The following is a 72,089-nucleotide window of genomic DNA, read 5'->3' as shown; positions in this document are numbered from 1 at the left end:
GTTATAAGTAGTGTTGTACATATAGTTCCTCTTCCTTTTCCTTTTTATTTTTTTAATCTCTTTGGGATGCAGACTTAGTAGAGGTATTGATAGACCAAAGGGTATGAATAGTTTTATAGCCCTTTGGACATAGTTCCAAACTGCTCTCCATAATGGTTGAATCAGTTCACAATTCCACCAATGGTACATTAGTGTTCCAGTTTTCCAACATCTCCTCCAACATTTAGCCAGTCTGATAGGTACGACATGGTACCTCAGAGTTGTAATTTACATTTTTCTAATTAATAGTGATTTACAGCATTTTTTTTGTGATATGACTACAGATAGCTTTGATTTCTTCATCTGAAAACTGCCTGTTCATATCCTTTGATTAACTTTTTTTTAAACTTCTGCTTCATCTCTTCCAAGAATTCTAGTTAAACTCATGTCCAAGTTATGATTTTTTCTGAGGCTCTGCTTGTAAATGTTTTGTAGTCATTTTCTTCTGTGCTTCTGTCTTCAGCACCTGAACTGGTTCTTTTGCTGTTTTCTTAGTATTACTTAGTGTTAGGTTATTCCAGGATCTCTAGGACAAGCTGTTAACTCACAGTGTTCCCAAATGTGTCTGGTTCAGAGCAAAATCTAATTTCTTCTCTTCCTTGTTTGAGCTCTGCAACTTTCTGACCTTCGTTTGGGTCTGTTCAAGGATAGAGTTCTGATAGGCTCCATCTGTATCAACTAAGAAAACTCTATTGTTTCAAAATGGCAAAATTGTAGCACCCTCAGCTACCCATTTTGGTCTGGGTTACCTGCCAAGGTGGTTCCTCTACAGGCTGGGCTTGATGTTAGAAGTGAAACCCTGCTATTGAGCTTGGGGTCTGACCTACCCCACTTGTGGCAGCAGGCTTCTAATTTCCTCATTTCCAGGTATACAGCCTAGGGCCTTCCTACCTGGCAAAGGCAGCTCCACTTCACTGCAGTGCCCCTGGATCTGTGACCTAGGATAGGTTAGTGGACTTCAAAGTTGCCATTTGGCACCCATCCTTATCACAGTGTCCTGATATGGATCTGAAGGTACCCCAATACACTTCTGGGTCCTCTTTTTGTGTTTGTGCCTCTCCATGGGTGCTAGAGCATTTGTTATGTGTTTCTGTGTGATCTCATCCTCAGTGTCAGCAAACCTCTCTGTCTGTTTCTTGAGCCAAAGGACTCACTGTGACCTTTTCTAGATTTCTCCAGATCCACTAGGATCAATCTAGTGCATTTTCTAGATCTGTTTGTAGAAGTTGTGAACTGAAGATGAGCTGCATTGCTTTCTTCTACTCTGCTATCTTGCCTCCACCCACCGGATTAAAATTTCAGATGCTATAGCACAATGTAATAGATATAACACAGGATTTCAAATCAGAGAACTTGGTTTCAAATTTGAGCTTTGCTGCTTATTATTTGTTTGACTTTGGATTAATCTTTTGACCTCTCTAGACCTCAGTTTCTTGATCTGTAAAATGAGACAGACTAGATCATTGTCAAGGTCTCATGTAGCTCAAAATTTTATGACGTATTACGTGCATGGAGATTTGAAAGGTGTTATATTCTTATACAATGTGAAAAAATGAAATGAATATTTTAGATTTTAATGAGTAGCACACACAAAGAAATGGTCAGGGAACTAGAATTTCTCTCCACTTGGAATTCAATAGTAGTCTTGTCACTCTGGATTAAAATTGTACAGGCAAATGTTTGAAAAATGTGTGATTGCTTGGGGAAATGCAGAAAAAAAACCCCAAACCAAATGGAAGAACATTAATTACTTTAGTTTAAAATTAAGGTTTTTTGTGCTTCTCTTCCTCCCCATACCCTCCCCCCCCTTTGTTTGCTTGTTTTGTTTAGGGAGCTCTATCCTCTTCCCAACAAAATGATAGTTGAGCTTTCTTAGTAAGTAAACCTGATATATGCACATAATAGATGGAAACAGCTCTAAGAAAGCCATTAAAAATAAATAGATCTATAATCTACCAGCAAGAAGATATACAGTAGATGGGAATATTTCCTTCTATAGAGGTGGAGGCAAAAAATTGTCATAACTAATACTTTTCTCAAAATAGTAAAAAAAAAAGCTTCCTTGTCTCTGCATTTATGCACTGCTGATTCTGCAGAGGAGTGAAGTGCTTTCCAGGTATTGATTTTCTGTTGAAATGTGAATCTGCAGAAACTGCCCAAATGGATGGATAGAGAGGGGCTTACACTGTTTAAAGCGGGCCTGTTTGCAGTTATTCAGGGAAACTTCAGGCCAATCTGACAGCAGGTACCTTCATCAGAGAATGTCGATTTGAGTTCCTAGATGGACTGAATATGTGCATATAACTGTGGAGGAGAATGGAAAGAAGTAGGGGAAAGGTCTGTGTGGTAAACCAGTTGGGATATAGTTCTTCCAATCAGCTATTTACAGCATCTTGATATCACCACTGGGTTGCCAACAGCAGTCTACAGAAATTATTATGATGACGTAGGCATTGTTTGCAAGGTCATTCTGAACATGTAGACATGGACAACCATTTTTCAGCAGCCATTCCTCACTGCCTTATGAATGGTCAGTATTTTCAGAGCCTCATAAGACTTATAGTTTGGAGAAACCTTGGTAATTATCTAGTTTACCTTTCTCATTTTACAGAAGAGGACAATGAAGTGACTTGTTTAGAGTCTCACAGCTAATAGGTGTAGGAGCAAGGATTAATTCATTATAGGCCAGTGAGTATATATTTTTATACCTTTAGACTAACAATTGCCCTTCAAATTCTAGGAGCCCAATAAGTATTTAGAAGAGGATATGGATTTGACCTTTTAAACCAATAGAATATTTTTTGATAGAATTTCTAGTCTACCAACTTTTATTTGATAGATGAGGAAACTGCTGTCCAGAAGAATGTAGTAATCTACTGAAGGTATATGAGTAGTAAATATCAGAAATGAACCAGGATCACCAAATTTTGAGTTCATTTTACATCATCATGCTGTGCCTCCTCAAATTTTTCCTGAAGTGAGGGAATAATGAGGGGAGTTACAAATTTGGTGAACTTAAAGTGTGATAAGCCTTTATTTTTATTTCCATTTTTTAGTGTGTGGATGTGTCTTTTGACATCTCCTGAAAGATGGTTTTTGTCAGTGGGACCTCCCTACTACCACAAGATGAGCAGACTTGGCTCCTGTCGTTTTGAAATGGATTATTTTCAGAGGAGGTACTGCTCCTTTATGTTGACCTATAAAAAGGAACCTATAGGGTCTTTGTTTCCTCACCTTTGTTTTTGCCTTTTTTCTGAAAAAGTCCCGAGAGAGTGGAATGAAGTGTGTTTCCCTCCTGAGGGGAATCCAAAGTACAGAATAGCTGAAATCTGGAGGACTCTAGGATCTTGTGGAAACAGAGGACCATCATAAATATGGGAGAATTATGTTCATTATTTAAGGGCTACTCTGAATCTTTGGTTCGATTTCTGTATTTTTATATGGTCTGAGAATATGACATTTTCTTTAGGTTAAAGATTGTCTTGTATCCAATATACATATGATTAACTTGAATACTTCTGTGTGATCACAGGGACCTTTCCATTCACATCTGCAAGGACATATACAAAAATTTTACTAAAAACATAAACTTCCCAGAAGCAGTTCTGAGTGTGGGCATAATGAACCAAAGATATATTGACTTGTGGGTCATCTCTTAACCTCAGTTCTGGTTCATATAAATTCAGAGCTTCTTGAGGGTATGAAGCCATAGGTTAAATATATATGTGTATATATATATATATATATATACATATATATATATATATACACATGCATGCATATGTGTATGTGTAACTTGAAGCTAGCCTCACTATTTTTTTTTTTGGAAAATTCTATGTACCCAGAGCCTTGAAGACTAGAATGTTTTATGAGATGAAATAAATCAACACAAAATCTGGGAAGGGTCAATATTTTATGTGGCACTAATAGCTTTAAGTCAAGCTGACAGTAGATGGGATGATTCTGGTAGAATTTTTTTTTATATTTTCTAATAAAGTTTTATTTTGCAGTAGTAATGTTGTATAAACAATCTTTTGAGCTTTAAAGAATTTCTTAATATCTAAAGTCTCTTGTGCTCCATTCAAAAGGAAATACATGAATATTTTCCTCCTATTTTCATTATTCTTGGTTTAGGTAATCACTCTGATTATTACCATTTGGTTATGTTGATCCTTGGGTGATCGTTTTACAAAAAGCAGTTAAGCCAACTGCAGAGACTATCCATGTATCTCTTAGCTCTGTTACTGGCTGAAAAAGCCTGTGGATATTCAGAGAACACTTTTAGGCATAAATGGAGAAGGCCTTGATGGTTTGGAGGACTGTTTGTCAGAATTCTGAAATGGATGTTCCTAGCTGAGTAGGCATCCTGTGCCTGATGTGCTGCCTATGATTGCTGCCTGCCTGTCTATGCTCTTGCAACCTTATCTTTTATTCTTCCCATTCATATACTCTGGACTCTGGCCAACACAGACTGCTTACTTTCTCCCATAGATTCCCTGGATTTTTTGGTTTCTAGGTTTTCTTCACTCTGTTCCTCAAACCCAGACCACTCTCCTCTTTCTTCTCCACATGTCAAATTTCCACTCAGTTCAGATGCTACTTCCTGCTCCACTATGCATGATAACCCATTCTGCCTCGGACAGGACAGAACACTTTCTCTTATAGCTCTCCTAGGCTCTTACCTTGTGTTGAAAGATCCTAAGATCATAGGATCACAGTAGGAGAGACTTTAGAGGTCATTGGAGTCCAATTCTCTTGTTTTACACACAGACGTGTGGAAGGATTTAGGGTCACACAGCAAATATTTGAGGCAGGATTTGAAAACAGGTCTTTTCCACTTCAAGGCCAGTTTCTGCTGTACCATAGAATGCTACCATTTTGAAAAGGCAGAAGTCATGAGTATGTATGATATCAAATAATACATCTCTTTCCAGTGAGGACAGGGGCTACATCTTTTTTTTTTTCATATAGTAGGTATTTAATAAAGGTTCTTCACTCTGTCCCCTCATACTTTCAAGGCCTATGCTAATATTGCTAGGGGTGTGTCTAGAAAGAACTACCAAAGCCCTAGGGACAAAAATCTGACCTGGGGAAAACCCACGAGGCCTTTAAGAGAAGTCTGATCACAAGCAGGTGTAGGTAAACAGGTATGTTGTGAGACCATTTGAGAAAATCAGTTTGGACATCTCTTCATTTATTCCAGAAAAGTCAGTAAACACTTCCTCTTTCAAAGTGCTTCACTGGCTGCTGAGGTAAGAAAAAGAAGACACACAAAAGTTAAGGACGTCTCTGACTTTGAGCAAGCTGGCAAGAAAAGGCAATATTGATTTATGAAAATTTTGGAAAATAAGATAACTTAAACATTAGGCAACCTAGAGAATTAATCGCTGGGGAAGTTGGGTTCTGGCTTAGCTTGAGGCCCTCTGGAGCCCTTAAGATATTATTGGTATCCTGGGGAAAACTAGATCTTGGTTCCTGACTGTATTCACCTGGGCTAGTCCCAGTACAAACATACCTCTGGGCTAATAGTGACCTCAATCTGAGAGTGACCAAGTATGATCTGCAATGGATGACGAAGAATCAAGAAACTTGACTTTTCTAGTAACTAATTAGCTATTTGCTATGTAACCCTGGACAAATCACTTCCTTCCTCTGGATCTCAGTAAAATGAGTCAAGGTGAAAATTTAGGTGCCGTCCTTCTATAAAATTTAATACAATTAGATAATTAATAAGGTTGTAATATTATTGGGTCATAGATTTACAACTGGAAGGGGCCAGTATTCCAGTCCCCTTATTTTCCTGATGAGACACTGATGTTATGGAGGTCAAATGACTTGCCCAAGGCCACATAGATTGTAGTAAATAGTAGAGCCGGGATCGAGCAGATCCTTTAACTCCAAAGACAACTTTCCTCAGTTGAACCTCACTGCCTCTAAACCACTCAGATAAGCATTGTCTATGACATTCTACAGGGCAGTTCGGTGGTACAGGGGGTAGAACACGGGGCTTGGAATCAGGAAGACTCACCTTCTCCAGTTCAAATCTGGCCTCAGACACTTACTGTGTGATCCTGGTCCAGTCAATTAACTCTGCCTCAGTTTTCTTATCTGTAAAATGAGCTGGAGAAGGAAATGACAAGCACCTGAGTATCACTGCCAAAAACAAACAAAAACCCAGATGGGGATCACAAAGAACTGGACATTGGAAGTGACTGAAACTACTGAACTACAGTAATGACATTCTGTAATTCTGTAAGGTCACTTAAAACTATGGCGCACTAGGTTGCATGGTAGATAGAGTACCAGGCCTAGAATCAGGAAGACCTGAGTTCAAATATGGCTAAATATATTTACTAGCTATGTGATCCTTGAGCAAGTCACTTAACCTCTGTTTCCCTCAGTTTTCTCATCTGTAAAATGGGGAGAATAGTTGAACCCACGTCCTGTGGTTATTGGGAGGATCAAATGAGATAACTGGAAAGTGCTTAGTACAGTGCCTAACACATAGTAAGTGCTGTGTAAATGTTAGTTCTTATGGGGAGGCTAGGGGGCACAGTGAACAAGCACTGTCCCTGGAGTCAGGAGGACTTGAGTTTAAATCTGGCCTCAGACAATTAACACTAGCCATTGTGACCTTGGACAAGTCAATTAACCCCAATTGCCCTGCTTTCCCTCCTCCAAAACGCAAAAAAAAAAAAAAAAAAGTTCTTATTTTAATTGACTTACCTTGCCACTGAACCTCTTCCTGGCCCCTCCTACAAAACCTTATCTCATTTTCCCCTGGATTATGATCATTTGCCTAAAAGTCTTATCTTCCCTACAACACAGTCCTCTAATAGGTAAGACTTAACTCTTTGTTTTAGGCCCCAACCTGTGATTTCATAGGTTTAGGGAAACCTGAGAAGAAACACTTTCTAGTAATATATCTCAGCAGCTATTCAGGGCTAGAGAGTTAACCTGCATCACAAACAGGTTGAGGGACTGGCCCAGGGTTACACTGCCAGGACAGGCAGAATTTGTATCCTTCCTGACTCAGATACTGTTTTCTGTGCCCTGCTATCTTTTATTCATCTTTCCATCCCCTGCAGTGCTCTGTCCATCATGTGCACTCAATATATTTTTGTTGAATTAGTGATAGAGAGAACCAGGCTATCACTCAGGAAACAGGGCTGCATATAAATAACATTTATCCAATTTTTCAGTTGTCTTTTTTGCCAAAGTAAATTTGCAAATTGCATTAGTAAGCAAATCAGTCCAGAGCCTGAGTCTGTGCATGTGTATATTTGGTGCCAGCCAGGCTGAGGGTACAGACTGTCCCTGCTCACCTCAGCACCCCTGTAACTGTAGTTGTCTATGAGGGTAGCTCCACATGGAATCCTTCTGCTTCTCCCTTTCCTGTCTTCTCCATCATCTCCAGCTCCTTCTACTGGCTTCTAATCCAGGCCCAGTGGAAATTAGCTTAGACTGTACAGATCTTTAATAATAACTCCTGTTTTTATACTATTTGAAGCTTTCTTTCCTTTTCATCAGATCCCAGTTATTTTGTACTCTTAGACTCACAAGGACTCTTTTTTAAACAACTACTGTAATAGTTGTTACTGTAAGAAAGGTAGTACAAAAATGATTATTCCTATTTTACAGATGAGGAAACTGAGACTCTGAAAACTTAGGCACCAAAGGTCACATAGCTAGCAAATTGTAGAGATGAACATGGAATCTGACATCTAGAGTTCTCCCTAAATATAAGGAGGTTTGTCCCTCATATGTTCTAAGGGGTGTCATGTGTGACTTGAAGGGAGACAGAAGAGCCTCTTCTCTCCTCACCCTTTCCCAAGGGAGATTTTATTTCATGCTTCAAGAGGGGAAGCAGGAAGTTGGGGGCCAGAAGCTTGGCCACTTAGCTCTTCTTAGAAAAAGGGGGTACTGGGCTATCATTATAGTTGCCTGTGCCTTAAATATTGTTAGTCTAGGGCAGGGCTTCTGAAACTTTTTCCAATGGTGACCTCTTTTCAGATTTGGGCAGCTTATCATGTGACCTAATGCAGTGCTAGTGCAATATTTACAGCACTGACCACGACTATAAATATTCCCATATAGTCCTTGATTGCAAAATATAACAGATTCCCCATATAGAGGACAGAATCAAAACATTTATTTAGACACCAGAAGACTAAATCCCAACACCAGGAAACTGAATCCATCAAAGCACCATAAAAGTTAATGCACCACAATGTAGTAGAGAGCCATGCCATCTTTTAGCCTTCCCACAAACCAAGATAAGATTGATATTTACTCACAAACCTAACTCCTTGCCTGAATGTCCTCTCTCTCCCACCATCTCTCTAACTCTGACTCCCAGCTTCCTTTTGGTCTCTGTTCTACCCTTCAGCAAACTCCTCCCACCATAGGCTCCATGTCACTACTAGCAGCCTATTGGGGGCAGAGTTCACTTTCAAAGCAGGGAAGGTTTTCAAATCTCCCCCAGGCCTATTAATGGGAAGAGAAGATCTTCAAATTGCCATTTCCATTACACCTGAGGGCATGCACAGTGCAAAGTGTGCATGCTTTGTGTTCAGAATCAAGGCTGCAGTGAAGCTGCACAATGCAAGATGGGCAAGCACTGCCAGAAACACCTTGGATTCATTATATGTTTGATTTTTAATTAATTTTTGGCCATTGCATGTTCAGAAACCTTTTACTGTTGCCAAATTTTTCACAACCCCATATGGTGTAGGGACCCGCAGTTTAAGAAGTGCTGGTCTAGGGGATGTGGTTTTCAGATTCAAGCTGAACTTCTGATGTCTGTTTATTAATGGAGAAAGAAGGATCCAAGCTTTATATTCAAGGCCTGACTCCCTTCCCACCAAATACCAATTTCACAATGAACATAGGTGGTAAATAGTAAAGAAATTATTTTATCTGAGTCAAAAGCAAAACAGAAATCAGAGAAAGTATACATGGGAGAATATATACCAGACAATGCAGAGTGAATGAGATGTCCCATTGGGAGCAAGGTAACTCAGTTCAATCAAGAGAAGGAGTTCCAGATCTCACCAAAGGGGAAATTTCCCGCAGTTTCTAGTGTAGCAAGCTGGGGACAGAGACATGATGGAGACTGCTAGCTCCTTTCATGTCAGCTCCTTTAGAGTCTATTTTCCCTTCTGCAAACTAAAGTGGGCAGGGATTTAATCTTCTTTCTTGAATTTCAAAGCTAAAAGCACTGAAAGTTACTGCAGAACACAGAGATTGAAGATCCTGAACAAAACTGAAGACTCCAAGAGACAAAGATGCTTACCAGACTAGTGCTGGCCTCTCTTCCATTCTCCCCAATTCTATCCCACACCGCATACAAATACAGGGTGTTGATCTCCACCAGAAAGGAAAAAAGTCCATACTGCTGGGCTTTGGGACTCAGTTTACATTTGTGCTCTACTTCAGTTATCCCATTTGATTCTTAAATAACCCATTGGGATAGACAGGGTAAGGATTGTTATGCGCATTTTACAGATGAGGAAACTGAGTCTTTGATTAAGTGACTTGTCCACAGTTACTCAGCTAATAAGTACAGTCTAAGCTAGATCTTCTGCTTCGGAGTCTAAGGTCCTATGCACTGCTCCACCCTGCTTTTCCTGATGTTGCAAAAAAGAAGCAGCTAGAGATAAGTGGTGCATTAGATTTGGAGTTTGGAGTCAGGAAGATCTGAGTTGAAATCTGACCTCAGAAACTTACTAGCTGTGTCACCCTGGGCAAGCTACTCAACTGTGTTTGCCTCAGTTTCCTTATCTGCAAAATGAACTGGAGAAAGAAATGGCAAACTATTCCGGCATGTTTGCCAAGAAAACCCCAAATGGGGTTTTCACATTGAGAATCAGACGCGACTGAGCAACAAAAGAGGTAAGAAGACTTTTGGATACTTCTTTGCTCTCTTAGTCATCCAAAATGTCTAGATTTAGAAAAAAAAGAATCCTCCAGCTTTTCACATGTCATAGTTTGTTGTTCAGTCATGTCCAACTTTTGGTGACCCCATCATAGCCTTTTCTGCCTCGTACAAATCACTGTGTGCACAATTGAAAAGGGCTGAGATCATAAGCATCCGAAGAAAAACCAAGTATAGAGTTAACTGAAAAGTGATGCTTATTTTAAAAGCATCTCATTAAAGCATATGCTCGGCCCCATAGGGGAAGGGACAGACATTTCATCCTCTTGCTCAATCATGGTACAGTCACTCTCTCCCTCCCAGTAGCCCCACAGAGGTGATACATCAAAGAGTCAATGAGCTAGGAAGAACATCTACTCAACAGCCCTTAAAAGGAGCAATTCTTCCCTTTTGAACTTTAGATTCCCACCTGCTCAGCTGAGCTTGCCTCTCCTTCTTGTACTTTCAGTGAGAGAGAAGCCCCTTGCCCCTACCCCTTATTGTGTCTCCTTGCAAACAGTAGTGGACACTTATGCTGCCTAGGGGAGCCAACTGAGTCTGCCTCTCTGCCTTCCAGCTAGCTTATTTGCTTTTGTTAGCTTTCCTGAAAACAGGTGACTGAACAGAGATCCTGAAAGAAAGATTTTGGGGGAGTGGCTAGTTTCAGAATTCCTGGGGCACTCTGTTGGAAATGGCTGAAACCAGGAGTATTGTGCAACTTAACCGTTTTTCAGAATATGACCACTACTAGGAGAATGAACTCAAGCTTTGGCCTGCCTTGATTTGCCAGAGGACATGGACCTTGAGGAAGCTGTTTAAGACAATGCAGAGCCCAGGCTAAGGTGAAATGGCTGCTCAGAAGTCTTGCTGTTTCATGTTTTAATGTTTCAAGTAGCAACCTCTGCAGCGAGTAAAATGGGAGTTACTGTTTCATGTTTTATGTCTTTGTCAACGCAGCTCTATGAGTCTTTTATACTTTTAGTATTTGTTTTGCATGGGGAAAAGAAATGCCTGTCCTATAATTGGTATACATTGCATCTTGAGTTGCTTTTAATTAGAAGCCCTGCTAATTTCTGTCAGGGAGACCCTTCATAGGAGCCATTCTGAGCTTTCAGTGATTTTTTTCTCCCCTAGTCTTAGGGACAGAGGTATGAAGAAGCAGAGACGAGAGGAAAGATCATCTGTATGACTGAAGCTGGTACTTGTGTGAGCCTAGAGCTGGGGCGCCTTAGTGGGAGAGGGCAACCCCAATCCTGATCCCAGAAGGATATGTCATTATATTTGTAGAAGTTTGCTTGAGATAAAACCTTTGGGAATTCGGTCCACTTGCCATTCTAATCCTCAGTTCTCTCTATCTTCAATTATGTTCACAGGAGTCAAAAGAGAATTTAGGAGTGGGAGAGCCAGAGATATGAACATAGGTCTTTTCGACTGCAAATCAGGCTATATTACACCATACACTTATTTGCTCCTTAGGACTTGTACTAGCAAGCTACTGGAGAGTTATGGAAAGATAAGGATACACTTTCTTTGTGACCTACATTGATGCAAATCCCCCAAACAGCTTAAGTGACCTGGCCTGAACACAGAGCTGGGGAGTTCAAAAGCCTGGTTTTCATAGCATCCCAAGCAGGTCCACAAATTTACTCAGTCTCTTTATCCCTCAACTACCCTGTCTTTAAACTATGGATAATAATTCTTACTTCTAAAGTCCTTTGAAATCTTCAGATAAAAGACTTTAATAGGGTAAAGTCATTTAGATTATCAGCTCCTGACAGGAAAAGTGCTTGATTTAATGTTCTTTACTGTGACTTGCATGCTATATTGTTCTCCCCTTTAAGCACATGAGAGAGGGAATGTGTGAGCTAACACAAAAAATGAGCAATATTTACCTTAAGGGAAATATTAACTGGACTGAACTGGCCTCTAACTTGAGGCTGGCTGGAGCTGAACAAAGCAGGCTAGAGACAGGAGAGTCAGGAATCAAACAGAAATTTAATTTCGAAGTGAGGGAAATGACTCACAAGCAAGGAGGCAGATTAAACATGTGTGCCAGGACCCTACCCCTCATGGGGGGCCCACTTTAGAGTAAGCAGATCTCATTACTTATACTAGTAACCACACAGTGAACTGTAGCCCTGACAATGAAGGGTAAAAACAGCAATGTGACAAGTCTGATTCATAGCAGTTTGATTCATGACCGTAATTTGCCTAAGCTTCTCTGGTGCTTGTTTGAGATCAGACAACACCTGGTGCTGGTTGAACCAATGCAATAATTATGTGATTTTTGTCAGAGGTTGAAATCATCCAGATAGTGAGTGTAAAGGATTGTTGTTATGCCAAGCTCAGGGCCCAGTTTGCTTGCTGGGTCTTAGCTCTGGAAAATAGGGTATCTCTTAATATCTTGACATTTACCCCTTTTGGCCAAAGAGAGGATGCCTGAAAGAACCCCTACCCTCATGGCCAAAAAGGAGAAGCAAGTATAAGCCAAGATGCCATGAGAGGCCAGGTGGGCTAGCATGAGATGTTGCCCCAGGGGTTAGTTCTTTGAGGGGAACTATTGGGGAAATATGTCCCAGGTAGCATTGCTAGTCATTTTTTCTTTCAAGCAGAAAAGAGAGGAGGGCCAAGAATGTAGAGAGAGAAAATGCCAACATATTATTGAAGCAGGGCCTTTGTGGTTAGAGACATAACAAAAGGAGAGAGGAATAAGACCTAGGACAGTATACTCAGCCCTTGATCAGAATCTTAGGATAGTTGTCTCCTATGAATGTCAATTGTTTCTGGGTCCATACTAGACAAACCTTGAGGCCCCAAAGGGTTCTGCCATTCACTTAGGAGTGGGGGTGTTCTTTAGAAGATCCAGGAGTACATAGCTACAAGTTGGCAGCTGTGAGAGTAGTCAGAGGACCTGGTAGGAGCCTTTAGAAGATATGTAAGTTGACAGTTGTGAGGAAACTCCTTATCTCAATCTTTGGATCTGAATTTCTGGTCAGCATAGCATATACAGATCCTTTGTTAAGGATCATTAAATAGCACAACATGCCGGGGTATGTTCAAACAATGCAATAACATTTTTCATAAATTCGTAATCATAATTATATTGTCAGGTCACATTAATGTCACATTACAGATCAAGCTACTTAGAGGGCTCACAATGGTCTAGTTTTGAGAAGGGAGATTTACATGTCATCAAGGTTACCAAGACAACTTAAACATAAACATCTTGAAACAAAAGACCAAAGCAATATAATAGTTTTCACCAATATTAATTAATATTAAATCTTCTTGTATCCTAGTAACCCATTCTCAATATCCCTTTAACCAGCACATTTTGAATCCCAGAGGTCTCATGTGGTTATCTGGTCCCTAAGATATCTTTTTCTTGGATAATAGGCTCTAAAGGGGTTTCTGCTTCTCTAATTCCAAATCTGGAGGTTCCCAGATAATTCTGCTAGTAACAAGACTTAATACAATTAAATAAATTTGGTTCTCCAATTCTGAAGCTTGAGAGAACTTCAGTTTATGTACCATTTGCTGTTTCTAGTCTTACCTAAATCTTGTATCCAATGTAAGAATCCTTAAAAATTCATGAGGGTCCAACTGTAAAATTAACTCTTCTGCCCTTTAATATTATCAGACAGATACCTTAAAAGTGGAAAAATAATTTCACTTTCTTTACCATTATCAATACAATTTACATGTAAAGTCCAATTAATACTTGGTTAATAAATTCTTAATCCAATTTTGAGAACTTATTACTAATGCATACTCAAAGCCTGATTTTTGTGAAAGATAAATTTGAAAGCCAGTCATATACATATGTATATAGTTCTTTTAGAAAAAAAGTTGAATCCTGTTGCTTTTTCAAAATTTACTATTCCATTTATTTAGAAAACTTTTTACGTTACACCTTTGTCTTATTACTTTGTCTAATCATTTCCCATTAGAAGAATATCATCCCTATATTATAATTTGATCACAAATATAGGTTAAAATTGTAAATTGTTCACATTTTCTTCTTGTTTTAGTAACTCAGAAATGTTCCAGTATCAATCTATTATTTAGCATAGTTTGTACCGTACTTACAAAACTTCTAGATTATAGAAATTTGGTATAAAAGGAAAAAGAGGGAAACAGTTATCACAGTGTCACATATCATAACAAGAGGAAAAACTCTTCTTAGTTTTAGTTTGATTCTAGTCATGAGTTATATCTGATAACCAATAATGTAGTCACAGGGTATTAAGAGCAAGGCTCAGGGTTAACTAGGTGGGCAAATTTCCCTTTCAGAAAGGAGATTATACAATGGGGAAATAGAGTCAGGTGGATCTTACCTTGGGCCACACCAACGTTGTCCCCTAAATTTTTCCCAGGTATAGATATCCACCCATAGTAGTTACTAGATTGCAGCACATGCCATTTTCTACTATTGACTTCATGACAATTCAGATAACTATCCTTATAATCAAAGCTCAAATCAATAGTAAATTACAGTCCCAAGAATTTTTTATCTTAAAGAGCAAAATTTCACTAATCTTTACTTATAAATTAAAACTAACCACATTTTAGGGCTTAAGATATACAGCAAACACCTGATAGTTGTCTCATCATTAATATGTTGAATTATATCTTTAAACCACCCTATACAGTTTTGTAATAGCTAAGATTTTTGAATAAAAATTTGTTATTATATATTATTATTATCTGCTTTATAACAAAACATGCCTCATTAAAATTAAATTAATTAATCACTCCCCTCCCCTCCCCCACCTTAGGGGCAGAGGTATAAAGAAGCAGAAAAAAGGGGAAAGATCATCTGTAGGACTGAACTTGGTACCTGTGTGAGCCTAGAGCTGAGGGCCCCTTAATAGGAGATGACAACACCAACCTTGACCCCAGAAGGATATGTTGTTGTATTTATATAAGAAGTTTGCTTGAGTTGAAACCTTTGGGAATTCAGCCCACTTGCCATTCAATTCTCTCTATACTTGATTATGCTCAAAGTCAGAAGAGAACTTAGAACTCTCATTTTACAGATGAGGTCCAATATTTAAATTTTTTTACAATAGTTTTCAAATACCTATTTTTTTATTACATCCCTTTAAAAGTCTTTCAAAAGCCCAATTCATTTGTAACAACATCCATGTTAAAAGTTGTTTTGTTTAACAATGTTACAGTGTTATAATGGTCTCTTAAATTTCATAATATAAGAAAATTTAGAAATACAGTAATAAGATAAACAGTATCATATATTTTAAAATGAAATAAAACTTCAGATAACATCAATTCAATATAAAATTCATTAATCTTATTACCTTTGACATTTTAAAGTTATCTGGTGTAGAACAATTATATTGAATTAAAGAAATAGTAATAATATATTGCCTAGCATATTCTAGTCACTGTGTTAAGCACTTTAAAATTATCATATTATTTTGATTTTCCACAACCAGCACAGGAGGTGAGTACCACTATTATTTTTCTCTTTACAAATGAAGAAACCAGAGTAAACAGTGATAAGATAACTTGCTTAAGATGCAACTGGAATGTAATTCAATTTCCCTGCATTTTTTCCAGCATTTTTTCAACATTTTTTGGGGGGAACCTGATCTGAATTGATCAAGGGAGGGTTAAAAAGAAATTGCTATAAGTTACACATTTTTAACCTATTTTTTCTTTCCTCAGTCTTCAAGGGAAAATGCCATCTACTTTTAACTTTTATAAAATTTAATCTTTATTTTTTCTCAAAACAATTTCTACATAGTGATACCTCAAAACTTACTAAGATATTTCAGAAACAAGTGAGTTCCTGGAATTAACTCAAATCCCAGGAATTCTCCCTCCAAATCTTAAAATGATATAAGTCTTCAAATCTTCTAAATATGCAAAGATGTTTTTAGCAATTATACAAACTTTGATTATGTGGATTTTTTTTTCTTATTACTTAATTTCCTGAGGTAAACCTAAAGTGGGAGTTAGTTCTGCTTACTGGGACAATTGCTTCAAGTAGGAGAGTTTATTAATCTTTCCCAGTGTTCTAAAATCTCTTCAACTACAGCCCTTAAAAGTTTTTCTGGCTTGGACATATTTTAAATCTTTCAAGGTATCAGAATCTAGCTCACAACATAAACGTACACAGACATTTTACATTTTACGAAGACACAAGCACAGGCAAAATGACAAGATAGATACAAACATACACAGATAGTTATAAGAAAGCACACAGTTGAAAGTCCTAAATTTACTGGTTTTTAACAGAGGCACACAGTTACCAAAAGTATGCAGCTTAAAAACAGCAGAAGCATGTAGAGATGATATTAACAGAGGTATGCAGAGTGATTGAAGATGAATGGAGGATCTGGAGTTTTCCTCACAAAGAATAGTGAGTTTGACTAAGCCAAGAGTTCAATCATTGGAACATAGAGAAGGGTGGAGGACTCATGGAATGGGGTGGTGGTGGTGATGGAGAGTTTGGACTTTGGAGATAAATCTTTGGTGGTGCCTAGTCCATTCCCATCAGTCCTTAAGAGTCCAGTGGTTCAGTTTTGTGTCCAATCCCAGTTCTAACACCAATTAATGTCAACTGGACTAAACCAACCTTTAATCTGTGGATGGCCAGAGCCAAACAACGCATACTGGAGACAGGAGGGTAAGGAATCAAACAGAAGTTTAATTTCAAAGTGAGGGAAATGACTTACAAGCAAGGAGGCAGATTAGACTTGTATGGCAGGGTGCTGCCCCTAGTGGGGGGACCTGCTTTAGAGCAGGCAGATCTCAATACTTATACTAGTAGCTACACAGTGAACTGTAGCCCTGACAAGAGCAACGATGTGACAAGTTTGATTCATAGCAGGGCTTCTTGCCCAGAACTCATTTACTTTGTCTGAACTTAGAGAACACCTGATGCTGGTCAAAGCAATACAATAATAAAGTAGCTTTTATCAGATGGTGAGATCATCCAGAGGGTGAGTGGAAAGCATTGTAGTTATGCCAAGCTCAGAGCACAACTTGTTTGCTGGACCTTAGCTCTGGAAAGCAGAAGCAAGAATAGAATCCCTGCAGAACAATATCCTGACAGTGGGGTAGGAATAATATAAGGGGTTAGGAGAGCTGTATACATGTGCATGCGTGTGTAGTGGGAGGCACAGTGGTACTGAAGCAAGAGGATGTGTTCACCCAACATCTTTTGAAGTATCCCCAGACTCCCTTTTACCCCTGTATATGTTTCACTGTGTACATGGGGTTCTAGTCAGGGGTCTCTCCCTTTGACTTGCTGATCTGACTTCATGGATTTCACCTAAAGCTATTGTTAAAAGAAGTCAGGAGTTGGGATAGTATATATGATATTTCATAGGATTAGGAGCTAGAAGGAACTTTAGAGTCCCTTCATTCTGATCCCCTCTCATTAGTTGTTGTTTTGTTATTTCAGTTGTGTCTGACTCTTTGTGACGCTATTTGGAATTTTCTTGGCAAAGATATTACAGTGGTCTGTCATTTCCTTCTCTAGTTCTTTTTATAAAGGAGAAACTGAGGCAAACAGGATCAGGTGACTTGCCCAGGGTCACATAGCAGGTAAGTGTCTGAAGCCAGATTTGAACTTAAATATTCCTGACCCCAGGCCCCACACTCCATCTACTGTGCCACCTACCTGTCCTCCCCTCTTGCAGCAGATATGAAAACTGAGTCCCAAGGAAGTTAAGTGATTTACTCGAGATCATATAATATTAAGTGGCATAAACAGGATTCAAGCCCAGTTGTTCTGACTCTAAATTCAGTTCTCTTTCCACTGCACCATTTTCTAGTGTTTAACAGATAATCCAGTTTATTCGTAGTGTTGTTACCTAAGTGAGAAGCTGTTTCCCTATCTATGGGGCTACCTGGGGTCCATAGAATGAAGACTTCCACAGAATGGCCATTTGATCCAACCACCTCCTTTGACATATGAGGAAACTGAGACCCAGAGAGATTGTGACTTGCTCAATGTAACAGAGCTGAGCCTTGCTGAAAGTAAAAGCCAGTTCTCCTAACTCTCAGTTCGATATTTTTTTTTCAGTCTACAATCTCAAGCCATGTGGTCCACTGAAAAGAACACTGGATTTTGGAGTTGTGGAACTAACTTTCAATTGCAGTTCTATTTATTACCTCTTACTGTTGAAGTCTTTTAACCTCCTGAGTCTCAGCTTCTTCATCTATATGAGGACAATGGACTAGATGTCTCTGTGGTCTCTTTCAACTCTAAACCTATGATCCTATGGTGTGCATATATAAGTAACTTTATAATTATAAGAATATATAATGAATAAATAACCATACTTTGGTCTTGAAAAAGATGCTGTTCCAAATGTCTTACTGACTTTGGTCATATCTTAGTCAGGTCTGTAATTCCCCAAAGCTCTTTAGCTTCCTGACATCAGTGAAGAAGTTTTATATAGCATCAGCCATATCCATGACCTATTAGAAAATTTGAGCACAGTGTTTCATATTGATTAAATGTAAAGCATTACAGGAAGAAAGTTTCAGAAGTGCTCTGTGGAGCTCTGACATGCTGAATATGTGAACTGAATACTACCAGCTGAGCCAATCATCTTTTGAAAAGTTCACAGAGAATATTGTCAGGATAAGGGCAGTGTTTAATCACAGAAGTCATTTGAAAATCAAATTTTCTTATAATTACCTTTTAATGTATGGCATTGGTTAGATGCTGACTTGTCTTGAGTGGGAACAGTTAATGGGTTGCTTTTAAATGGGCAAGTTTAGCCTTATAATGTGCTAAGGAAAGTTCTTTGAAGTGAAATGACAGAAGTCTCATTAAAGGGAAACTAAAATTGCCAACTATCCACAGTTCATCCAAAGAACCTTGACAATCATGGTCAGCCTGAGGTTCCAGAGCAATCTTGTGCAATCTGGGCATCTGCAGTACTATAATGTAAGCCCCTTGAGGGCAGGGACTGTGACTTTTAGTCATTGTATTTTGAAACACCTAGCTCAGTTCCTAGCAAGATTGTAGGTATTAGATGTTTAATAAATACTTGGTGATTAATTGACATTCACTGTTGTGTTCCTAGAATCTGGGTGTGGCGAGTTAATGGAATAACACGAAAATTAGATTTGGAAGTGACTTTAGAGATTTAGTTTGATGCCCTTAGTTAAATGAATGAGGAATTAGGATCCAGAAAGGCTTTAACCTGAGTTAATGTAGGGAGTTGGTGGCACAACTAGGATAGTCAGGAACCTGGGTCTCTTGATGCCTGTTTATTGTCATTTTTGTCATACTATGTTAGTTTGAAGAAGGTCACCATTGGCCTCTGAGAGCTACCACCAGCACCATCTCCAAAGTTCAATTTAACCAATTAATACATGCTTACTGTGTATAGGGTACTGTGCTAAGTGCTGATGATACAAAGATAAAATGGAAATGATCCTGTCCTCAAGGAGCTTCTATTCTAATTAGGGAATGCAAGATACATAAAAGTAAATTAATATTAAATTTATACAAAGTAAATGCAAAGGAATTTCTGGGATGAGAACAAACCTTGTGGTTCACCTTGGAAGCAGGAGTGAATTAGAAAAAAAACTTGGAGAATAACATTCACTGTGTTTTGGAAGGCTAGAGGGGCATTTAAATCCTCCTCCTGGGCTCTAGAGGGCAGCAAGATGGCCCAGTGGATAAAGTGCTGGCCCTGGAGTCAGAAAGCACCCAAATTCAAATCCAGCCTTATACTCTTACTAGCTGTGTGACCCTAGGCAATTCACTCAACCATATTTGCCTCAGTGAGCTGGAGAAGGAAATGTCTAACCAGTCTAATATCTGCCAAGAAAACACCAAATGGAGTCACAAAGAGTCAGACACAACTGAACAACAACAACAATAATAACAACATCCTGGGATCTAGGGTTAAAAGGGATTGCAGAGATCATCTAGTATAACAAATTTATTTAATATACGAGGAAAATGCCCAGAGAGCGAAGTGACTTGTTTAAAATCATACAGAAATTTAGAGAAAGAGCTGGAGTTAGTAGTTCCTAGCTGAGCCTTCTTTCAACAACACTACTAGGTCTCCATAACAAAAACAAATATCTTCTCACTGTTTAATGGGTTGATCAGACATCCTACTCCAATATATCCTTCCCAAAGCTACCAAAATGATTTTCCTAAAGTGCAAATGTGACCATGTCACCTGACTATACAGTAAGCTCTAGCTCCCTATTGCTTCCAAGATCAAATATCAACTCCTCTGTTTGGCATTTAAGCCTTTCACAAGCCTGTTTTAACCCACCTTTTAGGTGTGTGTGTGTGTGTGTGTGTGTGTGTGCATGTGCGTGTGTGTACATTCTTACATATATAAACATATGCCAATATATTAACCATGCATATACATATACATATATGCACACATAACTATATGGTTCAGATGAACTGGTCTTCTTGCTGTTCTTTACACACTTATAAAAACACAACAAATGGAACATGAATATGAAATTAAGGTATGATACTATCCATTAAGCAAAACCACGAGAAGAAAGAGAAATGGATTTATATTTACCATCTGAGAGAGGGTAGAGGGGAGGGAGGGACAGATAGAATTTGGAACTCAAAACTTTAAAAAAACCAAGTGTTAAAAATTGTTTGAACATGTAATTGGGAAAATACTTTTTTTTAAGAAAAGAAAACTTTTCTGTGTTTAAATCAGAGACACCTCACTTTAAAAAGCCCAAATTTTGCACTGTGAATAGTATGATTATACATCAATCTCTGGGGCAGCTAGGTGTTGGAGTGTATAGAGTGCTAGACTAGAGGATCAGTAAGATTTTAATTCAATTCAAAGCCTTACTAGTTGTGTGACCCTGGGCAAGTCACTTAGCCCATATTTGCCTCAGTTTTATCATTGGCAAAATGGAGACACACTGGAGAAGGAAATGGTAAACCACTCCAGTGTCTACCACGAAAACTCCATGGACAAGTCCAATAAGGTCATGAAGAATTGAACACAACTGAACGAACAATGACAAATTATCCATATCAATCTATTTATGTGTATATGTACACATAGAGAAAAACATGACTTGATGAAAAACTGGTATATTTACTTACTCTTAAGGTCTTGATTGTTGCATTACCCAGCCTTCAATTAAAAAAAAAAAGATTTTAAAATGAAATTTATCTGCTTGGCTAACTATACTGATCAAATTACATGAATAATTAATTGCTAACAAATCATTACTATTTATATCTGCTATACGCCTCAGGATATGCACAGAGATTTTTCAAAAAATAATGAGCATATTCAATGGCATTGCTCTTAATAACAAAATCTGGTTTTTTAATCATACATAAATAAAAATTTAAAACATTGTTAATTCATTTTCTCTCCTTTTAAGATGCATGTTTTTATATTTATTTTGTAAGGTACATGTATATTGAGTGTATATAATACACATATGGGGTATATGCGCTCTAAACTGTTTTACTGAAAGGGATATACTCACAGAAGTGTGGAAACCACTCTATTGCTCAACTAGTAAAGCTGAGCTTTTCTACTATGTCATCCATGCTGTTTTTGTTGCCGTTGTTCAGTTATGTCTGACTATTTATGACCGCATTTGGGGTTTTCTTGGCAAAGATACTGTAGTGGGTTGCCATTTCCTCCTCCAAATTAATTTTATAGATGAGGAAAAGGAAACTGAGGCAAATCAGGTTAAGTGAGTTGCCCAGGATCATACTCACAGCTAATAAATGTCTGAGGCCAGATTTGGACTCATGAAAATGAGTTTTCCTGATTCCACCAGTGCTCTACCACCTAGCTGCCCCTGTCCTATGCTGTATCAGCAACAAACAGTATTTCAGAAACATGGCAACGAATTATCAGAACTACAACTCAGTCACTTCAGCCAGTCCAAACTGTTCAGGGGAGGCTATCACTAGGTTTCCTTTCCTTCTTACACAGAGTCCCTCAGGAAGAAGAGTTGGCAACCTTTCTACTTCAAGGTCAGGTTAAATAAGAATGATAAAATGAGCTAGAAAACTTTAGTTCAGGAGTGACTCTGAGGCCTACTCAATGTGTGTCCACAGGCACAAGTTCACAGTGTCTTTTAGCCTGGCTGTTGCTGCTGTTGGTCCTTCGTTCTGGAAGAGGACCATGACATCAGGAAGGTGATGCCATGACTTGCAAGTGAACTGAATGTAAGTGAGGGAGGGCTGTGCAAAATCATCAGCCTCACTTTCTCCTCCAGAGCCATCTGGATCCAGTGGCCAGATATTCATCAGGATGACTGGAGATGACCCTGCCTTAGGCTTGTAGATTTAGAACTGGAAAAATTCTTGTTGATTATTTAGTTGTAGAGTTGAAGTGAATTCTGGTCCATAGCTTTGGTTAAGTTGACCACTCTGAGGGATCATTTTAGGAAATAATGATAGGATAACAGAATCTCAGAACTGGAAGGGACCTTGAAGGCCATCTTATTCAACCTGTAACTGATTAAGAATTCTCCTATATTAATAGCTAAAAATAATGTCTAGTATTTATGTAGCTCTTTAATGTTAGTAAAATGCTTTACTTACATTATCTTGGGACAACCCTGTGAGGTAGGTGCTATTATTATCCCCATTTTACAGATAAGGAGGATAAAACTGAAAGTGATGAAGTGATTTACTGAGTGTGCCAATGCTATTAAGTGTCTGAGGCATGATTTGCTTCAAGTCAAGTGCTGTATCCTGTATACAGTAGGCATTTAATAAATACTTATTGACTGGCTATCCACCAGCTGCCTCTCATGTAAAGGTTCAAAATAGACCAGTTCCCTTATTTTGCAAATGGGAAAAATGAAACCAAGACAGGACTTAAGATAAACAGTAGCACTAAGACTAAGAGGAATTTATTTTATACTTGGAAATTGAAGAGGATCCAAAAATGCCAAAGAGTTCTTCAATGAGCTGGGTAGCTTATCTTTCCTTGAAGAAAATTGCCAGATATTTCCTCCATGACATTTGCATTACATAAGTTTGAGAAGGGATTTATAAATCATATTAGGCCAGATTTCAACATCCTCTGTATTGACTGAAGTAGAGATTCCTATCAATCATAGTATCATAGATTTAAAGTATTAAGGGACTATAGAAAGTCATGGAATCCAATCCTCTCATTTTTTTTAATGTTAGGAAAGTGAAACACAGGCTGGTTAATTGACTTAAGCAGGTTCACACAGGTAGTGTCTGAGACCAGATTTGAATCCAATTCTTTCTGACTTCAACAACAACATTATGGTATTTACTCTGCCATGTTCATATTTTGGAGAGATATTTTCATTTTACTTCATTAGCTACTTTTTATTATTATCTATTTATTATTTATTCATTTATTTATTTGCATTTTTCTTGATTTGCAAACTCTCTGAGTGATTGCTGGGCAGGTGACAATCTTGTTTTTGTACAGCCTCATTCTTGTCAATTCACTTCAGCCTCTTGCTATAGCATAGAGCAGTCAAATGAATATTCACAGTGCCACCAAAATGAAGAATCAAATTAAATCACAAACGAATCTCCATGGAGCCACAGATTAAAAACAAATTATAGCAGTTACAATGTTCTCTTTGCTTAATACCCCCTATCCAGTATTCAGGAAGTAGTTTAGTGAAACCTCATTGATTTGGACTCCAACGATTAAAAATTTTCTCATAATTCAGTAGAGGAGCCTAATTGAAATTTACCTTTGCTTAGGCAAGTCTTTATTTATTGATAATTTATAATAGAAATTAAATTTTAGAGAGAATTATTGTTTTAAAACTTTATTGATTGTTTTTGCATTTATCTCTCACCCACAAAACTGTATCTTGTAACAAAGATTTGAAAAAAAAAAAACATTAACCCCAAAACAATCAATTCAGTAAAACTAACCAATGTTCAGCAGCAAAGAGAGGGTAGCATACTTACTCAACTATTCTCTAGGGTCAAGGTTGGTCATTATATTTACACAGTATTTTAAAAATTTGTTCTTTTCATTTATGTTGTTGTTATTGTATATCTTGTTTTCCTGGTTCTGCTTCCTGTGCTCTGCATCAGTTTTATTAGGCTTTCCATCTTTCAATACTCCTTAGAAATATTGATGAAACAAACTTTTCAAACTGAAACAAATAATAGATTCCATCATTTGACTAGGCAATCTATGAAATCACTTCTTCTATGATTCTGTGATTTTAATTACAAATCATTCTAATCTACTCAGCAAAGAAAGTCCCCTAAGAACAAATTAACTTGGTTTTAGTTTCATGTGAATTACTTTATCAAACATGTTTAGGCTTCATTTATTTACTTTCTGTTTTATCTGTTTTTTTCTGAGCTTAAGAAAAAAAAAACCACTCCCATAATAATGTAGAATAGAAAAAGAGAGGATTGTATATGAAACTGCAAATCTATTGTGCACAGCTTGCTTTTCCTCTTAAATATATAATAAAGTTATCATGTAACTTTCTTTTTTCCCCCTTCCTTAACCCCTACCACCCTAAAGATGGCTGCCATTAGACACAAATGTGTATGAATGTGTAAAACCATACTATACATACTTCTATTTATCAGTTCTTTCTCTGAATGCAGATAACATCTTCCTTCATAGGTCCTTTTTATTAATTTGAGTTTAAAAATCTATAATTGAATTTTGTACTAATTTGGGCTGGCCTTCTTAGATTAGTCCAAATTATGTTTCACCATATTGATTTTCATCCAGCAATTTCTATTTTTTTTGCATTGAATTTCTGAGAAAAGATAGAGGTGGAAAGACAGGTGTTTCATGTAACAAACAACTGCCACTTAAAATATCAAATCAAAGAGCTCTTCTTGCTATCTTCACTAGGAAAATCAAGCCAGAAGCAAACCATTATATTCATGTCATCACTACTACCAATAACATAATTTCCTACCCCCATCCCACCCCCATTATCTTCTAGCAAACTGTCATTCCAGTAGTCATTATTTTCTCTAGGAAAGAAATTATTGGAAAGGTAATATGTAGTGCCCTCTTCCCTATCCCCAGGATTTACCCCTTACTAGAGACTTTCTCTCAAAGACTAGGTTGTTAGAAGATGGTTGCTTTCCCCTCCTCAGAGTCCTTGGAATAACCCTGAGGGATTGGAATTTCTAGTATTGTTCACGAGCTGTCAAAATATGCTGTCCATTATCACTCAAAATTAGTTAAATTCAGTTAGTTTTTAGAAAAGAGATTTATTGATAAAGTATAATAAGAATAGCAGTTTAAAAAAATCTCTGAAACTAGGGACACATTCTCCTTCCGTACATACAAAATCCCTGAGAATACTGGTTTCAAATTTAAAATACAAAGGTAGTTAGGAATATGTATAGAATGGTAATGTCAAACAGGTGGACCTGTAACAGTAAATGGGGTCAAACAAGATGAAAATGTAATTGTGAAATATTTAACAATATAAATGAAAATACAATAGAACATAGATATTATTAATATGTGGTTTTCTAAGTCAATATGTGACTTCAGGGATCCTTATATATGGTTGATTCATGTTTCCATTTGAGTTTGATAGCACTGGTGTAGAGAACATGTAGGACTAAGGTATAACTCAAAACTCCTGGGCCTCAGTATCCTTTCCTTCCTTCATAGAATCCTCATGAAATTCTCATTTAGGTGCTGCCATCCTGTCATGAGTAACTGTTTTTCTACTTCTATCTTCTGGTGTCTTCTCTGTCATTGTCCCCAATGGGGGACTCTTCTACATATGTTGGTTGCTGGTGCAGATATCTGAAAATGTTTTCAACCTTTCTACATTCACAATATCATAACTTTATCAATCAGTCTTTGGATACCCCATTGCCCAAGATCAAGAAAGAGCAAATACAAAAGAAATCATAGCCACGTGCTCAGGAACACATGGTGGCTAAATATGAGAAAGGACAGTTGCCCTTTTCTCCAATAGCTGCTAAAAATAGTTCTTATTTTACTGACTACCAGCAAGGAAAAGACAAAGGAGTTGATGAGCTGTTCCATTTGAATGCAACTTTAGTTCTAGCTTGACATTTCCTGGGTCATCAGTCATCACTATAACTCCTCAGTCAGATTTTCTGTTAAAATGTGATAATAGCTCCTCAGTTACATGGCTGGAAACAGGCTCCTCCCACCTTTACACATAACTTTTTGCAATGGAACTAGTCAGAGAATATCTGTGTATGCTTCAGAGATTAAACTCTCACTGGTCAGTTCTTATTACAAGTGTCATAGCTTTATGAGCAAGCAATTTAACTTATATGCCTGTCTAAGACCTGCAGCAAACTGATTTTATACTAGACAATGGACGTATCCCCTTTTCCTGCCTATTTCTGAAAACTTCCATATGCCATGAAAGTCTGGTCTTTTCTATCAATATCCAGCATCTCCTTGCTATGACATCAGAGACAGGAAAATAACAGATATGTCTGAGTGAGAACTCTCCCCTCACCCCATATGATTCATTATCCTTAGTTGCCTCAATGAATTGTCCTTGTGTGAAGGTGATTATAACTCAGGCATTTCTGAAACTCTCCTTACTGAAGAACCACTCCCTTTCATTTCCTTTGAGGTTCTGAAGACATTTACATCAAACATCCTGTTGATTACTCTGGTCATGTTTTTTCCTCAGTGTACCTACTTCTGCTTTTAGTGACTTTTTGCCATCCCACCCTGCCCCCCCCCCCACTCCCTGGACTTGTATATGTTTAAAAAAATCCATAATATAAAACTTGTTGCTTCATGTAATACTGCTCTGCCCAATTCTTTTGGAATCACTCCTCCCAGGGGCTGAGTCAAGATGGTGGAGTAGAAGCAGGGCCTCCTTGGGGCTTCAGCTTCCACCTTCCCCAATTCATGTAAAAGGGGACTTTGAACAAACTTTGGAGGTACAGAACCCACAAAATCACACAGAGAAGCTAACCTCCTGCTGAAGATAGCCCAGCAGGCTGGCAGGAATTGGCCAGCACAGTGCTCTGGGAGCCAAATCCAGCTCCACGCTGAGGTTTTAGCCGCAGGGCGGGTCTGACCAGCCACAAGCTGGAGGGACTTCAGATCACCAGCAGCTGTGGTGATCCAGAATTATCAAAACATAGATGCTAAGGACAAAGTGAGAGGTCAGTGCAGTGCAGACTTTGGGACCCAGTAATTGGGAGTGCATTGGCTTTTGCACCTGGGCCAGAAGTGGCTGTGCAGTCACCCCTACGTGGGAGATTTAGCCAGAGTGTAGGGGACCAAGCAACCAGTCTGAGGGGTATTTACTCTTGCTTTAACCTGCTTGGATCTGGATTGCAGTCTAGGGTGGAGGTCCTGGGTGCCAGAGCATGTGGAGGCTTCAGCAAGGGCACCCAACTAATATCTCCGGCAGCTGAGAAAACTCCAGCATTTGGTACGAAGCTCCCCTGTCTGGTGGCAGAGTCCTAGTGTGGCAAAAAGCCCAAAAGTCAAGTAATTTAGTGGCAACGTGCCCAGGAAAAGGAAACAAAGCAAACAGAATAATCCAACATTAGACTCCTATTTTGGGGACAAAAAGGATCAAAGTATGGAATAGCAGGAAGACAGTGAAGTCAAAACTCTTGCACCAAAAGCTTCAAAGGAAAATATGAGCTGGTTACAGGCCATAGAGGACCTTAAGAAGCAGATAATAGAAGTGGAGGAAAAATTGGGAAGATAAATGAGAATGATGCAAGAAAATTATGAAATGAGAGTCAATAGCCTGACTGAGGAAAATAATACCCTAAAAACAGACTAACTCAAATGGCAAAAGAGGAGAAGAATGCCTTGAAAAGCTGAATTTGCCAGATGGATATGTTATGTCCCATAATTACCTAAGGACTTGGAACAAGAGTAAAATTTCTTTGTGGTCTCTGTCCTTTTTGTCCCCTCTGTCATCTTTTCTCCTCAGGAAAAAAAAGTTACTTAACCTTGTTTTTCTTATCTGAATAATGAGGAAAATAAGAGTTTTCTCATTTTATATCTATATTATTTATGCTATTATTAGATTTATCATGTATTAATATTATATTTACATTACATTATTATATTTATATATAATTTACATAATATAATTTATACTATATTATATTTTATATTTATATTATTCTCATAGGCAATTTCACAGTTGTTAAACAATGTATATGAAAATGTTTTACAAACCATAAAATACTGATAAATTCAGGTGTTACTTTTGTTGTTGTAGTATTGTAAAAATGAACCCAACTTTATACAATAGACATGCTTCTGAAAAAATGTGGGGAAGTTGTATTATTGTGAATCACTTAAGTAGATAAAGAAATCAAATTATTTAAAGAAATTGTGATTTGAATATTTTTGTGGCATCAGTATCTGGCTCAAACCTTAACCACCCTATATATTTGTTTTCCTTGTTTTATATTGGATTTATTTTTGAAAGATAGGAACACTTGTACTTATATACTGATGTACATTGCATTTAATATCCTATTAGCATAAATTTCTGCTTTTTATAATGATTTAGTGTTGTAGAAGGCATTATTTCAACTATATCTGGAATATTCAACAATATCAAAATATCAGATTAATAGATCAATTGTAAATTTATTGGTGTGAAAAAACCTAGTGTGGGAACTTATTCCACTTATTAAGATCACAAATGATTCTTAACTTACACTCTTATATTTGACCTAAGGCCCAGGGATAATACATGGCTTGTCCTTGAGATAGTAGTAAGTGTAAAAGATTGGATTTGGACACAGGTCACAACTAACAGGCAGCTTGGTGTAAAGGGATAGAGTGCTGAATTAGTGTACACGATGAGCAAAAATGTTAGTCACAAGTACACTCAATACATCTTTAACATTCCAGAAATGGTTTCCTAGACCAGCTGTGAGCATGACAGTTTTCAGCACTGTTTTTACAATCCCAGATTTGAGGTGCTGTATTTAAAGGCTGTTAAATTTTGGTACAGAATGTGCTTTAGAATCAAATAATTAAATCTGTACTTTGCATGGTGCAAAAGTTTCCAAAACCACATTAAAAAGAGAGAAGGCTATACTGCTGGCATTGTCAACACCAAGAGAATTCGCTGAACTAGTAAGTAATTAATGAGGGATGTTAGCTGGGAACACAAATTACCAATCATTTCCTGGGCTGCCCTGGAAGTTCTGGCTTTGGAGCTAGCTGGGTATTTGCAGAAGCCACTACCAGTTGTCTAGTGGGAGCATATCAATGCCTTTTCTATAATTCTGTTTCCTAATCGTCTTGAAGTTTTAGACTTAGATTCAGACTATAAGTAATAGTTTGACTGTAGGCAAATCATGGAACCTCTCTCAATCTGTTTTCTCCTCTGTAATGTGGGGTTAATAACATTTGCCTGCCTCTGTATCTCTCAGAGTTGTACTGTGGAGAGAGCTTAAAAAAAAAAAAGGAAAGCACTATATAAAGGTGAGCAATTGTTTTTTTACTTCCCAAAGGCAATAAAGAAGAAGAGTCAATTTTGTGTTAGAGCTGCTGGAGGAGGAAAAGAAAAGATCCATTTTGGGGTAATAGGAAATTGACAGTATCTGGTTATCAGGTAGAAAGCATTTTAGGATGAAAAATAGAAGAGATCAGGTTGACTGTATCCTTCCAGCTTTAGACAAATGGTTGAGAGCTGCACCATTGACATTCCCGAGTGCATGAAGCCTAAATGCTTCAGGATATAACAAATCCTGCAAGAAGACAAAAGGTGTCTTTAAATGCCCCCAGGTGACTGCTCCAAATCACAGACATGAATCATTTTCGTTTATTGGTTTGACGCTCTTTCCACAGCTCTGTCTCCTATAATTCTTTGTGGTAGAGCACAAAGGAAATGACTAAGGCAGGTGTTTTCGATTGTAAACTTTTAGAGAGAAGAAACCGTCTGGCAGGTTCTTGGTATAACAACTCAGTGGAATGCTTTGCTGTTTGAGCCCAATTATCTTCCTTGGATTCCTGCAAAGAGACACAAGAAAAGGAAATGTCATATTCATACCCCTATCCATATGGCATAGGGCCACTGTGTATCCCAGCCACGTTTGAAAATGAATTTAGATGGCCCTGGGAATTCTTCCTTAATCAGCCTTCTATCCAGACACAGATCCACTTACCACATCCCTGTAGAGAGGAAAAGCAAATGTACTGTTTTTAGTGTTGAGAGAGGAAAGGCAGAAGACAGAAGAAAGTGGAAGGACAACTTTCTTTCTGGTCCTAGAAGTCACAAAACAAGAGTTAGTTAAGTGTTAGTTAATTAAGTAGTTGGATAACAATAAAAATAAGAACACATTTAGATAGTTATTGAAGGTGTGGAAATACTTAGGAGAATAGGAACATAGGTTGAGAGGTGGAAGGCACCTTAGAGGTAATGTATTCCTCATTTTTTAGATGAGGAAAGCAAGACCCAGAGAGAAGGAAAACCTCTTGTCTAAGATTATATGGTAGCATATATCCTGAGATTCAGATTTGGTTCCTCTGATTCCAAACCCAGTGTTCTTTCTACTACTTTTAATACTTCTTTGACAGGAAAAGCTCTTTGTGTGAATTAGAGAACCGAGTCTGACAAATACATTACTAGTTAATGAAAATGAGTGTGATGAAATCTATGTTCTTGTAATATAGGCAGATTTTCCATGGTCTGGGCTACTGTCATAGGCAACTTTTTTTGGGGGGTGGGGGTAAGAGTGATAATACATTTGTTATATTTCTATAGGAGTAGAACTTGTAATACTTGTCATAGAGTGGCCATCCTTGGGTATTTGGTAGGTGGTACTAAAGGCTGATGAGACTTTCAACTTTGTTGTTAAATCTCACACAGAAAATCAAGGGTAGTATTTTGAGAAGGACATTTCACTTTCTTTGGAGATCAAAGGTCCAGGTTTAAATCTTTGATCTGTTCCATATGTGACTTTCAGCAAACCATTTCATTTTCTGGGTTTCCTTTCCTTCCTTTGTCATAAAAGGGGATTAGACTAATTAAACTTTAAAGTCCCTTCCACCTCTGGATTCTACTGCCTCTGAACCCTCATAGTTTGGGGCCACAACTGAAAAACATATTGATAATTTACCTATCTTGTCTCACGTGACCACAAACATAGAGAAAACTGTAAACTTCTCATTCATGGTAGTTAAGTGTTCACCATGTTAACTGACCTAGATAAGAGGTAAGTTAGAAAGATGATAAGAAATAAATAATAAACAGAAAATTATATCTCACATTTCCTGATGAATACACTGACTTTCTATCCCATACCCTTTTCCCCTTCCCCATGACAGTCTGGGAAATGGGCCTCCTCCAAAATTCATAGCTTAAGTAAGGGATGGGTCATAGAGTTATAGATTTAGAGCTGGGACAGACAGAAGAAGTTAACTATTCTAACCCCCTCCTTTTTACATATCAGGAAATTGAAGCCAAGCAAGGTTAAATAAGTTGTCCAAGGTGATGTAGGTAGTGCATATCAAAGTCAAGAATCAAACCTAGGTCCTCACAAATCACATCTCACATTCTTCCTATGGTACCAAGGAAGTGTACTTCTGGATAGTCTGAGGACTGAAGACTTCAGTGAAGGGCTGGCTTGGTATCTAGAATCACCCACTTTTCCTGCTCACCTCACTACATATTTGTCCATTTTACAAATCATCTCTCTCCATGTAGCTCCTGGTCATATCATCCCCATGCAAGTCAGACCTTGGCTAACTTCATACACTTTTCATAACTAACCAAGTTGCACATACACACATATACACACACATGCATATATGTAAGCACACATTGCATTATATCTATATTATAGTACATATACATAAAGCTATATATCTATATATGTCTATAAAACTTCCATATTATATGTCTACTAGACCAAATATCCATGAGTTTTCTTGCAAGCATATGACACATGACATCACATTATTAAGACTGAATATGTAGATGACATGTGCATCCATAGTGTATAATAGTATATATCAGCATAAAATGCAGTGCATCTTGTATCACATTCCTTTAATAGACACTATTTCCCTACATGCATAACTTTCTCTGTCACGATCCCAGGACGATTGTATGTCAGGTTTGCCAATGGGTGGATAACCTTGCTATTTATATGATGATTCATTGTCACTTCTACCATTCCAGTTTCTTTTCCCCTTGAGACTGTGTTGATGTCTCATTTTGATGCCTGTGGATAACCCTGAATGTATGGTGATATTTCAGGTCCTTGTTAAATGAGGCATTGTAGGTGACTGGAGTATACATTGCCAAAGTATCAGACATGAAAGGGGAAGACTTTGTATTTATCTACCTGCACTCAGACTTTCTCTTTTCACTGGAGAATGGGCTCTTACACTTGAGGCCAGGAGCTCTGGTAGATGAGCATTCACTTTACTCATCCTAGGTTCCAGTCTACTGTGTACTTCCTGGCTATTCTTAAACCATGCTATTCCTGTCTTAACCTCCTGCCCCTTACGCCTCATTTTCCATTCCTGATTCCCCTTTTTGTCTTCTGCTATTAGAATAATGCATTTCGAGGACACCCACTGTTTGTTTTTGCATTTCCAGTGTTTAACACAAAACCTGGTATATAACACTTAATAAATGCCATTGAATTCCTCCATCTCTCTCACCTATCCATTCATACAGGCATGTGTGCATGGAGAGCAGCATTGGGAGGTTTCCTTAATTCCTGAGTGGGTACTATAAATTGCTCTTCAAACTGAACTTGACCATAATTTTCCACATATGGTACTAACACTCCATTTTCAACTGATTGTTAAAGTCTTCTTAGAATCTCCATCCTCAACTTTCCATGGCTTCTGTCTGTCCTCCCTTTTGCTAAGGGGTCTGATTCACTCCCTTCTGGGCATCGGGTAATTGCAAAAGCAATGTCTTTATAAGCTCCTAATTGTTGTCTGGAGCTGTTTTGTAGGGGCGGATTACTCAGCTTTTCAATAATTTGATAGGGGTGCCATCTACTACTGCACTATTTTGTAGTTTTCCTTTTTATCTATTCTGCATATACTTTTGTGTCACCATTTTCCCTGTTAGAATGTAAACTCCTTTTTTTAGTAGAGGTTATTTCATTTGTTATACTTGTTTCTCCAGCACTAGGGACATAGTAAGTGCTAAATAAATACTTGTTGATTGATTGACACCAAGATTTCATAGCAGGACTCTATTCCCCAGCTGGAGTTCCGGAATAGTGAATTTATGTGTTATGCTTTTGCTTATTCCTATCTACTCCTTTCTGAACTAAGGGCATAATGAGTCAAGGGACACCTTCAACTGATCTCTAGCCAGCTAATATGCTGGTTTTGAGTTCCCATTCCTTCTTTGTAACTTAAAGACTTCATCAGCTCTAGGCAAAATTGTAAAATAGGTGATGTTAGTTTTTGGTGTCTTTCATCCTCACCTTTTTGGTCTCCTCCCCCCACCCCCACTTTCTTCAGCCTTGACATCATTTTGTCCATTGGCCACTTAGAATCTTAGATAATGGCAACTCTAACACAAAAGAGCAAGGAAAGGTCATAGCTAGCATGCCAGAGCCATATAAGAATAGAGTCTATGGCAGAGGAATGATGTAATATATTGCCATTATGCCAAAGGAAATATTGGATTCTCTCTGCCTACATGCTGCCTTCCCTAGCTTTAACCAATTGTTACAAACCATTTTTTTCTACCTCCAAGCTAAACTCTTGGATTTGTTACCCCTTTAATAACTCTGGCATGACTTTGATACTTCTGTATCATATTTACTTTATTTGACAATGATGTGGATGATGTTCACTTTCCTTAGTATTTCCCCTTCAACATCCCATTAATTAATCTCTAGTTACCAGAAGTTATCAGCCCTACCTTTCTTAGGTTAAGGGAATTCACTCAGAATCTCTTCAGGTAATTCCTTGAACTTCTGAAAACCCATCAAAACTTACAGGTCCTGTGTTTCTTTTTCTGTATAGCCTTTTTAAAATGAAAACTCTCAAAAATACTTTGTACTTTTTATGTATTTGCCATGTTCCATTTTGTATTATAGTTATTTGTATACGTGTATAACACATGACCCATGATCTAGCAAAAGCTAGTCTCACATGGAATCACAGGAACTGAGCCCCAAAGGATAATTTTCTCTCTTTGGTTATTATACTACCGTTACCAAGTTTAATCCAGGGAAATCTTCAAAAGAAAGTTTAGGTATAGCTTATATGTAATTTTCCCCAAGTGTGGATAAAGGGGATCCTCAGTTACCATACAAACACTCAAGGTAATAAATGTATATTAATTAAGACAGTCTTTATTGTATTTTCCAGAAAATGCATAAGATGCAAATGACTCATACACAGAGAAAACTTGTAAGGCTCTCAGAAGAATAACAGAAGCTCATATAGAAAAAAATAAATTCCTCATAATTTCTGGATTCCAGTCAGTCCATATTTAACCCTATAGATCATATGAGGATTTGGACTGTCCTTGAAAGGAAACCTTTTTGGTGCAACCATGGCTGACTCTTTTCCTATTAGAACTGTGTTATCTAAATAACTCAATGTAAAGTGTGTGTGTATGTATGTATGTGTGTGTGGAAATCTCATCTATCTTGTCTTCACTTTCCTCTACCCTAAAACTTCCTCTAATGTGGCATTAATTCTTCAGTCTCAGGGTCCACCTGGGTTATTGTCTTCTTTTGCTTGAAAGACTGGTGCTTAATTTCAAATTTGGGAAGACTCAAATTTGAGGTTATTCACAAAGCAATCCCCAAGGCTGATACTGCTCAGGGCATCTATTTTTTTTCTGGCTAAAGGGCTAGATTCTGAGATCAAGAACCTAGAGAATTACAATGTTCCCTCCTTTACAAAGGAGTCTGATGTTCTTGCATCATCTATGAACTACTTTTTTGGTTCAAATGTATGAGCATATGTTTGCTTCTCTCATATGCTTCAGCAAGAACTCTATCAGTGCTCTGGCTACTGTCATGTCTTAAGTTGAGAAAGTCTGCTCTCAGGAAGTTGAGTTTCTGACCTGTGCTCAGAAAACTTTGGATAGGTACAGGTAACCATCATGCATTGCTGCCTAAAGGAAGCTATTACCAGTTCTCACTGGGGAGAAGACTATGTGAACACTTGGACTTCTATTTCCTCAAGTCCCCCACTTAAATTTTATTCTATTTTCCTCTGGTCTAGATTATGATTGGGGAAAAAGAGAGAACAAAAAAGAGAAAAAAGACTGAGCTTATCTATAAGATTGATCATATAGACTGTTAACCACAGACAGGTATTACTCCTCTGATAAGTGTGTCCTGCTCTCCAGCCAGCCACAATCTTGGAGGCAACCTGAGTCACTGCAAACCAATCAGGGGTTGAATGAGTTCTCTAACCATGACGCTAATAAACATACCCAAGCAGATGTCACATTGATCAGGGAGAGTTTCTCATATCTTATTTGCTTTACTAGAATGTACTTTTCTAAGATCAGAGACTGAGGATATTTTTATTGTATCTCTCTCAGGCCAAGCACAATATATCACATCTAGATTTTTCAAACACAGCCTTAGGGTGATGGTGAAGTATCTCAGAACAATTGTCCCATCACATAAGCAATCTGTATCATCTCACAGTTGACCTACCAGTGAATTGGCTTTTTTCTGAGTATAAAGTATAATCATGGGAAATCCAGGAGAGGATGACACATTCCAAAATGGCCTTTTCTTGATCTTCCCACAGATCAGTCCACTAGTGAAGTTCATGATAAATGCCTACCAAGTGGGTAATTTCCCAGGAAACCAAAAGAGAGTAGCTATGCCCTTCCCTGAATGCTGAAGTCTTCTTGGGTCTGATGCTTTCTGTGTTAATAAGCCAATTTTGCCCGAAGGCAACAGGGCTGTGGTCAGCCTAATGTTCTACTGTGATAACAATCATCTCTCTCTAATAGGATGCCTTTCCTCAGGTAACCCACTTAAATGCCACCTCTGTACTACAAAATCTTGTTAGTTAGCTCACCTGCTCCTGAGAATTCTTCTGAGTTCTCCAATTATGTTGTTGTCGTATCATTTCAGTTGTGTCCAACTCTCTGTGACCACATTTGGGATTTTCTTGGCAAAGATACTGGAGTGCTTTGCCATTTCCTTCTCTAGCTCATTTTACAGATGACAAACTGAGGCAAACAGTGACTTACCCAGGTAAGTCCAAAAAAGTGACTTACCCAGGGTCACACAGTTAGTGTCTGAGGTGGGATTTGAACTCAGGTATCTTGACTCCAGGGCCAGTGCTTTATCCACTGTGCCACTTAGCTGCCCATGTTTCCCAACTATCTTCATAAAATACTTTGAACATAGTAAGCACATAACACATACTAATGGTTTAAGCTGTTAACTTTCTAAGGACAAGGATGCATTTTAAAATAAATCTGCCTAAAGCCAAAGGATTAAATCTTTAAGGTTGAGAGTATCAGGCACTATGTGGGGGGGGGGCAGGGAGGAGGGAGAATTTTTTGCACAGGTGATCTTTTTGACAACACTCCTGAAATCATACTGCACTGTCTCTGTATAAGCTGGACCTCCTGACAATGCTTTTCATACTGCTGAGAAAAGCATATTTCATTCAGTCTCCTACAGCACAATACATGAGACAGTGGGAGTGGGGCAGAAAGAACACAGGAACCAAAAATATGAAAAGAAATGGAAATCATTCCTGCATGTTATTGTCATGGTCAGGAAGAGTTTAAATCCAGGATGAGGCTATTTCCGTTTCTGTGGGAGAGAAAGCGATGGAAAACCACGAGAGATAAACAATATCTGTTACAGATCTTGCAGAGTAGAGTTCTGAACACAAACATTTCCAAGAACAGCAGTAGTCCATCTTAAACCTAGCACATTGGACAGCGTCCAAAGTCCCAAGTTTCCTTTTCGTGTTTGACTGCAGTAAAGAAGAGACCTGTTTGGGCATTCAGTTTTAGTGCACGCTTCTCGTTGGGGATAAGCACCCTTAAACGTGTTCTTGAGATTGATTCTGTCATCTTTTTCTAAATACCCTACTTGTCAAACTTCGTTTTGAGTTGGAAAACACCTTGCCATACCCACTGCTCATCTTGATTACATATGTGTTAATTTCTAAGGCTTTCTATCTTTGAACTCTAAGTGGAATTCATTTTTCTCATAAATGCTAATCAGTTTGGTTAAATTTAGGTCTAATACTGCACAATGTATAATCACAGGAGCTGGTATTATATAGTGCTTTAACATTTGGAAAGTGTTTGACAAACATTATTTTATCATCGCAACACTCTGAGAGATAGACTCTATTACTATCCTATTCTATAGGTGAGGAAATTGAAGGAGAAGAGGGGACAATGACTTGCCAAAGGTCACAAAAGTGGTGAATTTTGAGACTATTTAAACTCAGATCTTTCTGTTTCTGGGAAGTTAGGTGGCAAAGTGGAAAGAGCACCAGGGCTGGAGTCAGAAGATTCATCTTGTTGAGTTCAAATACACCCTCAGACACTTGCTAGCTGTGTGACCCTGGACAAGTCACTGAAACCTTTTTGCCTCGGTTTCCTCCTCTGTAAAATGAACTGGAGAAGGAAATGGCAAATCCCTCCTCTTCTCTGCCAAGAAAATCCCGAAAGGAGTCATGAGGAGCTGAACATAACTGAACAAGAACAGCAACAACTTGCTGGCTGTAAGCCCAATAGTTACCACCTAGCTGCCTACCATAAAAGAGGTACTACTTTTAAATTAAAAGAAAATATTCAACAATGCTTCCTTTGATTCTCGATGTCTTTTAATGATAAAATCAATTTTATTAATCTGATTGAATACCTTAAAAGTGAATTTTCCAGAATATTGATCTTCAAAATAAAATAAAGGATCTGAGTCTAATAAAGTTTGAGTATTTGTCAGTTTAAGCATATAGTTTATAATTTATGATGATCAATTTGTCCCTATGCCCCTGAGAAGGTGAAAGAAATATTTTACTAACATCACTTTCCACCTAACATCTCTCCCATCATTTGAGTTCCTACCAAAAAAAAAATGCTATGCCTTTAAAAGAAATTTGTAGAGGACAGAGTATTGTTCTAGAAGCCAGAAAGTCTGGATTCAAATCCTGGCTCAGTCACTTTAACCATGTGGCTTGGAACAGTCACCTTTCCCTTTCTAGGTTTCTTCTAGGTCTCTCTCTGGTCTCTAATATCTCTTCCCTATGGGCAGCTAGGTGGTGCCGTGGTTAAGACTCTGGACTTGGAGTCAGTTCAAATCAGCCTCAGATATTTACCAGCTATGTGACTCTGTGCAAGTCACATAAGCTCTGTTTGTCTCCATTTCCTCATCTGTAAAATGGGGACAATAATAGCACCTATCTTCAAGGGCTGTACAAATCAAATGAGATACTATCTGTAAAGTGCCACAGTGCCTGGGACATTAATTAATGCTTCTCTCCTTCTCCTCCCTTTTCTAGCCCTGATATACTATGGTTCTTTGAGTAATCTATATACTTAAGTCTGCAAACCACCCATTCCAACATTTTAATTTCAATGGCCAGAACTGGGTCCTTTATCTCTTTCCTTCCTCCTAAAAGAACTAGTGCTCTTTCTTGAAGGCATGTGTGGGTTATTGGTGGTAACTAGTAGATGCCAAAGGGAAAAAAAAGAAGAGAAGAGACTCAAAGGGAGACAGACAGCAGTGTCAATGGGTGTGTGGGGGAAACAGCTAAGCATGTTGTGAATTGTTTTCCTTCCTCTTTACTCCCTCACTCTGAGGAAACCTTGCATGGAATTTGGGGATTGGGAAATGAGATATGGTTGCCAGCAGAGCTTGAGCAGAAGAGGCTGGGAGCACACAGCCCGAGCAAAAGGGAAGCAGGAGGGAAGGCCTATAGAGATGGGGAGGCAGGGCAGACACTGAGTACAGAGCAGCTGGGCTGCCTCTGAGGAAGCCTGCATCATCATCCACGGCAGGCAGACATAATTTCAGCCATCTAATTAGAAGCACCTGAAAAGTAGGAAACTCTAGACATAGTCCCTCATCTCCCTGGAGCTGGGAAATCTGGTGGATGTCTTCTTTTATCTCCCTTCTCCTTCTCACTGTTTAGGTAGGGCTCAAAATATATAGTCTCTCTCTCTCTTTCTCTCCTCCCTCCCTCCCTCTTTCCTTATGTTCCCCCTTCTTTCTTTCCCTTCCTCCTTTCTTCCCTCACTGTATATGTATGCATGTACCATATATAATGCATATACTATATAATGCAATAGTATAAATTTATAGTATACTTAATATATGTAAAGTATAAACAATAGTATTTATAAATGTTTGCATATGTACTATTATTTCTGTCTGCCTACTGATGATGGCATTTTATAACTTTATTTTCTTTTCTATCTTGTTTCCATTCTGCATTATTACTCAAGATAAAAAAAAATCATGAAAGAATGGCCCTGAGAGGTTTGTATTTTGCAGAACCTGTAGTTCTGGTAGAAGAGGTTAAATGATCTCCTTGGAGGTTATTAATCTGTAGTTTGATTTTATGACTGATCCTATGACTCTCCCAATCACAACCTTAAAACCTGAATTCAGGGCTCATTTAGATTTCCCTTAGGGGCAGTTAGGTGGTACAGTGAATAGAGCACTGGCCCTGGAATCAGGAGGACCCGAGTCCCAATTTGGCCTTAGACACTTAACATTTAGTATCTGTGTGAACTTGGGCAAGTCACTTAACCCCAATTGCCCTGCCTTCTCCCCTCCAAAAAGACCAAAAATAAAAAGTCCTTTAGATTTCCCTTAGAGAGAAATGTCTAATTTGAGCGGTTTCTACTGCAGCTAGATGGCGCAATAGATAGAGAACTGGACTTGGAGTCAGAAAACCTCAGTTCAAATCTTGCCTCTAATACTTACTAATTGTGTGTTCCTAGGCAAGTCACTTTACCTCCCTCAGCCTCAGCTTCCTCATTTGTAAAAATCTGAATAATAGTAGTGCATGCCTTGTGATGACAAAATGGGCTTTGTAAATCAATGAAGTAATATATCAGTGCTAGCTATAATGACAACAGTGATAAATGTATTAATAATAAATATTTGTACAATAATATAATTATTAATAAATAATAATTACCACGTCAGTGTTCTTTTATGTCTAGCATTATATCATTATTAACATAATTATTTATATGCATTCACATAATTATCACCATTATTATTATTTTGATTACTGAAGGCATAAACTCCAGTTTAGGAGGCAAAACTCTGTCCCTTTTGACTGGAGGGACAGAGGAGGTAGGAGGAACGAGAAGGGAAAATTCTGCCTCTGAGTCATCCTAGTAGGTGTGGTCTGTGAGAACTTCAAGTCTGTTCTCTTCTGGAAGAGAGAGGAAGGAGAGCCTAGACCCCTTTGACACCCAATGTTCTCTACAGATCTTTTTCACTTGTAGTGTCTGAGCCTGACAGCACCCCATGTAAATTCTGGGTAAATTTCAGACCTGGGTGATAGTAGTTTATAACACTTTGTATTATGAGTTTAAGCCAAGTTATGTTATTAGAGGATTGATACACTAAGTGGAGTACAGACCCCACCTAATATTACTCTTAAGCATAATGCTATGGGACCATGATGAGGCCAGCAATGAAAAACACTCCAAGCTGCTTTAGAGTTTCTGAGAAGGCATAGTAAATTGTGTAAGATGTTCAGGAAGGAGGACTAGATGAACATTACCTAATGGGAGTTTTCATAGTTAATGGCAATTTTCACATTTTTTAGATTGTTACCTGGAGAGTGAGGTTGTGGTTGGGAAAAGTGATCAATCTTGGCCCCCCACCCCACTTTGTATACTGAATTCCTGAAATTGAAATACTTGACCTTCCAAACTATGTCAGATATGGAGAAACCAGGAAAGTGGGTAGGGGAGAGACCCTCCAGACCTGAATAAGATCATGTCACCGGAAATATGGGCAAAGGTTCTTGGGCAGGTTCTGAGAAAGATGCTAATTATAGACATCCTGAGGTATCTCTTATTGGACACTGCTATTATTCTCAGGAGACAATGTTGCTCTAGAAAGAAAGTAGATATTTGAACCTTGGTTGACGTATGCTGCTAAGATGCTGTAAGAGTGGCAGGTGACAGCCACAGAAAGGCAAGAAGAATGCTAAAAAGCCTCAGGGGGATCTGCACCTGATTTGTGGTAGGTATGTTAAAAATGGAAAAAATGCCTAGTGTACTGCATGGATGCTTGAGGGCACTGGCTAATCACCTTAGACTCCTGGAAGGAGCTCAAGACCTTTACTCCAAGTTCTTAACTACAACCCAAGAGGAGGTTGAAAGAGTTTCCAGATACATTTGGGGCTCAAAAAAGTACTTCAGGAAATGGTGTTACCATAGTAAAGCAAACTTTTTTTTTAACTCAAGTACTCAGGATAACTTTTCTTTTGTCTTTTTGGAGGGGAGAAGGCAAGGCAATTGGAGTTAAGTGACTTGCCCAAGGTCACACAGCCGGTAAGTGTTAAGTGTCAGAGACCAGATATGAACTCTGGTCCTCCTAACTCCAGGGCCGGTATTCTATTCACTGTGCCACCTAGCTGCCCCTACTCAGGATAACTTTTAATGATGAAATGTGATTGTGATAACTCTGGATGCCTGAGGAAGAGATAATCCTGCTAGTCACTTTCACCTTCTACAACTGTCCAGGGAAGAAGAAAGACAAATTGTTTAAAGAAAGTTCTAAGAAAAAAAAAATGAAATTAGCCAAACAGGTCCCTGTGTGAAAAGCTCATATACTGGAGATCAGAGTGAAGGTGAATCTTCCCAAATAAACAAAGCTTTTGAAGACTTCATTCTAAGATACTGTTTAGCTCTCTGTTCTTGCTGCAATTGGAGAGTTTCAAACTCAGTGAGGTCAATCAACCCATATGTATTTATATTAAGCAACCATATTTATTTTCTATAATATTTACATTAAGCAATAATTTAAATTTATTTATAAGGTAATTTATATTGAATAACAATATTCATATTAAGTAATAATTAATATTTATTTATAAAGTAATTTATAGGTAACAATACCTATATTAAGTAATTTATTTAAATTAAGTAACGATGAGAGTTAGGATTTATATGGCTCCTGCCCTGTGCCCGGCACTATGCTTAGCGTGTTACAAAAGTTATCCCATTTCATCATCACAGCAACCCTGGGAGGCAAGTGCTGTTATTATGCTCATTTTACAGTTGAGGAAACTAAGGTAGAAAGAGGTTATGTGGTAAGAGCACCGGCCCCAGTGTCGGGATGACCTGGGGATCGAATCTGGGCTCAGACATGTAGAACCCACCCACAAACACCTGGCCATGTAACCTTGAGCAAGTTACTTAACCCCAATTGCTTAGGGGCAGCCAGGTGGCTCAGAGAGTAAGAGCACCGGCCCCAGTGTCGGAATGACCTGGGGATCAAATCCAGGCTTGGATACTTAGCACCACACCCAGAAATAACTGGCTGTGTAACCTTGAGCAAGTTACTTAACCCCGATTGCTTTAAAAAAAAAAAGAGGTTAAGTGAATTGCCCAAGGTAAAACAGCTAGTAAGTTCCTCTGAACAGACTTGTACTCAACACCCACTGATTAACCACTGAACCTTTTCTAAGGGAGCCCACTTGGGTAGGTCATCTAATCTTTTGTTACTGGACTGAGCAGAATGGGTACCTATGAGTTGAGTGTAGCCAATGAGAATATAACACTTGGGATTCCAGCGTACTGGAAGATTTGAGAATCTGCCCTAACCTAGGAATTGTCCAAGTACAAATGATTGACCAGTTACAAGCCAGGGGGTTATAAGTGAATATGGTTACTTAGTTTTGAAGGATGTACTTGGTGAAAACAGAGCCAGGTTACATGCTGATAGTTCTGGTTCAGTTGAGCCCTAAGCCTTTCCCTTTTCTTCCTTTTTCTTCATGGAGGTGGGCCACACTCAGATCGTGGCAAGTGTAGCCAGCATAGAGTGAACAATTCTCAAGATACAGGACTGCACTGTTCCCCCTACATTGGGTGTTTGTATATATGCAGAAATGACCAAATATGCAACATGAGTGCAAAGTCAACTATTATGCACAGAGCATAATATCCATTGGTGCAATAGATAGACTCAGTGGATAGAGTCTGAATTCACATGTGACCTCAGACACTTAACCGTGTGATCCTGGATAAGTCACTTGACCTCCATGTGCCTCACTTTCTTCATCCTCATCATGTAAAATGTGTATCATAGCAGCATCTACCTCACAGGGTTGTTGTTAGAATCAAATGACATCATATTTGTAAAAAAAAGGACTTAGAAATGTGCTGGAACATAATAGGGCTTCTATAAATATTTCTCTCCCCACTCCTCACCCTCATGCAGGATGTAAAGAAACCACTATTATGATCTAGCTGCCGAGGCAGAGGGCTATTGTCCGCCAGTATCTCCCAAGCCTGAGTGGATTGCAATCCTATATACTCTATAAACTTCTCCCTTGAAATCCTGGAACAAACCCCTTGAAATCCTAATTTCTTGTTTCTACCTGTTTCCTCCCTCATAATATATGTAAACTGGGTCATAGCCTACCACAGCCCAAAACTGTATAGACCTGTGAATGATGTCAGGAAAAAATAAAAAACCTCTTAGGGGCTCATTAAACTATTGACTCTCCTCGGGCCCATTAATTCAGATGTTTAGGACCATACAGTGAAGAGATTAAAGATTGAGGGAATTGAATGTTCAGCTCTGACAAGTGGTCTCAGATGAGCATTTGCAGCTAGGTCATTTTGTGAACAAAACTTGAGGAAATACATCTTTATAACTTAAGAGGACTATACCTCTATGGCCATAGTGGGGAATAAAAAGTCCTGCCCATACAAAGGGTATTTCTCTCCACTGTCTTAGAAAACTCCTACAGGGTAATTTTACATGACTTCTTTTCTCTCCTGGACATTATACCTTAGTAGGCTGTATCAGAGACTCCAAAACATATTTGGAATCTCTAAGGAAAATCATAAATGTCAGGAAAGAGGAGGAAATAACTGCCTTGGTGTACCCAGGCTGGAGTATTATTCCTGTAATCTCAGCTTTCATTGGGCCAAACCAGCCCTTTTGGAATCTTTCCTGGGTACTATAGGCAATAGTCAGTAATCCAGGACCCCAGTGAACATTGTAGGAACAGTCCACCCTTGGTCCCTTTATTTCATTTCCTCAAGTTCTCTTCTAAACATTCTGCAATCTGGCTGCCCTTTATCATGCAGCTCAGAAAAACTTCCCTCTCCTGGGTTATTGATAATCTCTTAATTGCCAAATCTGATGGCCTTTTCTCTTTCCTGTTCCTTCTTGATCTCTCTGCAGGCTTTGAAGCTGTTGACTAGCTTTTCTCCCTGGCTACTTCCTCCCTTTTCGGTTTTCTGACTCTGTTCTCTGGTTCCGTCCAGTCCTAGTATCTCTCCTGATCCACAGTCCTGCAGCATCAACTAGACATTAGACAGATCTAACTGGATGTCCAAAGGAGAGCTCATTATATATTGCCCCTCCAAAACTTTATCTCTTCTGAACTTTTCTGTTAGTTGTGATGGGTAATGACACCAGGTTTCCAGTCTCCCAGGTATGAAACCTGAATATTCCCACTCTCTACATATCCAGTTAGTTGCTAAATCTTGTAATTTGATTCACTGCAGCATCTTTTATACACATCTCCTCTCCACTCACACAGCCATCACTCTAGTTCAGCATACCATCAGCTCTCACCTAGACAAGGATTTTGTTATAAATAAATAAATAGCCTTCTACTTTGTTTCTTTATTTTTAGATTTTCCTTTTTGCTTTTTGGAGGGGGTTTAGGTAGGGCAATTGGGGTTAAGTTACTTGCCCAAGGTCACACAGCTAGTTTTCTGTTAAGTGTCTGATGCCAGATTTGAACTCAGGTCCTCCTGACTCCAGGGCTGGTGCTCTATTCAGTGCACCACCTAGGCACCTCCTCTAATTTGTTGTTTATTGCTATTATTGTTGTTATTCAGGTGTTTCAGGCATGACTGATTCTTCATGACCCCATTTGGGGTTTTCTTGGCAAGGATACTGGAGTGATTTTCCATTTCCTTCTCCAGTTCATTTGACAGATGAGAAAATGAGGCAACCAGGATTAAGTGACTTGCCTAGGGTCACACAGCTGGCAAGTGTCTGAAGCTGGATTTGAACTCAGTAAGAAGAATCTTCCTGATTCCAAGCCCATTGCTCTATTTACTGAACAAACTAGCTGCCCCATGACCATATTACTCTCTTGCTCAATAAATTCCAATGACTGCCTATTATCTCCAAGATCAAGTGCACAGTCCTTTGCTTTGCATTTAAAGCTCTTTACAACTTGCCTCTTCCTATCTTTCCAATCATTTTTACATCCTATTCCCATTCACGAATTCTATAACCTATCTTTACTACCCTATCCCATACTATATTTCATCTCCCATCCCCATACCTTCGTTCTCCATGCCTGGGATATGCTACCTCTCAGCTTCTGACTTTTGGAGTATTTGATTTTCTTTAAGATGCAAGCCAAGTACCACCTCTTCCAGCTATCCTCTCCCCCCTTTCCCAACTGTTGATGCCATCTCTTCCAAAATTACCTTCTGTTTACTCTGCATTTATTTTCTTATGCATATCTGTTTTCTTCCCCATCAGGGTATAAGGCCATTGAGAGTAAGCAAGATCTGTTTTTACTTTTTCTTTGTTACCTCCAGTGCGGAGCATAGCCTCTGGCATGTAGTAGGTTATTTATATATGCTTGCTAACAGAAAGAAGGACATGAAGTGATATTCTGCAAACCAACCCCTCAGTTTTGTTCTTTGAGCTCATCAGTATCAGTGGAGGATGTGGAGAGGTTTGACTGTTGGAAAGATTACTGCCTGTGGAGTCAAAGGGCCTTGGATTCAAATCCTATCTCTGATGCTCCCTATGTGACCTTGGACCAGCCTCTTAACGTCCCTGGCCCCTCACTTTCTTCATGTGTAAACTGAGGCAATTGAATTATATTGCCTTTGAGGTCTTTTCTAATTCGAAATCTGTGATTCCATGACTCCCCAGGATCTTCTAAAGTGCCTTGCTCCTAGGGTTGTTGTGAGGATCAAATGAGATAATATTTGTAAAGCACTTAGCATAGAATCAGTCTAATTAATAATTACCTAATTGATAATGATGGTTCCCTACTCCCTTCATTTTCTTATCCCTTTAGCAACTCAAAAAGTGGTGAGATTAGCTAAAGAAGAAACTCAGCCCTAGGATAAGAGTATTTTCACTGGATGAATGGAATAAAGGTGTGAACAATGCACACTGTTCACCTCTACTACTCCTTACCATTCTTAGAAGCATCCTGAAGATATTTTTCCTCTCTGAAATAAAGTACTTAAAGGAGAGGAATATGAGAAAAGGCTGCTATTCAATATTTTTCTTTCAGAATCTCATACTAGCATGAAAGACTAGGATAATTTGAACCCTGAACAAAATGAACTGAGCTGGATTAATATACCATGTTTTAAGTTCTTTATGATTTGCTCTTTAATTTTAGACTTTCACAGGGACTACTCTTAGATTAGCAGTGAATGGAGTGCTAGTAACACACAAACTAGAATAGAATAATCAGTGGAATCATCACTACATGGCTACATGGGGTATGGATCCTGAAATATTTCACAGGGTAGGGGCTCAGAGCTATAACGCAAACAGAAACATTGTCCTTAGATTTACTCTATATGTGCTGATATTTGGGCAAGAGTTGCAATTTCCTATTGCCCTGCGTAGAGAGAATTGTACCACATAGGAGATACAGAAGTCTTTAACCAGTATGTTATGAGACTGAGGGAAAGGTTGAAAGTGACCTGCTGCTTCAGTACAGAATTCTGGGAACAAATAGCAATAATGCTTGAATTTCTCTTTCTAGGAATTCAAGCTAGGAAATAGAGTGCTGTCGTATAATATTGGAGCTACTGAAAAACACAGCATAACCAGTGAAAAGCTATTCCAGATCAGATAACAGAGAGTTGGACTTTTGGCAGGGTATAGAAAGTGGTCGGAACCCCATGAGGCCAATGCATGCAAACACTTGCTGCTTATAGTAGAACTGATTGGATCACAAAGTAAAGGAACACAAGGATGCAGAGCCAGGATTTGGTGTCAGGGAAAGTCCTATCCGCACAGGTTTCTTTAGAGGGAATTCAATGTGAAGGTGTATTGGATCAGTATTCTAGAGAAGATAAGACCGAATCTGGATATATTATGAATGAAAGTGAAAGGCACCATCGCTATTTCATCTTGTAGGAAACAAAAGGCCTTAGTAGAAGATGAAAGCTAATTCATGATGTAGTCACCTTTATTTATCATTGTTCAGTGTTTTTTCAATCTTGTCCAACTTTCCATGACCCCATTTGGGGTTTTCTTGTCAAATGCTGGAATGACTTGCCATTTCCTTCTCTTACTCATTTTACAGATGAGGAAACAGAGGCAAAGAAGCATTAAATGAATTATCTAGAGTCACATAGATAGTAAATATCTGAGGCCAGATTTGAACTCAGGAAGATGAGACTCCTTGCCTCCAGTCCTGCAGTCCATCCACTGTTCCACCTAGCTGGCCCAATCACCTTTATGCTAGGGTTCCTTTGTGAGTCTCAATCAGAAAATTGCCACATAAAGCACTTCCTACTATACCTGGGGGTAGTAGATTGATCTGATAACCCTCATGGGTCCAAATTTAGGCATCTGACCAGTGCACTCCCTTAAGTCTCCACCTTAGAAAATAGAGACAATGCATCCTGAAACAACAGCAAGACATGGCCAAGATTATTAGGATGGTCACTGTCTATGGCATGCTATAGGATAAAGAGTGAAGGTGCAACCCACAAAGTACCTTGGTGCCCACTACTACTGAAGGCTAACATTCTGTATTCTAGGGAAGATGATAAGTGACTGACAAAAGCTTGGAAATTTTATGAGCACATATCTATATACATATATATGTTATATATCCTATAATGTCTGTATATCACATTAAATGTAGTTTTGGTCTAATTTTAAAGGTTTTCATATTTTTTTTTGACTGGGGTAGGGTGGAGGTTGCAGCTGAGTCTGTGACCTTCATAATTTTTTCCCTCTCTTCAAATGAATGATGTTCTTGCCTGAAGGTTTGCATAACAAAGGATGGGGTTAATAACTAGAAGAGATTGGAAAATTAAAAGGAATGGAGAACTATAAAATAAGAGTGTAAACAATGAAGAGAGAAGAAAACTCTGGAAGTTTTGCCCTCATCTGATACCAAGGAGATGACATTCAAAGATTAAAGAATTCTGGAGACTCACTGTTGCCTAGCCTGGGAAACTCATGCACTGGGTATCTGTGTTACATAAAGAAGAGGAATATCAGGAGTTTGAAGAGGTAAAGTGAGGGGAAAAAGTCACTTTATCTTCCTCTCTTGGCCTCTACCTCCCTTCCAATACCAGGAAGAATGTAATTGTCTCTTTAGGTAGAGTGCTGGGCTCTGAGTCAGGAAGACCTGAATTCAAATCCTGAATTAGACACTAGCTGCATGGCCCAGGGCAAGTCCAAGTCTCAATTTTCATATCTATAAAGATGAAGAAATTGAGTTCCAAAAAAAACCTTCCAGCTCTAAATCTATGATCCCATGACTAAGATAGATCTCAGGAAAGGGAGAACTTTTGCCAGAGAAGCCCACATATTTATTATTATTCTTCTGAAGGGATGGGAAGGATTTTTCAGACTTTGGAATTTTTGACCTAGAACAGAGCTCCCTTTGTCTCACCCTAGTTATGGATTGGATTATGAGTAATCTCATATCTGGATCTGCCTGTCTTTCCTTCTACCTTGTCCTTACTTTGGAAAATAATACTGGTCTAAGGGCATGCATACTGGAAAAAAACCAAAAAAAAACAGCCACAACATGATGCTGATAATTGTTGCAGATGATCCTAGCCCTTCTGGTGTCATGGAGATTATTAACACTCAGGAGTCATGGAGACTTTTCAAAGTTTTTGCCCCACATCTCACTTCAGGGACATAGCAATGAAATGTTGAACCCTAACAACTTTGCTTTGCTTTGTTTCTGAGAAGCTGCATGGAGGGAATGGATTATTTTGAAAAATTGGATAGAACAGTGCCAGAAGAACAGCAAGGAATAGCAAAAGAGAAATAATGATCAAGACAGAAATATATTCTTTTACTCTAGTCTCCTATGACTGACAGATAAGAAGTTGGCTAAAAAGGATTTCTGCGTGATCTCATTCCAGGCTGCCATATTTGAAACCATAAATATATAAATCATCCTTGGAATGAATATTTACTCTTTGAGGGTTGGTGTTTGCTTTTATTGATCTCGGGAGGATGCTTAAATTTGAACAGTAAAGTAATTGATTGCTTACAAAAATTGTGGGGAGCATTCATTACTAATTTAAAGGTTTCTTTTTTATTTTCCCACTTTAAATGTTTGAAATTGGGGAGTCAATCTCCCTCTACTGTATGTTAGGTACTATCCAGAGATTTTCCCAGGTTTCCTGTGTTAGGGCATATAATCCAACAAAAGTGAGAAAGTGTACCCAATTGTACCCAAGCTGTTTCTATTGTTACAACCTCTGACACAAAAATTAGACATGTAAGCACCCTTAAATAGTACTATCTGTGCTGTGTACTTTGTAGGTACCCAATAACTATTTGTAGATGATATTAATAATATTAATTGCTCATATTATGAGCCCATGTTCATTATAATTCTTCAGCAATGCTTTTTGAAAATTCTAGACGTTGCCTGGTTATTTTCTTTTTGGCTTTTCCCCAGACTTTACAACTTTCTTGATGTTAATGAGGACAGATGAAACTCAGAAAGTGATGACTTTTGAAGGTCACCCATCAAGTGCTAAATTTCCATTGAGTTTAATGAATACTCTGCCTCAGGTCAGAATGGAGAGCGAGAAAGCTTGATTGGAGAGACTTTTCGAAGAAGGCCTACTACTTCTCATTGTGGAAAGTATTAATATCTTCTCAAAATCTGTCCTGTCAAAGGAATAAATCTGGGAACAGATAATGTTACCTTGAAGGAACAGAAGCCACAAAAAGCAATGAGATTTGCCCTATAAGTCTAGTGAAGGCTGACTGGGAGATGTGCTGGGGCGGGGAGGGACCACAATTCCTCTTCTGTGTTGGTGTGACCCAAACCTCTGCTCCACATCTTATCTTTTCTCTTTGGCCACTCTCTCAAACATAACTTGTTAATGCTAAAACCATACTGACCTTCAAGTCCAGCTAGAGCCAATGGCAAGGAAAGTCCTCAACACCACAGGAACTCAGAAGAACCTTAGACACCTTCCAGTTTGATTCCCTCACTTTACAAATGGCAGTTAGGAGATACAGTGAATAGAATGCTTAAACCTGGAGTCAGGAAGACCCGAGTTTGAATCTTACCTCAGACACTAGCTGTGAGACCTGGTAATATTCCTCAACCTCTGTCTACCTCAGTTTCCTCACTTATAAAATGGGGATAATAATAGCACCTACATCCCAGGGTTGTGCCTGGTACATAGTAGGCACTTATGTCTATTCCTTCCCTCCCCCCTCAGATGAGGAAACAGATCTGGATGTTAAATGAATTTAATGTTATCATAAAATAGAAATGGGCAAAATCAGGGTTCTAACCTAGTTCCTCTGACTCAAAATTTATTGTTTTCCCACTATGAAGTAGTTCTTACTGATAGAATATCTCCTGAGTAGGTAAGACTCCACACAGCTTCTTACTCTCCTGTGTCTTAAATGAATGGAAGGGTAGATTCAGTTTATGGGAATTTAGAGTCCTTTGAGTACAACTCCCTCTTTTTAGAGGTTCAAAGATATCCAGTGCCTTCTCATAGGCTCATAAAATCTTGAGCCTGAGGGGACTTCAGAGAATCCATTTAGTCTGACCTCCTTATTTTATATTTGAGGGAACGGAGATCTAAGGAGTTTAAATGATGTGTCCAAGGTCACTCGGACAAAACAGGGACTTGAATCCACAAAGTTCATTTCTCTTCCCACACTGCCTTTTCTAGGTGGCAGGGTAACATATAAACCATATGACACTTGGCTGACATGCTAGCTTTCATGTGAATTATTTAATATCACTTTCTCTGCCTGGTCCAATAATTATAAATAAAACATATATCACTTAGTAGAGCATGTAACATTATTTGTGTGCTTGTGTGTGGGTGTGGATGTGATGTTGTATTCATTTGACTCTGGCAGGCTTGGATGAGTAAATGTTTTGTGATAAGCTACAGGGGATATGGCTTCTGTGTTTAATATTATCTAGTTGAATCCTGGAAATATACAGCTTTTGATGTTTTTATTCATCTCCCTGAAACTTCCACTTTAATTAGATACTATAAAAAAGAAAGGCAAAAAAGAACAAGTTTATGAACAAAATCAATAGAGAAATAAATTCACTGGCTGTTGTGTTCCTTTTAAGATATTGAGACAAGTTAGTGTGCTGAAGTAAGCATACCACCTCAAGTCAAGAGTGAAGAGATCTTGCTTCAACAGTTATTAGCTACTATGGGGAAATGACATTACCTCTCTTTTTCTCTGTAAAATGGGAGCTTTTATACTTATATTGTCTAAAGTTCTATAAGCATTTAAACTATAAATATTATAAATGTACATTTCTTCCCACGACTTCTATTCAAAGGAAGCCAAGTAGGGTAGTGAAAGTAATATTAGACTTATAGACAGGAGAGAGCCACCTCTGACACTAATTTTATGACCATGGATAAAATTATTTAACCTTTTTTTTTCTTTTTGGAGGGGGGAGGGCAGGGCAACTGGGGTTAAGTGACTTGCCCAAGGTCACATAGCTAGTAAGTGTTAAGTGTCTGAGGCCAGATTTGAACTCATGTCCTCCTGACTCCAGGGCCGGTGATCTATTCAGTGTGCCACCTAGCTACCCCATTTAACCTTTATGAGTCTTGATTTCCTAATATCTCAAATGGAATGATGATAATAATGCTTATGATTGGGATCAAATGAGATGAAGTATTTTGAAAACCTTTATATGCTATGTAAAAAGCAACTTTAAGCTTAATTAAAGGATCAGTTTCTTCCTCATGTCCTAACACGCCATTGACTTACTCTTTGGATTAAAAATGAGCTATACTTTGATATTACCCCACCCACTTCAGTTTGCTCTGACTCCAGAATGGGTTTTTGAGGGGTCCTGGGGAGCCTGGGAAGCTTAGAGCAAAAATAACAAAAACAGTGGGCTGAAACTCAATAAATAAGGAGATGGTGCTAAGTACCTAGTTGCCTTCAGTGATTTCAAGTTATCAGGGTAGGACAGGTTATATAATCCAATAGTAAAAGGAGAGGCCGATAGAATTGCTTGCAAAGATCTTGGAGAATGGAGGAGAGAACACTGGGTTATTTGTAATATTACTAGTCCCAGAGGGTAGAACCAGGAGCAGAAAGTTGCAAAGAGTTGGATTTAGGCTAGGAATCAGGGGAAAAGAAAAACAAGTTCCTAATAATTAGAGCTGTCCAAAAGTGGAATGGATTACCTTGGGAGTTGTGTCCTTAATTAGAACAGAGACTGGATGACCACTTGTTGGATGTATTAGAGTGCAGAGACTTTCTGGTTAGGGGTTGGAGGAGATGTCTACTGAGGTGTCTTCAATTAGAAAATTCTATGATTCTGTGACTATAGAAAGGCAAATGGGGAATGGGAGGTGGGGTAGGGGTTGAATGGACTAGAAGCCAAGGGCAAGTTGAAAAATAGAAAAAAAAAACCCTAATGTTCTTCTATACAGCATTGAAGTTGACAAAGCATTTTGTATGAGAGGCTTTATTTCTACTTTGCCTTATTCAAACCACATTGAGAATACCTTGTTCAGATCTAACTGCCACACTTTAGAAAGAACAGTGAGCCTAATTCATTCAGAGGATGATCAGAACCGGGGCAGTAAAGCTATAGGAGGGTCTGTTGTTGAACTGGGAAAAAAGAAGGCTGGGTGGAGGGTGAGGGAGGAAGCCGTGCACATAATGGCCATCTTCATGTATTTAAAGAGCTTTTATGTAGAAGAGGAATTAAATGTGTCCCTTTTTCTCCCAGTGGCTGAACTAAAGCCAATGAGAATAAATTATTGATAGACAGATTTGGGTGCCATGTAAGGGGGTGAGCTCCAAATTCTTCACAATCAAATGCATCTAAAAATAGAGTGGGCCATTCTTTGCTGGAGGTCTTCATTCAGAGGCTGGGTGCCACCTGGACTATTGTTCAGGTGGGAATTGGACAAAAGTTGTTCTTTGATTCTGGAGAATTCAAAATTTGAGCTAACATGCTCAAATGAGATTCATTACCTCTCATTAGCCAGCACAGAATTGAAAAGAAAAGATACTGCAAGTAAATGAAAAGCAGCAGCAGGAATGGCTACTTTCCTTCTTTGTGGTCTTTCTATGTGCATAATTTGATTTCATTATTCTATTAAGATGAAATGAGTAACTATTTCAAAATTAAATTTGCCATCTCAGATGTCACTGCCAATTTATTAACTCCTACCACACAAACATAGCCTTGTAACAAGTGAGACCAGAGCTTGCTACTTCAAAGGCCAGTATGAACTGAAATATCAAGCTCGACACTATTTTAATACAGAAGAGGATTCACACAGTTTACATCTTTTCATTTCTGACCTAACAATTAGAGTTATTGTAAAAAGGGGAACAGATTGCCCTGGCAGGGAATTAGGTCTCTTCACTAGAGATCTTTAAATGAAAGCTGGATAAGAACCGGGATTTTTATAAGGGGAATTCTTGCTCATGTGTGACATGGACTACTTGGCCTTTATAAGTTCTCCCAGCTCTAAGATTCCAAGATTTGTTCCTCTTCTCCCTTTAGAATAAGAGAGCCCGTCTTCTCATGCTGAAGAGTAATCATTATCACGGTTGTCAGTATCATATCATGGTGACATATGCAGCATATCCCCGATGGCACAGGTTTACTATATCTGCAGGATCGCCCATCTGTTCGGTTTTCCCACTTGCCAAAGAGCAATCCAGGTACTTTGCAGAATTTCCAGATCATAGTGAAAATCCAAGTTCATTCCATGCAATTTAGGACCTTACATTCTAGAAGAAAAACAACCAATGTACCAAAAACCAAATTAAAGCTATGAATATAAAAGAAAGAGAATAAAATAAAATAAAGGGCTGAGAAAATCTAACTCATTGTGGCCCATTTATATACAATGATATAAGAAATATTTGTTAAGCACCTACTGTATATGCTAGGTGCTGGGAAAGATACAAAACTTAGGTAAGAGAAAGTCTGCTGTCCCCAAATGAAAATTAGAGTAATGACTGTTCTAATTATTCTGGCATAACCTGAAAGCATTATTCTTGTTGCTTATCAGAGTGTTGATAGAGTTCCTACTCAGTTGGTCTGACTAAAATTTTAGGTTCTCTTGAATTAGAAATATGTTAACATTTTTTATAATCAATTATCTTGTGACTTCCTAACCTTACCCTTTCCTCTCATGGCTCATATAACATTTCTTTTTCTTTTTACAATTCTGGAAAATTGTAATAGAAAGAACTAAAGTGCTCTCTATGTATTTTAAATTTTTAGCTCTAAGCCCCTAGTGAGAGATAGTACTCAAATTTTCTTTCTTTCTTCTCCAGAGATATTTCTTCCTCAGTTGCCACTTCTAGACTTCATTTTCATTAAGCATAGTCAGGCTAACAAATGTCTATGTAGTTAACACTGCTTTGTTGTTTGTTTTTTTGCTTTTTGGAGCGGGAAGGTAGGGCAATTGGTGTTTAGCATCTTGCCCAAGGTCACACGGCTAGTTTTGTGTTAAGTGTCTGAGGTCGAATTTGAACTCAGGTCCTCCTGATTCCAGGGTCAGTGAACCACCTAGCTGGCCCTAGTTAACACTGTTTTAAAGACAAAGTAAATCTTTTTTTTTTTTTTGAAGAAGGGTTTTACACTCCCAGGAAGTAACCCAAGTGGAGAAAGCAGATACATAATTATGAACTTGGGGTCTAAAGTCCAGGGGAGGGCTTTAAGGATCTTAATATCTATCCTAACACTCCTTGTGTCCAGTCAGCTTCTGTCCCAGAGTCCTGGCTGAACTCATCATGGTAGCTGACACCATCCTGTTTCTGTTCTTATACCTTCACATGGTTTTCTTGGGGTCTCTCATTCTCTGCCTCTGTAGAGACGTTCATTCCTCCAAAGGCACTTCATCTAGGTGTGCATTCTTCCTTGAATCTGTCTTCTGCCTGGCCTCAATGAAGTAGCAGACTTTTTTTTTTAGCGTGCTGTTATTTTTTAAAATTATTGTGGGAATGTGGCAGATTATTTTCATCCAGGGACCATTGCTTACTTTCTAATTCACTCAAGATATTTGATCTTACCTCATAAAGGGATGACTGGATGCGAATGTGTTTTGTTTTTATTAAATACCTTTTTTCCCTCTGATTAGGTCCTCACTTCCAAAGACCAACTCCCTTCCTCTCCTCCCTCCTCCCTTCAGTCTAACATTTGCTATCTCCAGCAAATCAACTAAGTTAAGTTTGAACATATTTGTCCAGTCTCATATTGTGGATATTCTCTAGGGTCTGCAGGTCTCAATTACATGAAAAGTATGCTGCATGCATAGGTCACATTAATATATGTAAGAAATAAAGCAAAAATATGATAAATTTATATATGTAATAAAAGATCAAGCGTAAACAATAGCATATGTGCAAACAGATAAATAGTAAATTTATGTATAGCTAACAAGCAGACGTATCATTGGCACATAAATATGCAGCATTACCATGTATCAAAGAACATATAAAGTTACATGCAAATCACATCTTTTGTAGATAAACACAAGTATTGTCATTTGGCTATGTATATAACTACTTTAGTTTCCCTTTTTGTGTCAAAAATTGTAGAATAATTTTTTGGTTTATTTTCAGTGTTTTATTGATGGCTTTTATTTTTTACATCCAATTATTTTCTGGAGATACACTTCCTTTTCCTTACCTGGAGTTGAACTTTTCCTGTAACAACAACAACAGTTAAATCAAAAGAAAAAAATGATGCAATAGTTGTATTTAAAATTATGTATAGCTTTTAGCCCTGTAGTCCCTCACCTCGGTTGAGAAGGAGATCTATTTCATTATCTGCTCTTTGGGACCAAGATTGTTCATTATAGTTACTCAGAATTCAACTTCCTTTTAGTATTAAGTTACTGTAATTATTATGTAGAGTATTTTCCTAGATCTATTTATTTTTACTCAGTATCAGTTCATACAAGTGAACTAAGGTGAGATTGCACCTTTCATAGACATACTTCTCTTATTATGTATACATCACAATGTACCCTCATCACTGTCTGAATTTGCAGCATTCCATTTCTGTAATATAAAGTTGGAAACATTTTTATTCATAGAGATGAAATAAGGTCTTTTGAAATATCCTCAAATTGCCCATACTTATTGATTCTTCTTTGTACATTATATCCTGGTACATTCAGTCTGTTTATTTTCTTGTTTATGAGGTAGGATGTTTTGCTTCCTGATTATCCTTGACTTGAGGAAATGCATTTACCAGGATGATGGAGCTCCTTGTATGGTTTACAACTGTAAGCATCCTGCCTCATCAATCATCCCTCTTAGCAGTGGTCCCAATATTCAATTGAACTAAAAATAACACTTTGAACTTTAAACTCTGTAGAATTTGCATTAATTTTTCAGTCCTCACATTCTAATCCCCTGTGGCCTTGTCATGATTTTATTTCTCCTAGAACTATGGGAGGAGGTGGGGGTGGTGAAGAATGATAGCTCTTAACCATTCCCTTTTTCTATTGAAGAGCAAAAAATTAGAAGGAAATTAGAAGAAATGACTTCCTTAGTTCTTGCTTGTTCCACAAGTTCATCATAAAACCCTCAGGGGAAAAGAAATGTAATGAAATCACCATAAATATAGCATGAGGCACACTGAAGAGATTCCTGTCAATAATTCAGTCACATCATCTTGCCCTCTTATCCATGAAAGTAGCAAGTAGTACAAATAAGACGTTTGAAATGTCCTTTTGATAACTGCACATTGATAATCACTTGCAAAGAACAGCTTGTGATCAAGAGGTTAAACACTTCACAGCTCCTCAGATTCTTGCAAAATTACTGTGTGTAGATGCATCTCTGTGTGTATGTGCAGGGGGTGGGAGGGAGGTTCTAATTATCGCCTTAGGATTTCATATGGAATCCTATAAATCAATAGTGTAATGGGATCTGAGCTCTTTCTTTCTTGGAGCTTACACAATACATTCAATTAAGACCAAAGAGGATAAAGATTCTTCAAATGAAATCTCTCATCTTTTTTTGTAACTGGCCATTTGTGTCTTCTTAGATTTTATCACACTTAGTTTGTGGTCTTAATGAGTCAAGTTGAATAAATGCTGGACAGAAATTTGTGGAAAAGGCAATAAATACTTTCATCATTTCATGATTCAATAAATTTAGATTTCAGAGCAGAAGTCAAAAACCGTCCAGAAGTGGCATACCAAGTTCTCAATTATTCTCTTTAATTTAAGGTTTCTTGAGCCAGTAATAATTTTTTCTTCCCACAAATCAGTATGTGTTAGAAGCTTTTTTGTCATTCTGGGGTCAGAGAAATTGACTGTATAGATTTTTACTACTGTTAGACAAGAAGACAGACTTAGAAAATTCGGCCGTCTCCATGTCCCTTAGGAGGATTGGTGAAGCCAAATAAGGTAGAAAGTACAGTTTTAAGAACAAATGAAAATAAAAACAAAAGTAAAAGTCTTGGGACTTTTAAGGGATTTATGAGTTTAGAAATGGAAGAAGACACAAGAAGTTATGAAAAACAGAGACAACTTAGGGGAATAAAATCTCTCAGGAAAAGTAAGAAAATTTTCCTTCCCATTTTCCTTTTTCTTCTTCTTCTTTAAAATTTTCCTTTTCCTCTCTCTTTCTTCCATCTTTCTCCAGTCTCCTTTTATACCTCTACATCTTCCCCTTTTCTTCCTTTCTATCTACCTCCTCCATTTTTTTTTCTATCTCACTATCTTGTCTTTTGCCCCAATAAGGAGAATACAGACTGTTACCGTCTCTTTCCTGACTCCTAGAGTCTACTTCAACAAAGAATGTGGCTGCATTTCCTGGATGAAAAAGGTAAACTGTATTTGTTAACTGTTTAAAACCATTTCTTGTGTGTCATGGCCTGATGATTCCTGTTCTAGATTAAATGTTCTTAACTAGGGTCTGTGAACTTAAATTTCTTTTTGATAACTGTATTTCAATATAATTGGCTTCCTATGTAATTTATTTTATATATTATTATACAATATAATAATTATTATATAATATTATATATTTTATGCATTTTAAAGCATTATTCTGAGAAAGAATCCATAGGTTTCACCACACTGCCAAACAGGGTCATGGCACACACACACACAGAGTTAAGAACTCTTGTAGTTTTCTGCTGTATAATCTGTTGCTTCTTTTTTTTAATTTTAAATCAGTGATTATCCAATTTTTTTCTAACAAGATTTTTCTGCATGTGCTAGGTCTATGTAACATACTCAAGTGTTTAGTAAGTAAGCATATGTTAAGTCTTTGCTGACTGCCAGAGTGTGCTAGGTCCTGGGGATATGGAGATTAATATGATACAGTCTGTGTCCTCAAGGAGTGTATTCTTTTAGGAGACACAACATGAATGAAAAAGAATGAATGCTTTTATTAAGCTTTTAATAAGTGCCAAGAACTGCTGGGGATGAAGATGTGAAAGCAGAGTCCCTCCCCTCAAGGAGTTTACAATCCAACAAGAGGAGAGAATACAGATAGGGGATTGTTGGATAAGGATTGATATTTTGGTTTGGAAATTTACAGGAATGGTGAGTGGATCTATAGGGAAGAAGATTAGAAACTTTTACCTGGAGCATGGCAGTATTGATTTATTATGGTTCTAGAAATGGAAAGGGGGCGACAGCACAGAACCCTTGTAGCTATAATGCACGTGGTGAGAAGATGTTTGGAGAGTAAAGGGAAGGATCATTTTGTTCTTTCTGAAATAGAGGATTATGTGGGGCATCCCTTTCAAGCATTGTGAAATATTTTGGGTAAAGGATACATTAGCACCTAAGGAGATCAGGAAAGGGCCTCTTTTGAGGAGTGTTGTGTCTGAGCTGAGCCTTGCAGGATATCAGGGATTTTAACAGTCAGAGGTGAAGAGGGAGTGAATTGCAGGCATGGGGGACAGTCTGTGCAGAGGTATGGAGAAAAAAGATAGAATGTCATGCATAAGGAAAGAGCAAGGACAATTTTTCTGAACTGGAGACTACATGAAAGAATGTATAATAAATTTGAAAGGCAGGTTAACCATGTTGAGAAGACCATAAAATGCCAAACAGAGAAGTTGCTAGTGGGCTCTATTTAAGGCTATGCCTTATTTCTCTAAGGAATAATGATTTCCATACTGTGATAAACTTGTCCCTCAAGGTACTTTCTTTGTGACAAGACTCCCCACCGAATGACCCTCAGTGGTAACTTCAAATTCCCTCTATAATCCCAATTAATAAGAGAGTTGAGTGCAACCCTTAGAGCAAATATATTCCTAAGAATGTTTTTCCAATATGGCTCTACCTAGGAAGGGGGCTGGTCTCCCTCTGAGAATATAAAGCACAGTTAGAGCTAGGTAATTATCCCAGAGGACATTGAACAAAGAGTAGATGACTTGCTATCCTCTGAACAGCTTGCCAAAGCCAACCCTTCTTCCTGTGCTCTGGATCAGATCCCTCCCAGCTTTTCTGGGACTTTGATCTGTCAATCACTCTCTCTTCCTTTTGCATCTTCTTTCCCTTCCTTTCCATTGCTTCCTTTTTAGCTGCCTATATACAGGCTCAGGTCTCTTCGATCTTAAAATATCACAAACAAAACTACTTCTCTCAACTCTGAAGGCCTACAAGTCCTCCTTTTCCTTATGTTATTTATTCGTCCCACTACTGACTTTTAGAACGTTGTCAGTGTGTGATTTCCATTTCTTTACTGAGTTCAAACTTGCAATTTGTTTCTTGTTTTTACCACTTTATTGAAAATAGTTTTTTAAGTGGCTGTTCACCTGCCAGAGATGAGTTCTCGGCCTCCTGACTTCATGTGAAAGTTGGCTAGTGCTAAAGTGCATGTCCCTATAGGGGATATAGCTGTTATGCCAACTGATGGGCAAAAAAGGGAGAACCTTGAAGAAAAAACCCAAGTGATCTTGTAGTTCCATCCTGTGTAGCAAGGGATGTATGAAACGGATTCAAAGAACAATGTGGTATTTATAGCCATAGAAACCCACACAATACACAAAATTGATGAAGGGACTGATGCTAACACCATAGAAGCAAAGGAAAAGATGGAAATTGCTCGTCCTATCACTTGTGAGAGAATAAAACCATCTTCCTCTGGAAAAAGGCTGCATGTTTAGGAGTCAATTTGAAGGGTGTCAAGCTCAACAATCACTTGATCAGACCCAGAATTGTGTTTTTTCTTTCTGGCAAGTCTAGCCTGAAGGACTGGAAGAAAGACATTTGTCTGGATGGAGTCATGTAGAGGAAAATGATGCGCTCTAGGCAGATAGACTTTTACCGGCATGGGAAGGTTTGCTCCAATACTTGAAGAAATACCAATTTTAACCTCCTGATCAGCAGTGCCCGAGCACCAGTGCCAGGGCATCAGGCAGGCATGGTATAGACACATACTTTGGCTGGTAGAGGACTCATACAGACTGTTCTTTCAGAGAATATTGAAGAGGCTGGGCTGAAGTAGAACTCAGCTCTCACAGCAGTTGCACCATGGCCATTTAGGAAGGGTTGAAAGATCTGGAAGAGATTTCAGAGGATACCCTGATATCCCGGAAGGGTATAGCTGATGTGGGACTCATGAAGGGGGTAGTTTGCAACATACAAAAGGAAATAGGGGAGCTGAGGAATGTTTACCAAAGGCTCTTTCTTTCAGTATCCTTTTCAGATTACAGATGCCACTGCCCTTAATAATGTTGCCCTCACCTTTGGCACAATGGACATAGTCGAGTTTTAGACAACAGGAGGAGTCAGAGCAAGAACACTTTCTCCCTTCTGACAGACCTACAACTCCAGTTGGAGGAGCAAAAGAAGCAGGCACAGGATGACAGGCTGAAATCTAAGAAAATGCAGAATGTGGTATTGATGCCCATGAACAATCTTAAACCAGGAAAAGGCCCTACCTCCAGTGCCTGGTCTCTAGTACTGTCCTGAGCTCCTCTTCTTTCATCCCAGCAGCCTCAGTTCACCATCATGTTGTCCATTTCTACAGCACCAATGGGCCAGTTATTCACCATAGGCAATGCTGCCATGGATACCCTGATTAGGGTTCTAACCCTGTGACTGTCCACACACTGCCTTCTGGCTCTCCGTTCTTTTGCTGTGCAATTATTGTCTCTTCTGCCAAGACTAGCTCACCTGAGGCAGTGACTATCTGCCCCTCATTCAACCTGACACTGCTGAGCTCAGATGCCATATAGGATGGGGACCTTGGGAAACACAGCCATGGTGGTGAGTCCTGTGGATCTGGTGGCCATGTATTCTAGCCTGACCTCTGCCAACCAGGTTGTGGAAAGCACTTCTGAGGATGGGCAGACCATCGTAGAAACTGATCCTGCTCTAGACCCGGAGGCTAAGAGATCTGAGGGCAAAACTCCTGGAGACTGATCTGAAGATTGAGCAGAAGGCTGTAGTTTAAGATAGAAAAGCACTGGCACCAAGTGCACAATTTGGAAATTATGGTCCTGGAGGATTAACTGGGAGTCTGGGACCAGGAGACTCATTCTGTATTTGACATTTTAATGGTTTCTTCATTTTTATCACTGTCCCGCTCATTTCTCCATAGGGTCTTTTTTTTTTTTTTGCTTTGTTTTTTGTAGTTAAAAAAGAAAAGAAAAAATCTCAGTAATGTGACCGAAAATGCTCATTTCCCCTGTCTTTCCCCTCCCACCACCATGTAATCAGTGGACAGAAGGAGCTGCCCTCAGAAAGAAAAGGAGGAGACCACGTGCTTCCCTAACCTTGCCACCTAGGAAGTTGTTTCATTTAAATGAAGCAGCAGAATGACATGGACCGCTGTCCAGAAGGCTCTTCCCCTTCTGTCTCTGGGTGAGCATTTTCTAAAGATGCAGGGCTACCCAAACCATGGATATGGATTTGATACCTGAAGATCATGCGGCATGGGGGTATTTGATTTTGCCTGCGCTCCTAGGAAGAATGGATCCTCAGATGGTCAAGAGGAAACTTGGCAGCCAGAAGAAGTTGGGGGATGTTCTTCTTGCTTGTGAGAAAGACAACCAGTATCATTTTAATAAGGGAGTGCTTTGACACAGGGATCAGGGCAGGGAGAGTAACTTTCTTGCCTCTTAAAGGGTGCCCCATCTCCTGGACCCCACAGAACAGTGGTCAAAGATGCCAGAGATTGGGAAGGCCAAAGTAGAAAAATGAGCCAGGGTGTTTTCAAGGAAAAATGGTCTCTAGGGCTCCCATCACAGTAAGTATCATGATAGAGTTGCCAGTGACCACTCAGTGGAGGTCTGAGCATGAATCTGAGGACTTGAGAGCCTTTGGGGCAAGTATTCCCAAGGATTAATCCTAAGGTGCAAAAATGATTTTCCCGACAGCAGGATGGCCCCCTCCCCACCTCTCACTCTCTTTCCCATTCCATTCAGGTTTTTAGCTTTTAAAGCTGACATTAGCCAGTTGTCCTCATAACTCTATGGGTCTATTTTCCCTCTGGTGCTCATTGTTGGTGATTTTACCCTCTGCCTTATAAGCCTTTGCTCTGAAGCTACAGTTTTGTTTCTCACTGTGACTCCAGGACCAAAAGAATTCTACATCCAGATTAGTTGCTACGTTGACTTGTAAGCCTCTCCCCTCCCCACCTTTTTTTTTTCTTCTTTTTTGCTTTGGAGCCTACTACTGGAGTTAATTATTGGCGCTTCCTTTGGTCCTTATCATCATCCATCAATACTCAGAGGACTTTGTTTCATTGAAACCAAAACTTTCCAGGCTTTGGTCATTGTTTTGGATAAAGACTATTGATGCCAGGGCGTCTAGGTGGCACAGTGAAAAGAGCACCGGCCCTGGAGACAGGAGGACCTGAGTTCAAATCCGACCTCAGGCACTTAACATATACTAGGTGTGTGACCTTGGGCAAGTCACTTAACTCCAATTGTCCTGCCTTCACCCTCCAAAAGGAAAAAAAAAAGAAGTACAGGTGCCTACTCCACTTCCTTCCTTGTTTGCCCTCTTATCCCTACTTTTCATTTACTGTGGATGCTGCTACTGTTGCTACAAGATACTGAGTTGGAAGCAATTTTAGGTCTAGGCTGGAACTGATGCTGTAGCCTCAGCCCTTTTGCTAGGCACTGAGTAAATGTCTCCTCTTGTCAGAGCAGGACTCCATGGGAAAGAAGCATTTTCTATGGCATAGTATTAGAAATGCCCCAGGAATGCCTTTAAAAAAATGGTTTTTCGGGATGGCTACATGGTGCAGTGAATAGAACAACAGCCCTGGAGTCAGGAGGACCTGAGTTCAAATTCAGCCTCAGACACTTAAGACTTACTAGCCGTGTGACCTTGGACAAGTCATTTAACCCCAATTGCCCTACCTTCCCTCCTCCAAAAAGCAATAAATAAATAAATAATAAGTGGTTTTTCAAAAAACCTCATCCCATGGGCTTTCCCAAGTCTTCATCTTCCTTGGAATGCTTGTGGTAGTTACCATTTCCTTCTCTGACTTTTCTCCTGCCATACTTCCCTGTTTACTTCTCCTGCCTCTCTAATTGTGCCTTTGTCACCTTTACTTTCTAATTTTCTCCTATGGAGTCCTTAGTGTTGGTGATGTTTGAGATTCTTCTCATGCTTCTTGCCTTCTCTTTTAAAATTCACTATCTTGGAAGTTTCATCACAGCTTCACCTATCATCCTTCCCAGAAGAGTCTTTAGTTCTGTGTCTTCAGCTTTAACATGTCTTCCAAGCTCCAGGCCTGCATTTTCCAATGACCGACTGGATATTTCTATTGGAATCTTACATTGGTAGCCCAAACTCAGCATATGCTGAATTGAAGTTGTTATTTTGTTTACTGCTCAACCTTAGACTTCTTGACTTCCTTATTACTGTTACTTGCACTAATGTTCACTAAGTTTTAATGCTTAAAATCAATGGTACTTTGGGCTCTTTCCTTCACTTTCTGTATTCAATTAACTGCTGAGTCTTGTTTCCTTGATATACAGTATTCCCAATGTTTTCATGCCATCTTAAGTTTAATAGGTTAAAATTGTGCTGTCTCTGGGGATACCCTGTATCTTACATCTAATTCCTCCTTTCTCTTCCAGTGACCACTATCCTAATAAAGACTTCTTCATTACTGCATCCTGGATTATTTCACAGTACTGTTGCAATAGTATATATCAGTTTCTCAATCTCCAGTCTTCCCTCCTTGCAAATCTGTTCTTCATATAACTAGCAAATTAATTTTCCATATATAGAGACTGAATTATGTAATTTCTCTTCTCAAAAACTTTGAATCTTCCCATTTTCCTAGTGGATAAAGCCCCAATTTCTCTCTCCTAATATTTGAGGATCTCTATAACCTAGTACTATCTCATCTGTTCAGGTTTATTCCACATTAATTTATCTTATTTACTGTGTTCCAAGTAAACTCAATAATTTGCTATCTGCCATTCATACACCGTCCTTTCTTATCTCACTGCCTCTACTTGTGCCACACCATTTAGTTGGGATGCCTTCTCATCTTCCATCTCACCCTCATCCATTCATGTTAAATTTCAACTTTCCAAACCAGTCTTAAGTGCTTTCTCTGATACTCTCTGATGGAAATGAGTTTTCTTTCCTTAGACCTCACCTAACATTTTGGCATTTTCTTTATGCTTTTCTCACATTCTGTACTTATCGTTGACCCCTTACTAAATCTGTAAACCCATGAGGACAGGGAATTTCATGGTTTCATGCTTCTTGAGGTGCATTGTGAGAATGAATATATTATAACAAGACATAAATGAAGAATCGTACATGCAAAGCAGTGTAAAGGATATCATTGGAGACCTGTATGACTGGATAGAGGAGGTAGACTAGTTTAGTGATGGTCAGTCAGCCTGTGACCCATTGATATCTACCCACTGTTATGAGATCTGCAGGAAGGTTTTCAGCACCTTGGTATAGTGAGAAGAGCTCTGGCTCTGGAATCAGGATCTAGGCTCACATCCTAACTCTGATGTTATGTGTGTGAACTTGGACAAGTCACAAACTCCCTGACCCTCATTATCTTCATCTGTAAAATGAAGGGTTGGACGAGGTGGCTTTGAGATTCCTTCTGGCTGTAGGTCTATGATGTTATGTTGTATGGGCTCCAATGAAGGATTTACCAAAGAATACTGATAGGAGTCCTACAGGAAGAAAGAAAAGAAGGAAGGGGGGACAAAGTATTGACCTACTATGTACCAGGTCCTGTGCTAAGTGATTTGTACATATTATCTGATTTAATCCTCACAACAACTGTATGAAGTAGGTGCCATTATTATCCTCCTTTTACAGTGGGGCATACTGGGGCAGAGAGTGATTAAGTGGTTTGCAAAGGCTCATACAGCTAATTAATTCCAGAAACTGGATTTGAACTCAGGTCTTCCTGACTCCAGGACCTGAGTCCCACCACCTCATTTCCTCTAAGAGGTAAGGTGTTGATGGATTGAGTACCTAAAAGGATGAGATCACAGATTTGTTGAAATGACCATTGAAAGTTGAGATCATATTGTATGTTTTTCTACCTTCTCACATGCCTAGCATAGTGCCCTGAACATGGCACTCAGTAAATATTTGTTGTATTAAACAGTGCCCTGCACTAATCTGAGAAAGAAAACCAAGGCTGGGGTGAAGTTTCAGTCAACCTAGTATAGAAGAATTAATAGGCATGGCCTCATAGACTTAGGACCAAAAACAGAGTAAAGAATGTATCTGTCTGGATTAATTAATGTCAACTGCCCTTCTATCTTTTATCCTTTGGCTATGGCCAAAGATCACCAAAATGATGGAGCTGCGGTTTGGTGAGTCAGCCTAAATAAGAGACTCAAGCTTTGTCAGCATGATAAAAGAATAAATGTCTTGCAGAAACTTAAGTTACTCAAAGAGATAATCACTCTTTGGATAAGGAAGTATATTTCAAACTGAAGGAAGAGAGAACTAGTCAAATGGCCAAAGGTAGACATTGGGTGAAAAACAATATACCATTCAAACTATATTTTTATTTAATTTGGCTAATGATATGCTCATTTATACATTAAATTGTGCTTATTTTAGACCAGTGCACTTGAAAAGGGTAGCAATAACCTTTGTCTGCTCCCAAATATAAAATACTGCAAGCCCCAATGTCTTATGATTCATATGAGTCTGTTCTAGTTATTCCCTAGAGTTTATGTATACTGCAATGCATCCCAGGGTTAGGTCACAATGTTGCCACCTAGAAAGTGATGGTTCTGATTAGTATGCCATCTCGTATCGTTTTTTTTAACCACCAGTTTGTTCTGATGTCAGTTAATCATCATTGGGTAGGTTGGGGGAAAAACAAAATAAAACTGAAAGCATTTTTCTTTCCTGAGAATCCATAACAACTGGCACTCTAAGTAAGATACAAGGAAAAGACCTTATGATCTCTTTGAGATTGCGGAATCATAAATAGAGGAGGGAAGCTGAACTAGCAACCCAAGTGATACACAGATGGAAGGTCCTATACTTCTACTGTCAAATGGAGCACCTACTAAGGCTGATTTTTTACATCATGATGAAACCAAAAGGAATGTCCCTTCCTGGAAAAGGAGCTAGTGGAAAGTTTGGGGAGGGCAAAGAGATCTTAAGAGAGACTATTCCATCAATCAACCAATATGCATTTATTTTAAAATTAGATATTTTTCCAATTACATGTAAAACCAATTTTTAACACCTGTTCTCTAAAAGATTGAATTCTAAATTCTCTCTCTTTCTTGTCTCTCCCTCTCCCTGAGACAGCAGGCAATTTGATATAGTTTATATATGTGTAGTCATATAAAACATATTTTCATATTATTCTCATTGTGAAAAAAATTAAGAAAAAACACCCCAAAAAGAATTAAAATTCCATGCTTTGATCAGCATTCAGATTCCATCAGTTCTTTCTCAGGTGGTGGACAACAGTTTTCATTGTAAGACCTTCAGAATTGTCTGGGTTCTTTGTATGGTTGAGAGGAGATAAGTCATGCAGAGCTGATCATCATGCAATAATGCTCTTACTATGTACAGTGTTCTCCTGGTTCTGCTTACTTTACTTTGTATCAGTTCATATCAATCTTTTCAGGTTTTTCTGAAAGAATTCTGTTTGCTATTTCTTATAGCAAAATAGTATTCCATCACAATCACATTCCAAAACTTAGTCATTCCCTTATTGATAGGCAGTTCCCCAATGTCCTATTATTTGCCACCATAAAAAGAATCGCTATAAATATTGTTGTACATATAGAACCTTTTCCTTTTTAAAAAACTCTCTTTGGGACACAGAGCTGGTAGTGATATTGCTGGGCCAAAGGCACAGTTTTATATGTTTTTGGAAATAGTTCCAAATTGTTCTCCAGAATAGTTAGATCAGTTCCCAAATGCATTAGGATCCTAATTTTCCCAATCCCTTTCAACATCTCTAATTTTCCTTTTCTGTTTGATTAGCCAATCTGATAGGTATGAGGTGGTACCTCAGAGATATTTTAATTTGCATTTGTCTAATCAGTAGTAATTTATTGCACTTTTTCATATGGCTATGAATAGCTTTGATTTCTTTATCTAAAAATAGCTCATATCCTTTGATCATTTATTAGTTGGGGAAAGCTTTGTCCTCTTATAAATTTGACTCAATTCTCTATGTATTTGACAAATGAGGACTTTATCAGAGAAACTTGCTGGAAAAATCCCCCCTTCCTAGTTTTCTGCTTCCCTTCTGATCTTGGCTGCATTTTTTTTTAATTTTGGAAAAACCTTTTAATTTAGTGTATTCATTTTATGTCCTGCAATTCTCCATCTATTCTATATATATTCTATATAAATTCTCTTTGTTTGGTCATAAATTCTTCCCTTATCCATAAATCTGACAGGTAAAATATTCCATGCCCCCCCCCCCAATTTGGTTATGGTATCACTATGTCTAAATCATGTATCCATTTTGATCTTCTCTTGGTATATGGTGTGAAATGTTGTTATAGACCTAGTTTCTGCCAAACTGCTTTCCAGTTTTTGCATTAATTTTTGTGAAATATGAATTCTTGTCCCCAAAACTGGGATCTTTGAATTGATCAAACACTAAATTACTATAGTAATTTGCATTTATTAAGCATCTACTATATCCCAGGATCTAAAACCTGGGGATACAAAAACAAAAATGAAACATCTAGCTTTTGCCATCATGGAGCTTACGTTACATTGAAGAAAATATATACACATATAGGTATATACAGAGCATACACAAAATGAAGACAAGTTACTTTGGGGAGGGAGAGATGACACTTAAAGATGGAATAGTGTTAGCATCAAGAAGGATTTTGTCTTCTAATAGAAGGTGGTGCTTGAGCTGAGTGCTAAGGAAAATAAGGGGTTTATGGGAGCAAAAGTGGAGGAAGAGTATGGTCTAAATTCTGACTCCTAGTGATTGACTTGCTAAAAACTGTGGGTCTTGAAAGATGAAATGACTGAGGAAACAAAGATTACATCTTCTAAGCGTATCGATTTATTAAGCAATGCATGCCAATTGCCTAACAAATTGGTACCAAGACACTTCCCTGGCTTTGGGCTGAACCCCAAATACAAGGGGAGATAGACTTTTACCTATTAAAAATCAAATAAGTCCAATTAATTAAAAGGAAACAATACAACATTAGGTAATCTGCTTCCTAATTGGATGAACTATTAGGGATTTTCCAAGTTAGAAGGGGAAGTACAAACAAGAGTAGTTCTCTCAATTCAGAGAAAGAAGGTCCCAGTCACCCCACATGTCTGTGAACAATGAAAGTAACATGGAAATGACTGCTAATGGATCAGCATGGAGTCACTTTGCAGATAAGACATATGGGTTGCTTGAGATGTGCAATTGTGAGAAAACTCCTTGAATCAATCTTTCTGTCTGACTAGGTTTCTGATCAGCGTAACTTAGGCCCTTACTTACAGGTCTTTAATCATCAGGTAGAAGTGCTGCAGCTTCCCAGCCACACAGGGCCAAGTTCAAATAATGCAACAAAGTTTTCTCTCAATTCCCACAAATTGAAAAAAAGTTTTCTTACAGAACAGAAGTTGGCCTAGACCCATAATTGAATAGAAAGGAAATTGAGCTAACTTCAGAATTAAATAACAAGATAGATTCAGTGTGGTTCATTCAATTCCCACAATTAATCACTAGCTGTGCTAATCACCTCAATTCCCTTAGGACATTCCTGGCATGGGATGTGGCTGGTGCAAAAGCACATAGATAGAGGAATAGCAAGTAGACCAATATGGTTGATTTTTGGATTTCCTAGAGAGGTTTAAAGTTATAAGAGTAGAAGGGGGGCATGTTGTGGAAAGCTTTAAATACCAGATGAAGGACTTTAATTTGACAAAGAAGTAATAGGGAGCCACTGGAGCTTGAGGAGGAAGGGTGACATGGTCAGACCTGTGCTTTTAGCATATTACTTTGGTGGCTGTGTGGAGGAAGGATTGTAGAATATAATATAAGTTTAAGGGGGGTTGTCAGTGGACTCAGTCACCCTTTTAAAGTAGCTACTTTAATTAGGTGAGAACACAACCAGTAAAAGACATTAAATTAAGTAAAAACAACCTAGTTAACCAAATTAGGAAGGCATAGAGTGCTTCAGGCATCCAAGTGCAACAGTGGATAGAACACTAGACTTTGCAATCAGGAAGACTCCTGTTCCTGAGTTCAAATCCAGTCTCACACACTCACTAGCTGTGTGACCCTGGGCAAGTCACTTAACGCTGTTTGCCTCAGTTCCTCATCTGTTTGAGCTGGAGAAGGAAATGGCACAGCATTTCAGTATCTTTGCCAAGAAAACCCCAAATGTGGTACTGAAGAGTCAGAAATGACTGAAACAACTGAACAACAACCACAAAGAGTGCTTTAAGCCATTGGATGAAATGATGCTTCACAGGAATTGCATTGGAATTCACTGAAGTTATATATGCTAAAAGCACTGGATATACAAAGTTATACATACTTCTCAAGTTCAAAATAACAAGCTAGTTTCTATCCCAGAATTTGAGTGATCGTGATGGGGTATAGGCTCTGGGAACCCCCTTGAATTCTCCTTGAATCTTACCACTTGATCTGGCATTCTGTAGCTATGCCCAAATCTCTGTTATCTTTACCCTAGCCTACCCCTCTATTATCTATTACCCCTGGATTGTTTCTGACTACTTCCTGCCCTTGATCCTATCAAAATCCCATTCTCTTGGTTCCTGGCCTCTGCCCTCTAGTCACCCCAGATTATTGACCACTCCCATCTAGATCCTCACTAGCACTCTTCCTCCAGTCACCCCAAACTACTGGGCCACCCCTAGATCCCTCCCACAGTCTTTCTTTATATATGATCCATCTTGTCTTCGTGAAGGTGCTCAAATTCAATCTGGTTCAGATTCATTCTGGCCCACTTGTCAATACAAGCATCACAAATGCTCAGATTCCTTAAGAGTCTACCCAATAGGGCAGATCTTTAATAAACTCTGTTTTTCTTTGGCTGAAAGAAGGCTTGGGTCAAATTCATTCAGGTGTGATGTTATTTTGGGATCCTAGTACCCCTAAACCTCAATAATAGGGTCACTCTTGAGGAGAGACCAAGGCTCTTAGAGGGAATAATTCATGGTAGGAAAGGGATGAAAAAGAATCTGGGTCTCCCTCCCCTTTCTCCAAAGGATGATCTTGTGAAATTAGAAAGAGCAGGAGATTTTGGACTTCCCAGAGGTATCCAAGTAATGTTACTGGAACACAGATGCTGTGTTTACATTGGGATCTGGGGGGTGGGGGGAGGGAGAAACTAGATACCTTGAGGCAAGAGCTTCAGAGCTCTACAAGAAGCCTGACAGAAATGCCTTAGATAGGAATTCTTCATCTAGGGCCCACGAGAACTTAGATTTTGGGGTGTTTTTGAACTTAGATGACAAAATATCACCTTTATTCTTATGAAACCATAAATAAAATCGAGCATTTCCTTCAATTGCAAATAAAAAAAAACTAGTATTCTAAGAAGCATAAACTTCACCAGACTTCCAAAGGGGTCTGTAGCATAAACACACATATGTACACACACACACATGCACACACACACACTTAAGAATTCCTACCTTATGGAACCTTCAGGAAGACCCCACAAAAGTGAGAAAAGGACTCTGCAACCAGGAGATGTGAGTTACCCCTTTGTCATGTGTGTTCTCTAAGCATGAATTCTTTTCCTCCTGGACTCAGGGAGTACTTATGGGAGAACGTGTTGAAGGCTTACAGGGGTGAATGTTTTATTTTTATTTTTTTAAACCAATTTTTCTTACCAGAATAACCTCAGTAAAGATTGCCAAAAGCTAGTTTTCTGTCTGGCTAAGTGATATCTACTGATAATAGTGGAACACCAGTGGGGACTAATGCTTCTGTAGTACTAGAGTAAGTACTAGAGAAACCTCTCAGCCACTCTTGGGCTACCTGTAGAACACTGATAGAGAGGAACAGTAGATGAACTCTAGGGATTTGCTCAGACAAAGCTAGTTGGAGCTGAGTAAGCTCAGAGTCTGTGCTACAGAAACATAAGGTCTGTAAGGAGTGGGGTTTGAAATGTCTCCTCCTAAATGTTGTAGAGAAGGTGTCAGCACAGCTCAGTTTATCTTCCTGAGTCAATGTAACTCCAACCATAGTGGGAAGTGGTGGCAAATAGGCAAGAGACATTCACTCTGACAAGATCTAGGTCTGAGAAAACTGAATCATAAGTGTGAACCCAACTATGAAGCTTACTGATCTAAAACAGACAAATAAATATCTAGCCTCATCAGGACTTTTTGGAGT

At 38.6% G+C, this 72,089-nt stretch overlaps 1 pseudogene; it reads left to right on the top strand.

Annotated features, from left to right (window-relative positions):
- The first annotated feature begins 53,924 nt into the window (after positions 1-53,924).
- LOC138145191 (glucocorticoid modulatory element-binding protein 1 pseudogene) lies at positions 53,925-61,776 on the top strand (annotated as a pseudogene).
- The last annotated feature ends 10,313 nt before the right edge of the window (positions 61,777-72,089 follow it).

This window comes from Petaurus breviceps, unplaced genomic scaffold (assembly GCF_028583685.1).
Source record: "Petaurus breviceps papuanus isolate PSGF00001 unplaced genomic scaffold, PetGlider_PUasm1.0 90730, whole genome shotgun sequence".
Taxonomy (NCBI): domain Eukaryota; kingdom Metazoa; phylum Chordata; class Mammalia; order Diprotodontia; family Petauridae; genus Petaurus; species Petaurus breviceps.
This window is presented reverse-complemented; position numbering and strand designations above follow the sequence as displayed.